At 39.3% G+C, this 72089-nt stretch overlaps 2 protein-coding genes across 2 annotated transcripts in view; one reads left to right on the top strand and one right to left on the bottom strand.

The window, feature by feature from the left end:
* Positions 1-34627: 34627 nt before the first annotated feature.
* LOC131256943 (serine carboxypeptidase 24) lies at positions 34628-65221 on the top strand. The gene is made up of 9 exons (XM_058258059.1): positions 34628-34960; positions 49461-49568; positions 49990-50085; positions 50182-50274; positions 51393-51478; positions 59482-59882; positions 62192-62287; positions 64116-64221; positions 64792-65221. The coding sequence occupies exons 1-9, from the start codon at positions 34684-34686 to the stop codon at positions 64933-64935; spliced, it is 1407 nt and encodes a 468-aa protein (XP_058114042.1). The 5' UTR covers positions 34628-34683; the 3' UTR covers positions 64936-65221.
* A 4882-nt stretch (positions 65222-70103) lies between these two features.
* LOC131256942 (nucleoid-associated protein At4g30620, chloroplastic-like) overlaps positions 70104-72089 on the bottom strand; it is a 17129-nt gene continuing 15143 nt past the window's right edge. The window contains exons 6-7 of the mRNA XM_058258058.1: positions 70707-70763; positions 70104-70621 (exon numbers count right to left, since the gene is read on the bottom strand). Coding sequence (XP_058114041.1) covers positions 70547-70621; positions 70707-70763 — 132 coding nt within the window. The 3' untranslated portion in view covers positions 70104-70546. The remainder of the gene's footprint in view (positions 70622-70706; positions 70764-72089) is intronic.

Genomic DNA, 72089 nt, shown 5'->3' with positions numbered 1-72089 from the left:
ACAGTGGATAAGGCTGAAAAAATATCCAAACCCTGCACCCATTATTATTTTTTATTTTTTTTTAACACACGCACACACACCTCACATACGCTAGTGGAATTTCACCACCTATAGATACTCGAACCCTTGACCAGGCGTTGAAACTCCTTAGAGTCTACCACCGGAGCAAGAGTAAGGACCCCATTTCTGCACCCATACGCAGCATGTACAAGAGCTTTAGTCCACGTGCATGTGGGCCCAACAAAGCTCGTTCGTGGTAATATTTACGAGAGGAGTAGGTTCTAACATAAGTCATGGGCCCACATACGGAGATGGTTAAGGATGATTAGAACTGGAGTTAATATAAACCAAGTTAGCTCGATTAACTCACTCGACTCGGCAGCTTGACTTGGCTTAGTCTAAAGCTGAGTTCAGACCAAATTGAGCTGTTTAATTTAGCCAAAAAAAAAAAAATCGAGCCAAGTTCGAGCTGGCCCGAATTTAACTAGATTTGGCTTGAAGTTTGGGCCCTAACTTGACTTGGTTCGGCTCAAGTCGGTTTGGTTTGAATCCATTCGGCTTGACTTGACTTGGTTTGGCTTGACTCAGTTCGGTTCGGCTTGATTCGACTCGGTTCGGCTTAGCTCAACTCAGTTTGGTTCGGTTATACTTGGTTCTTTGGCTCAGTTCGATTAGGCTTAGTTTGGCTCGATTAGGCTTGACTTGGTTTGATTTTACTTGGCTCAGTTCAGCTCAATTTGATTCGACTTGGTTCAGATCAACTTGGCTCAATTCGGTTCAGCTCGACTTGACTTGGGCCAAACTCAAACTTAAACTTAAACTCAACTTAAAAGCTCTAACTTGAACTTACCTTGAACTAAACCGGAACTGTTGACTAAACTGAGCCGAGCCGATTTCGTGCATATGTAGACCATTGGCGGAACTGAGTCAAGCTTGGCACATCTCAGATCAGCTGGGTATCCAGCTCAAAATTCAAAACTCTCTGTTTTGAGTGCCCTCCTACCTAGGATAGGCTGAGTGGATGATTATGATATTTTTAGGTAAATCTGGACCATTGAAAGAGGAAATCGATTGCTTTCATCCAATGACCTCACCATGGATGGCCCATACTACCCATATAAACTTATCCAGAATACGTATGGTTCCGATCATCAGACCGCCTGTGCATGTGATCCCCAATAGGACAACACATGCCAGGAGTACAAGAGAAAACAGTGTATCTATCGTATTTTTTCGAGTCTCCTCCACTTCATAGTAGAGGATGCAATGAGTCGGGCTAGGCCCGGTCCGGTCCATCTATATGGCTAGGCCCAAGCCCACCCAAAATTTGGCTAGGCTCAGCCTGGCCTGGCCCGGCCCACCCTGTATTTGGACACTTAAATTTTTTGTTGGTTCCTAATCTGGGTCCATCAAATCAACAGTCCAGATCACTTGCACATGGGCCAAACTTGCATGAGGTGCGTCAGGGACATGCTGCCAGAAATGTTGAGAATAGCCGTCCATCGTTAGCAAAAGGGAGTGGATTACGTGCGCCACAGCCTCACCCAAGACGGTGCGGCCCTTGCCATGGGGGCCACCTTGATGTATGTATTTTATATCCACGCCGTCTATCCATTTTTTCAGATTATTTTCGGACATGACTCCAAAAATGAAATAGATCCCATTCTCAGGTGGACCATGCCACAGTAAACAGTGGTGATTGTCCATTTATAGGGAACAAAAGTTTTAGATCAATCTGATTTTTATTTATTTATTTTCCCTTAATCCAGGTTTTTTATGTGACCCTATCAACAGGTTCGATGGCAAATAAATATTACAGAAACATTACGGTGGGCCCTAGGAAGTTTTTAATGGTAGAACATTCCATCACCACTATTTCCTATAACATGGTCTACCCAAGTTTTGGATATTTTTTGCATCAGGACTTAAGATGATCTGGAAAAACTGATGAACGGCGTGGATTTTGAATACATACATCAAAGTAGGCCCCACAGCAAGGACTGCACCGTCCCGTGTGAGACACGGGCCTCACCTAATCAGCTCCCTCGCAAAAGGGATTAGGCGTTGGGGTTAGGTTCCGAAAAAAAAATTAGGCAGTTCTATATGGCCCATGGGCCAACTTGACAGGTCCAAGCCCGGACCAATATGAGTTGGGCCCATTGGGCTGGCGCTGAACGGCGCATGAAGTGGGTCCAATGGAGGGGATGGTTGTGATGTAAAAATCAGGTGGTCCACTTATAGTTGTACAAGGTCCGAGGCAGGAAGCTGTGTGGGGCCTACGTGATATCCATGCAAAATCCATTCCGTCTATCAGGTCCGCAGGCTCACAAAAGGACGTATTTTAAAAAATGAGGCAGATTCAAGACTCATGTGGGCCACACCACAAGAAACAGTAGAGATGGAGTGTTCACCATTGGAAATTTTGTGGGGCCACAGAAGTTTTGGATCAAGACAATGTTTGTATTTTCAGTTCATCCCAGTGGGAATAACCTTATTAACGGTTTTGGATAGCATATAAACATCACGGTGGGCTACAACAAGGTGGAAGTTTACATTCTCACTGATTCCTGTTGTGTGGCCCACCTTAGTTTTGAATATACCTCATTTTTAGAATCCTATTCTATTGTGAGCTTGTGAAACTGATGGACGGAGTAGATTTCTCATAGACATGCGGTGAGCTCCACAAAGGTAACTCACCTCCCCACCTCTAAAGGGGGCGAAAGGTGGGTCCCACCCCAAAGTGGTGCAAAATCCACTGATGAAGAGGGGTAGGTAAGCACAGACAAGTCCACGTGTCCTGGTCCAAAAATCAAGTCTGATAATTGATGAGAACTTCCAAAGCTGACTCACGATTGCTGTGATTTCAAGCCCATGCAAGCCAAAACAAAGGTCAGCATCCATCCTTATTAATTCAAACCGTCCAAAAATCATGGGACCCATTAAATTTCTAACTATATAAAACACATTGGTTTTCAGTCTTTTACAGTATGGCCCATGGTTTAATGATCCAAACCGTTGTTATGATAGGATCCATTGTGAATGTAGGGATCTCTAAGAAAATATAACATATTGAAATTTCCAAATATGCAATCAATGGCCTAAAATTATCATTATATATATAGGAATTCCATTTTCCCGGTGGGAAAACTTTGTGGAATGAATCAGATGTCATTCAAACACCATAGTGGGCTCCACATGCCAATAAATCGAATGTACAACGAATTGTGTGTGAGCATTTCTCAATTATATTTAGATTGTTAATTTATTTAAAAAAAACTCATTCATACTTTTCATATATTTAATAGAAATATTCACACACCATCTTGTCATCCAAATATTTTTGTGGACAAGTTGTATGGACCGACCTAATATGATATAAATCAACATCTTAGACTCACTCTCTTGCACAAACTTTAGTTTGATGATATAAACCCTAGATTAATGGCTAGGAAAATGAATGGTCCTTGCATTAGAAAGGTCTAATTATTGATTTGGACCACATGTGTGTGTGTGTGTATATATATGTATATATATATGGCTCTATGTGGTTCCCATGAGGTCGAGTTGTGTGGGCTCCACCATGGTGTGTGTCGAACATCAATATTGTGCATTTGATGGGTCTATTTTAAATTATGAGAAATCCCAAAAATCAGCCGTATACAGAACTCAAGTGGGCCATGCCATCTAAAATCATGTGAAGACATGCCTAAAACATATAAAAGCACTTGGGGGAGCCCACTTGAAACTTGAATGCGTCTGAAACTTGGCCTGACCACTCATCCAAGTGGGACATACATAATGGATGGGCTGGATTTGTGGACCACATGTCGGTGGGCCCAACAAATGATTATGAATGTTTTAATGGGAGGGTAACCCCTCTCAACTTTTTTATGTGGTGTGGCCCATACAAGTCATGGATTGACTTGATTTTTAAGCCTGATGCCACCATGGAATAGTGCATGACTGATGGGGTAGATGTTCAACACGCATCATGGTGGGCCCACACACACACACACTTTTTAAGTTTAACATCAATTTTAAATTATACATTAAAAAAATATTCACTTTTAAACATTTTATTACACCTACATACATGACTAACTAATTTTATAATAAAAATATGATATAAAATAAACAATCTTGTGAGTTCGCCTGACTCCAAGTCATTGGCTGGGTCAAGGTTTGCATGTTAGATGCAACTTGTGCCTAATAGGTCCTCCAGCCCGCATCTCATATATAACTAGTAAAAAGCTGCCATATGTACGTGTCCGGTGTATAATTGACAGAAAAAAAAAAGTAATTAAAAAAAAACTTTTCTTCACAAGTTTTACACTTGACTTTTGCACATGACACATTTTCATTTACATAGTTTAAATGCAATTTACACCCTTAAAACTTATAATTTCAAGTGAACGTGGGTCCATGGCATTATGTATATGCCACCAACCAAGTAGGCAGGTTCATCTCACTCAGGCAAAGGAACATAGGCTATTCTAAAATTCAGGTGGGTCAAATCATGGTAATACTTACTTTTAGGCTTAGTAGCATGTTGCTTCCTCTACTCTGTCTCATCTGAGTTTTGGATAGGAATAATTCTTAAGATGTATACTGAGCAAGAGAGGCTCACCAGATAGGGTAAGATGGGACACCAATGGCCTAAGCCTTTTAGAACTTCATGTGATAAGAAGCAAGGTGGGATCCATTGTGATGTCTGTGATAAATCTATCTCATTAATTCGTTTTTTTTAGATTGCGTTAGGACATGGGCAAAAAAATGAAGTAGATCTAAAACTCAAGTGGGCCATGTGATAGGAAATAGTGAGGATTGAATGTCCACCGTTGAAACTTTCGTGCGGCCATGGAAGTTTAAGATCAGGCTAATGTTTTGAAATTGGATTGCGTATTTAGTTACTCAACATGCTCTTATCATACTGAGTAAACTCAGTTGGGCCCACCTTAAATATAAGTGGTTTATCCACACTATCGATCCGTTGTTTCATCTAATTTAAGGGGTTGAGCCCAAAATTGAATCGTATCCAAAGATCAAGTGGATCGTACCACAGGAAACAGTGGGGACAATGATTTCCACTGTTGAAACCTTGCTAGGCCCCACAATGATGTTTATTTGCCATCCAACCTGTTCATGAGATCATACGAACATGAATGAAAGGAAAACACAAATATAAGATAGATCCAAAGCTTCTGTGGCCCCCAAGAAATTTTCAACGGTAGACGTTCAATTCAACTGTTTCATATGGTGTGGTCCATTTGAACCTTGTGTATGCTTCATTTTTTAGCCTTGAGCCCTAAAATTATCTGATAAAACAAATGGACAGAGCGGATAAAATACATAAGGTGGGCCCCTAGCTTCCCGTCCCACCGGATGCAAATACACATCATGGGTGGGCCCACACAGCTGAAACGTATGGGATATTGCTATGTGTTCCTACATATTAAAGAGTTCTTATTGCGGGCATTCATCGATAGATGAGGCCCACCGAATATTGGAGCAGTGCATAAGGTGGGCCCCACCGTGCAGATAACCTCAGCAGGTGGCCCACCAACGTGGACCGTTGGGAAGTCTTTTAAACCATCTGCTCTTCTCATATAGGGTTCATCCCATCTGATGATGATTGGACTTTAACATGGCCCACTGGTAGTAGCTCTCATAAGGTGGAAGCTTCGAATCACATGGGCATGCCCACTGTTTGGATGGGCCACAATATACAAAGTAAATTGATGGTTATTATCTCTTTATAGCCAGTTTAATTTTTTTTATATGAGGTGGCCTATATGTGACGTGAAATAGCTTGATTTTTAGGATTTTGTATTCCAAAAGGTTTTATCACCAGATGGAAAGCTCAGATCTCACACAGGTATGGAACATGCGGCTGCGTGAAGATGTGAAAGGGACCCACGCGCATGTGAAATTGGCAAACGCTATGGATGAAACAGTGAAACCTAAAAACAGAAATACTCCGGTAGAGTATGACCATCCATAGGTGTAGACATTACTGACAGGAGTCCCACATGTACATCAATCTATACCGTCCAAACAGTGGGTCCCACTGTAAACGGAGAACACAGAATCAGAACAATTTAACGGTCCTAAACCTCAATTAACGTACATTTTTTTGCTTATTTTAGATACACAATCAAACGTGATTTTCAGTTAAAAAGTTCCAAGGTGGGACCCAACGATCGACTTTGGACGGTTCAGATTAAGGTTCATGTATGATACATATATAATGACGTGCCAATGTGTACCGATCTTCATAGTCTATCAGAGTATCAAATAATTATTGATTTTTAGTTTCTTGGGAACGAGTCCTAGAACTTTGATATCTGAGCCAATCCTGACTCTCCATCCAACATGATCCGTCAAATCCTATTTAATCAGGAACGAAAGGTACGGCAGAGTGCATGAACATCTGTCCGGTAGACCCGGATTTGATTGACCGTTCAATATCTTAACAATTAAATAAATTGGAACTTTTCTCACTTAATAGGAACCATTGACTAGATCTGTGGTGTGATTTTTGGACCATGACCCAATCTCTATTGTCATCACAAAATGAATGATTTGGATTTGAACTATGATAGTATTTGTTTTATAATAAAATTCAAGGGACATCCTATCTTTTAATTTTTCCATGGTTTGTCTTAATGCATATTTGACCGTTAATTATTATTATTTTTTTGTTAATTTAATGGCCATGGATAGAATGGATAACATTGTCTAATAAGAGTGAGTTTTTAGACAAATCTCTAATAAAATTACTAAAATACCTAAAATAAATAAATAAAAGTAATTCCATGACATAATTACTTAATATCAAGCATATAAATAAATAAATAAATATAAATTTAGAGCATTTAAATAAAAAGTTAATGCCTTTGGCAAAATATAAAGTTAATATCAACTGCAGTCATTACATCGACCTTATCATCTTTTATAATTATCATATCAGTCAATGTTATGGAATTTAATATATCATATACTAGTATTTAGTATTTTAATTAAACATATTTTAAGTAAATAAATTATAAAAATGACCTCACGTAATTGGGTGAAAGGACATGAACATGGATATGATAATTAAGTATCTAACTCACTCAGAAGTCTTATATATATATATGTGTGTGTGTGTGTGTGTGTGTTGGTTATCAAGCATGTTTCCTTTTTTTATAACAATCAAGTAGCGATTCATATTGCTTTAAATAAGGTATTCATAAGCTTATTAAAGTATAAAAGTTGATTGTCACTTCAGGGGAGAAACTTTCAGCTGGTGTTATTAGTGCTCCTAACATTTACTTTAATGGTCAACTCGCAGATGTCTTCACTAATTGCTGGGATTTGTTTTTCTGATATTGTAATCAAGTTGGGCATGCGTGACCTCTATGCCCCAACTTGAGGGGAAATATTAGAATAATGTGTATTGTATTAAGTGGTCCTTAGAACTACTAAATATTTTCATAATATTTTATCATTATAAATAAGAGAAGGGAGTGGGAAAATCTTAAGCCCCAATTTTTTAATTAATACCAAGTATTAATTTAATTAGGTTATTTAGTTGTTAAGCATGTTTTGGTTGAATTGAATTAGAAAAGTTTTTAGAAAGTTTACTTCTTAGAGTAATGATGTTAGTAGAATTAGGAATTAAGGAATTCTCTTCTATATAAGGGTCTAGTTAGTACATACACAACTTTTAAGAGCTTTCCCTCCCTTTCCCCTCTCTCATCTTTCTCTTTTTTCTACACTCACTTCTTTTGTCTTTTTCTTTGTCTCCATCGACGTCAAAACGCTCCTCTCCATAGCCTTTCTTATTTATTTTTTATATGATATAAGAGCCTCATTAATAAGTAGATTAGTCGTGTTTAGAGTTTTTTTTACTGCCACTTTATGTTAGTTTTTGTCTTCAAGCTTTTTTATTGTATTAGTGTGCTCAATCATGTTGACATAAAGTGTTATCATTCTTGAAGTTCTTACATTAAGAATGATGAAAATTGAAAATTATGGCTATGAAGGTATTAGATGAGCCAGGGCCTTCTGGATATCATCAACAGTAGTGACCTTAAATTGACAGTGGGTCAATTCAAAATTACAAATTGGAGGAAGAATAATGGAAGGCTTTATATGTGATTTAAATTTCTTATGGATCCGATATGTTTTCCCATTTGATTTAGCAAAAGAAGTGTGGGATCACTTGGCCATTCTACATGAGAAAACAAGTGGTGGTATTATGGTGATTTTTGGAAACATAATTGATGGTGATTAAACAAGACAATAACTCTTTGGTGGAGATTAATTCCTTAAAAAGTAAAAAATTTATACGGCTAGATGAAGGGAATTAGCATCAAGATGAAAAATGACACTTTAGGAACGATCATTTTAGAAAATCTACAAATTAAGTTTGATGCTATTAGGATGTTAATTCAATAAAATAGGCCACTTATGGAGGAGACAATGGATAGATAATATAAGAAAAGCCTCTTTCAGATGGAAGAATATTGGAGGCTTAAAGTGGTTCTAAAAAGGTGGAGTCAAACAATGATACTTTATTTTCATAAACACATAGTCGACTCTTTAGAAAGTGTAGAGGTCATGGCTCAGGAAAAAAATATCAATATTTTTATAAAAATTACCAATAATATCAAAATCATCAATAATCTTGACCACATACTAATAACAATAATCAATTAAATTTTTTAAGAGGTATGGGTCAAAATCAAGTCAAGTATTGTAATTGTGGAAAATATGAGCATTATGAAAAGTCGTATAAATTCAATTAAAGAAACTATAATGTTGAATATTAACAAAGAGATGGTGAAAAGAAGATTAAAAAAGATGTTTGTATAATACAAACTTTAAAATGAGGTGAAGAAAAGTGGTATATAGAATTGATGCGTTTAAATTACATGACACAAAGAGAAGATCTTTTCATTAATAAAAAACTAGCCTCAAGTGCATCAATATTATCACTAAGATAACACCTCTCTTGAAGTTGGAGGTAAGAGTAGTGTGAGCTTATATGATTTTGATGAAAATATAAAGCATTTTGAATGTATTGTATATGCTAAAGCTATGAAAAAAAATAAAATCTCATATATGTATGGAAATTTGTAAATTAATGCCATAAGGTCATGTTTAGTAACGTATGATGTAAAATTTCATCAAAGATGATAGTAGGATCATCACTCGTGAAAGGAAAGTAGATTGATTAATTATTTGCACTTATGATAGAATTATCTCTTAAATTTTTTTATTTAAAGTTGCTAATTTGTGGCATCTGAGATTAAACTATTGCAAGCTTCAAACAATTAGAGAGATATTAATAAATATACTCATTACTAGAAGTACGATGGGGATCACATGTGTGAGGTATGTGAAATTGTGAAAGTAACACAACATCCTTTCACACAGCTTGTCACCATAATCCATTATCCAATTGAAGTAATCCACAATAATGTTTAGGAACAAAACTTGGTGGAAATCATATATGCACTAAAGGTACTGCATTTCTGTCATTGATGAGTATTCAAGTTATACCTGAATTTATATTCTATGTTAAAGATCCAAAGCATTGAATACTTTAAACAATGTAAAGCACTAGTGGAAAATCTGTTTAATCGAAAAATAAAAATCCTATAAACTATTAATGGTGGAGATCATGTGCTTAATGATTTCAATACTTTTCTAAAAGTACATGAAAATTAATGTGATTGTCCAAGATTTCCTCAGCAAAATGAAATTTCTAAGAGGAAGAACCATCATATAATTGAGGTTGCTTAGCTTACAATGAATGAAAAAATTTACCTAAAATATATTTGGTTGAAATCATGTGCACCATAATGTACTTGATCAACGTGCATAGTTAGGATCAGGTATAACGGTTCCACATCAAATTCTCTATAAGGAGAAGTCATATTTGAAGTATTTACTAGTATTTGGATGCGCAACTTATGTGAAGTGTAGTAATGAAAATTACGATAAGTTTGATGAGATAGTCATAAAGTATAATTTTTTAATATTCATCTAAAAAAAAAGCATACCCGTGTTATGATTTGGCAATCATCGTATTACAAGAGTTGCGATATAAATCTTGATGAGAATTCACAATATAATTAACACTTGAAGAGTAAAGTGGAGTCTTCAAAGCCTTTACTAGATACAGGACCATCCATTTCACAATAATTTAAGTCAGTGAAATATCTTAGTAGGCAGAATTAAAGAAAAAAAGTCACTATCCATTATTAAGTGATGATGCATAACATACATATTATATTTATTAAAGGTCTTTGTTAAGGGACTTGGATATTATTATGTGAAAAGATACGTATCATGTTTACATGGTGTAAGTCATGAACTACCTTCAAAGAAGTTGTTGATCCTGATTAGTAACGGGCCACAAAGGAAAAGATGGTATATTGAAAAAGAATGGCACTTGGGACTTGGTTTAATTTTAAAAGGAAAGAGATTTATTGATTGTAAGTGGATATTTAAGATAAATCTGAATGATTAATATTTTAACAATGGACTTGGCGAATGCATTCTTAAACAACAATATTGACAAATAAGTGTATATAGAACAATTTGAGGGATTTGAAAATCTTAAAAAGCTGATAGATGTGTGCAAGCTTAAGAAGATGCTTTATGGTCTAAAACAAGCACCTAAAGCTTGATTTATAAAGGTTAGTGACTTCTATATTTCAAGTGGTTTTATTTCCTCTTTCACTAATTCATGCACCCTTGTGAATCATTTTACAAAATGAATAATTATGTATGTTATCCATGTAGATGCTTTCATCTTAATGTGCAATGTTTAAGAAGATTTAGAAAAGTTGAAAAATTCTCCCACTTAAAGTTTTGAGATAGAGGATTTAAAAGATCTTCAATAGTACTTCTTGGATATTAAAGCGATAAGAGATATGTGTTAATGAATACTTAATTTGTACTTACTAGTAAAGTTTGATTTTCTAAGTTCAAAATCGATCGAGATGCTTCTTGAAGTGAATCACAAGCGGACAAAAGATAAAGGAGAGCTGCCCGCAAATTCACATACTTATCAATAGATGATTTATAGCTTGATATACTTAATGGATGGACAATAGGCAATTTAAATGTATTCGTCTCTAAACCTGAGGTGAAAATGCATAAAAACTGTGGGGCTCATCGTGATGTATGTGATTTATCCACACTGTCCTTCCCTTCTACTAGCTCATTTTAGGATAAAAAAAGAAAAAAAGAAAGAAAAGAGAGGCAGATACAAAGCTTAAGTGGACCACGCTATGGGAACTTATGGAAATTGAACGCCTATCATTGAAAACTTCTTGGGGGCCCTAAAAGTTTTGGGTGAAGCTGGTATTTGTGTTTTCTCTCTATCTATGTTTGTGTAACCTTATGAATAGGTTAGATGACAAATAAACATAATTATGGGCCTTATGAAGGAAATTGCTTTCAACAATATACATCTTTAGGGCTTTCGTCTCCTGTGGTGTGGTCCACTTAAGCTTTGAATCTACCTCATTTTTGGATTATATCTTAAAATGTGTTGGTAAAACAGATGGACGGTATGGATAAGTTGCATACATCATGGTGTAGCCCACAAATTTAAGTTAGATTTAACGACTCCGCTTTCAAACTAGTTTTCAAGGTAAAAATGCCAAATGATTTTCATCTCTTGCAAACATTGAAAAGATTAATTATTACCTTTCTACTTGTATTTATCAGGAAAAAACAAAAATCGAATAGGCTTTTAGATGTTATTAAAATTACCTACTTGCTGCATGTTACTCGTCATTTCGTCGATAGGTTACTGTTGAATTATTTTTTTGTTTTTGAATAAATGTTCATTATACTTTTCAAATTCAAGTTACTTTTTATAAAAATTTTGAATTTGAATGGAATGTTAGAGTAAACTAGGACAATCTTACTAAATTTGAAAATTTTTATTTTTATTAAAATGTTATCTACTAAGATATATTATCTCTTATATATATATATATATATTCACTTAATTGTTAATAGAATAAATGAGTTACAATTTTCATAATATAACCTTGTGGTTTAATATGAGTGATATATGCAAGTGAGACTTGACAAAGATGAGCAGTGTTGAGAATGATTACTAAGTCTTAATTTAATTAGGCTACTTTGTTGTTAAACATGTTTTGGTTGAGTCAAATTATAAAAGTGGTTAGGTAATTTTTATTTTTTAAATATGATCTTTTTAGTAGGATTAGAAAATAAGGTGCTATCTTCTATATAAGAGCTTAGCTAGGATGTACACAATATGTAAAAGCTCTTTCTCTTCTCACTTTTTTATTTTTTGAATAAAGTAGTTTTTGCCTCTATGTAAGTATTTATTTCTAAAAATATTTTTTTATATTGAAATTAGAGTGTTTAATCATTGCCTATTTTAATATATATTATTTTATCGATAAGAGTTTTACTTCCCATCTCTTTTAACTAAGGAAAGTTTACTTATTCGGAATTTATTGTGCTACAGTAGCTAGACTTTCACTTTCTTTCTCTTTAACTCTCTCTCTCTCTCTCTCTCTCTCTCTCTCTCTCTCTCCCCTCCACTTTCTCTTTCTCATCTCTCCATTGATAGATGGTCCATATCAAATGTGGCCCCTCATGATGGACGGCCCACCTTGAAGGTGGGGCTCACACAATGGATGATCCACATAAAAGGTGGGCTCCACATGATGCCCGATGGGATTGAAGGTGGGCCCCACATGATGGAGAATTAACGTTGATGGTGGGCCTTGCATGATGGGTGACCCACATCAAGGTGGGCCCCTCATAATGGACGGTTCACATTGAAGGTCAAACCTTAATAATTAATGACACCCACATCCAAGGTGGCCCGGCATGATAGGCGACCTACTTTGAAGTTGGGCCCCACATGATGGATGGTCCACATTAAAGGTGTGCCCTCAAGATGGATGATCCCCATCCAATGTTCGACACGAGGGATGACCCACATCCAAGGTGGCCCCACATGATGGATGACCCACATCAAGGTGGACCTTACATAAAGGATGATCCACATTAAAGGTTGGCCCCTAACAATGAATGGTTCACATCCAAGGCGGGCCTTGCATGATGGACAATCTACATTAAAGGTTTGCCCCGCATGATGGACTACCCTTAAAAAAGCTATTACTTAGGTGCTTATTTCAAATGTGGACTTTTTTAATTTTGAAAAAACATTTTATCAGGGAGGCTTACAGAAAAGAGAGTCTAATTCTCTAGCTATTATCAATGTGCGTGTGAGTGTGTATATATATATTCGTTCTCCTCCATGGATGCTAAGACCTCCTCTTTATAACTTAGCTTATGTGATTTTTTACATCAAAGATAGAAAATGATTATTACACCACAGGAAAAATGTCAGGCATGTCTAAAATTTATGACCACGTGATCACTAAATGGGCCACAATAGTAAATTGAGCCATTGACATTAATTTCTCTTAACTGTCCATTTATTGGGTATGCATATGGAGCACTTGATCATCATATCAACATGATTTTTGAGACATGACATATAGCCAGTGCAATCACATGATGAGCGGCTCTAATCTCACACAAGTGTTCCTCATTTCCTCATCCAATGCACTTGGCATTCCTTGAAAAGAAAACAGGCAAGAGAGAAAGAGTAAATTTCTTAAGGAGAGATGCTCTAGGGTTGTGCCAGGACCACAAGTGATATCCTAGTTGCATTGGGACAGTTAAACAGTCCAATCAATTGATCACTGTCCATTAAGTCTACCACACATTTCAAAGGCTACCATGCAAATACTAGATCCAATCGACAATCCTAACCACTTGATCCATGGTCCTTGATATGGACGGTCAAGATCATTTCTTTAAAAGATATGTCTAACCAACAATTCAGTCCATTTATTTGATTGCTTATGATTCTTGTTATAGGAAGATCCGAGCCCCTTTAATTCCGAGATCCGACGTCACACTAACCGGATCGGATACATAAGAGTAAAACTGGACTGATCTGAAGGATGATGCTCGACTCGGCCTCAGTTAAGCTTTAGCACTGAGGTTGATGGTTTGGAGTAATCCAAGACCAAGGCAGTCGGTATGAAGATCGTACCAGAACTTATTTACGAGACCTTGGGCCGTCCTACTTGCTTGACCAGAGACGAATCATTCAACCACTCACATCTGTGTCACTCGTAGCGGGGAAACTCAACTTAGCAGGTTAAGTCTGCCGCCCATCTGGAAGCTCGGAGTGGAGATCGCCGGAATACTTGACAGACAAGTAAGGCCGAGTCCGCCATAAGTCCAGGATGGAGCTCGACTCGAACTCGGGACGTGCTCCTCGCTTAACAACTCAATGGCAAAAGCCCATGTGTATGCTGGTTTACGTCCGAGGCTCGGAGTCAGAGCCTCTTTGGCTTGGGATCCCGAGCCGAGCCCGAGGTGGGATGTGGACGCTCCATGCGCTAAACTAATGAACTACCTTAAGTGGACACGACCGATCGTTTCGCCCACAGATATGCATGATACGCTATACGATCCCCGGATTACGAATAATATCCCCGCGATCATAGTATCCAACTAATTGAGTGAATTGTGCTGAGATTAACGAACCCAGACCATCCGATAGTCAGGTATAAATACGATGAAACTCCATTGCTATAGGTATTCAACATCTTCCACTCTCGTACTACACTCGAACTTAAACATAGATTTCCATGACCTGACTTAGGAATCGGAGCTGCCTAGACCAAGGTATCTTTTGCTCATTGCAAGTGTGCATGTTTGAGAAGGTAAAGCGGTTTGGAGTTCGCGAGTCGGAGTGGAGAGTTGTACAGATTTAGTCATCAACAATTCTAAACAATGACTTTTGTTGGGCATCAACGATATTACAAGATTGATCCATTTTGCATCATACCTGATCGATTCCTTGATCGACCATAACCATACCATCCATGGGTCAAAAAATGGATGGCTACAAAATATTTAACCATCTGATCACTCTTATTTTGCATGGTTTTTAATGAAATTTATTTTGGCCTTAGTGGACAACTTAGATTTATCTAGTGGATTGTCCAATTTATTCAATATAACCAGGAGCACCATAACATAGTGTGCTTTGGATAGCATTGTATCATATCTCTACCTTAATAGCTGTTGAGTTTGTAGACGCTTATCTGCTTCTTGCAAAGGGACAAAAGAAAAACCAACTAAAAGATGCTTTCAAAACTAAAAATAGATAGCCAGGGGTTTTATGTCCCATTGAGGACTTAGAAGATATTCCAGTAGAGTATGATTATCCATGTGCGTGCACACATACACTGAATCATGTAGCATGAACACACTCAATCTAAACCATCGAAACCGTGGGTTCCGCTATATATAGACCATAACCCAAAAATCACAGTGAACAGATGACCTTACTCGTATTTTGCAAACCAAGGGTTGGGTTAGTCATTGTGACCCATGTATAAAACTCAGGCAAGGAAATAAAAAAAATGAAAAAAAATAAAGCGAGTCTCGAGTCGACCAGGTCTGAGTCACATTGACCAGGCCGTATGTGTTACACGGCTTTATTTCCCAACCTAGTTCCCCAGCAAATTAACCACTCTTGATTAACCCATTTTCAAACTATGATTGTAAATATGGAGTGAGTCCCAATCAAATGAACGATGAATATGAAAAATAGTTGATGGTCCAAGTTCAGCAAAAGAATGTCCACTAATCAGTGCTTAGCCTTATCCAATAATTTTAATTTTGTGTTGATGTCTCATACACAACAGTTCTCACTATTTACATGGTTTGGATTAAAGTACATGCAGGTGACATCCACGAATGAGCCAGCCCTACTCCTTTAAGCCTTAGCCCTGGCCCTAATTGGGTTGAAATGGCCCTGGCCATTGGTCAGGCCAAGGCCAGCCCTAGAAGGAAAATATTTTAATGATCAAAGGCTAAGCAGCCCACTGTAAGAGTTCTCTTGGCTATCTTTCATGATGACGATTGAATCTCATCATATGAACTAATTTGAATTATTGAAACATATCTTAATCCAACAAATCTCTTTAAACTATGCAATATATATATATATATATATATAGAGAGAGAGAGAGAGAGAGAGAGAGGCATGCTCACCTGCGCACATGCACACCTTTGCACATGTGTCTTGGGCGTCTAATCTGAACGGTCCATTTGATGCGGCATCCTATGAAACTCCAAGGGACCAATTTTCACCCCGATCTAAAATTCTGATGGGTCATAGAAAATAGATGCAAATCAAGGAGAAATTGACCACTGTAAATGCCAACCTTTCACCCAGCGTCTTTTCAAAACGTTCCCAAACTTTACTTTCCCAAAGTAAACCATTTTGTACGGACATACTATTTGCAGATGAAAATACCCTTGCATTCACAACCTATGGCTATGAATTATAACCCTAGCTATAGGTATTTACCCACTGTGAATGCAAGGGTATTTTCGTCTGCAAATAGTGTGTCCGTATATAATTGTTTACTTTGGAAAAATAAAGTTTGGAAGCGTTTTGAAAAGATGCCGAGTGAAAGGTAGCGTTTACGGTGGTCAATTTCTCCAAATGAAGGGAGTAAATTATTATTACTTTTTTCACGGCCCACCAAAGTTTTGAATCAAATTAAAAGTTAGGCCATGGAGGTTTCATGAGGTGCTGCATCATGTGGACTATTCAGATTTTGGACTCACACCATGCATGATGAATTCTCACAAAGTTTGCATGAGTTAGATGAAAACTGGTGGACGCGCGCACGCGCGCACACACACACACACATATATATACAAACCATCAGTTAGTGTCTTTTAATTATTCATATTTTTGTACAATAGTGGCCCATTTGATGATTGGATGGGGGCCATTGCCACCCGGGGAGAGGATTAGGTCCGGTCTCACCCAAGACAACGAGGCCTTTAATATAGAGCCTACTATGATGTATGTATTATATATCCATGCTGTCCATTTATTTTGCCAAATCATTCCACTACATGAGTTCAAAAACGGTGGTGATTGAATGCCCTACCATTAAAGACTTCCTAATGCCCATCTTAAAGTTTCCCTAATGCTTACTCACCAACCAACCGATTTATAAGGTTACGTAAATGAACCTGGATAAAGGGTTAAAACAAATATCACCTTGATTCAAAACATTTGTGGCCCATTAATGGTCAATCACCATTATTTCCTATGGTATGATACACTTGAGACTTAGATCTGCTTTATTTCTGGGCTCTTGCCCTAAAATGATATGGAAAAACAGATAGACTGCATGGATATAAAATGCAGGTACATTAAGATGGGCCCCACAATCAGGGCTGCACCGTGTTGGGTGACGCCGGGGCCACACCCAACCCACTCCCATCGCTACCCCTAGCTGACTGGATAGCAGCTGCATTCATGAGTACGGATCATCATGCTCTGCAAGAATACCAAACATCTTGTCCTTCCATTTACGTTCGAGCTACTTGTACGTTGGGGTGAAAGCAGATTCTTAGGTTTCTTGAAAGGTGCTAGCTTTACGGCCGTAAGAGTTGTTGCATTTAATGGCCGTGAAAGTCAGCCCCACATACACGCATGCATGGTCGGAAGCAAAAGCCACATAAATTGCGGGCAGATGTAATCTATCAAATCCAGCAGCAGTCTAGATTTGTTTATGGTCTTGACCATGTATTGGGGTGCGTTCCGTATTCATATACACGTATAATCATGCATACATATATGCATGTACATGTGCTCAAACACGTATGCATGATGCACATGCATATATGTGCTATACAGAAATGCGTGTATGCATAAATACACAGGTAAATACATATGCTTGTATATGAATTATGAGTTCTATATTGTACTTTACATACATGCGTGCACGTTTACATATGACATATATGTGCTCGTATATGATTTATGAGTAGAGTTGTACACAAGTTGAGTTGGGCATAACTGGGCTTGACTCAGCTGGTAGCTAACATTGAGCCTGAACTTGGCTCGACTTGGTTCTCGAGCCCGACTGATAAGCTTGGCTCGGTTCAGTTAGCGGCTCGGGCCAATTCAAGCTGAGTTCGAGTATGTGTAATATTTTCTCAAATATATAAAATGCATCTTCAATTTTTCACAGAATACAAAACAGTAACAACACGTTAAAGGTATGTAATCAAATACTTGGCGAGCAACATCAAAATCAAGATATGAGGACAATCTTATAAAGTAAAATTTATTAATATTATTAATATTATTTTTTATTTTTTATAGTGATTTGTTTCATATATATTCCTTCATCATCACTGGCCGATCTCGTGGAGAATGTATGCATCTAAAACGACACTTCGTTGAGTCATTTCATCAAACAATTGGCGAGCAGTATCAATATCAAAATAATCGAGTCACCGAAACAATTTGATTTGAGTTGATTCGAGTTGAAGTTCGATCCGAGTCGAGTCGAACTTGGGCAAGCTTGAACTTGACTCAAAATTTTTTTAAGCGACAAAAACTAGCTCGACTCGATCCAAATCTAATTTAGAGCCGAGGCGAGTTGAGCTTTTTCGAGCTAGCCAAGCGAGTTGACCGAGCTAACTTGACTCATGTACAACTCTAATTTATGAGTTATGTTTTTAACATGTGAAAACTTTGATACCTATGGGAGGAGTGATGGATGATACACAAACACTTAAATATTAATTCAAAAATGTGCATGTGGCATGTAAGTAATTAATATTAAACTACCCAAATTATGGACCTTTTTTTTTATATGACTATAAGATTGGTGGACATTTATTGGACGGCTAAAAGTGAAAAAAATAAAATCCAACGAGTGTTCATGAATCATGAGATAGAATTATTAAACCAATTTGACTAAGCCATATTTGAGTTAATGTATGCCACATGTACAATTTCTGAGTACTTGCTGATGGGGTTTCCTCCTTAGGTCAGAGGAGATGTGGTGCGGTTCGGATGCCACAAACTGTGGAATCACCGCGCTGCTCGGCCAATCGAGAGTACCGCTCGATCGGTCGAGTGGTGCTCGACTCAAAGTCTAGCGAGCTTTTGGTTTTGATGTTCGAGGTCCTCGACCAGTCGAGGGCCTGGCTCGACCAGTCGAGTGAACAGTGCTCGACCAGTCGAGGCCCTGCCTCGACTAGTCGAGGTTACGCAGATTTGAATCCGATTTTGTGCGGGATGCGGAATTTTGAAGTGGTTTTCGCAAGGGTACGAAAAAGAGTTTCCTAAATTATAAATAGGAGGTCCTTAGGGCTTTTTTAGTGTATTAGCAATGCAAGAGGGTTTCCTAAAACTTTGCAAGGGTTTGCTAAAGGGTTTAGGGCTATCAAAGGTGTGAGAGAGAGAGGAAGCTTGTGCAAGGGAGGTTATGCTCGTAGAGGTGATCTACTGTGCAATCAACATCTCAACGCTTCTATGTCCTCGTGATTGGTGAGATCTCTCCATTTTTCTCTATTTTCTTATCGTTTATCCACTCTTGTGTGAGTGAAGAAGGTTTGATCCAAGCGGTGTGTGCTTGTGATCGGTTGTAACGTTCTACTTCATAGTGGATTGTTGCTCTAGACTAGGTCCTGTAGTTTTTACCTCTTTGAGGGTTTTTTCACGTAAAAATCGCTTGTGTCATGTGATTTTTGCTTTGATTTATTTTATTGCTTTATTATCCCATAATTCTGGTGTTTTGAGAGGCGAGATCCTAAGATCTTTGTGCAACGCCCCCAACAAAGTGGTATCAGAGCTAAGTTCATTGAACGGAGTGGGATCGGTTCTAAATTATGGAAGGTGGCTCATTAAAGATGATTAGTTTCAATGGTTCTAACTGGACTATATGGAAGGCTAAGATGGATGACTCGCTTTATTACAAGGACTTGTGTTCTCCAATTCAAGGCATATCAGAAAAGTCAAAAGATATGACAGATGATGATTGAAAGAAATTGGACTGGAAGACGGTGGAGTTTATTGGACAATGACTGGACGATTCCGTATTCCATCATGTGTTTACGGAGACTTCGGCCGCTAGTCTATGGCTGAAATTGCAAGGGTTGTATGAGAGGAAGACAGCTGGCAATAAGATTTTTCTGATAAGACGACTTGTGAATCTCAAGTTCAAAGATGGTGGTTCTGTAGCTAAATACATGAATGAAGTCAACAATATATTGAATCAACTCTCTGCTATGAAGATGGTCCTGGACGATGAATTACAGGCTTTGCTATTGCTTAGCTTATTGCCTGATAGTTGGGAGACATTAGTGGTGTCTCTGAGTAACTCTGCACCAGATGGAAAGGTGTTGATGGAACATGTAACTAGTTGTCTCTTTAATGAGGAGACAAGGAGGAAGTCTCATGAGTTTACTTAGCTAGAGGCCCTAGTGACACAAGATTGGAGGAGAGGAAAGAACAGAAAGGACGGGAAGGCCCAAGATAAATCAAGAGGCAAGTCGAGTAACAGGAAAGATGTTGAATGTTGAAATTATGGCAAGAAGGGCCACTACAAGCATAAATGTTATAAAAAGAAGAATGACAAGAAAAGAAAAAGGAAAGGAGAAGGAAGATGAATCAGATTCCACTGTAGTCGCTTCAGATGGCGACGTTGTAGTTATTCTTTTAGCAGATCATGATGTTTGTCTCATGGCTACGAGTCAGGACACCGACTGGGTGATAGACTCAGGAGCCTCGTTTCATGCGACTCCACGTAAGGATTTCTTCACAAGCTATAAGTCAGGTGACTTTGAGACCGTAAAGATGGATAATTCTGGCATATCGAAGATTATATGGGTCAGTGATATTTGTGTGAAGACCGATGTGGGCTGCACATTGGTTCTCAGTGATGTGAGGCACATTCCAGACCTTCACCTCAATTTGATGTTGACGGGAAGGTTGGATGATGATAGTTATGAAAGCCGATTTGTTGGTGGGCACTGAAAGCTCATCAAGGGTTCATTGATCGCAGTCAGAGGAAAGAAGTGTTACACTCTTTACAAGGCAAGTGTCAGTGTGTGCAAGGGTGGGTTGAACGCAGCAGAAGATTCAGCTATTGACATGTGGCACAGGTGTGTAGGTCACATGAGTGAGAAAGGGCTTCAAGTACTAGTAAGAAAGCTGCTTCTTCCAGACGTGACAGGTATACCTCTCAAAACCTGTATTGATTGTTTATTAGGGAAACAGCATAGAGTTTCATTTGTTAAAACTGCTTCTCATGTTAATAAAGTGCATCCATTAGATTTGATTTATTCTGATGTTTATGGTCCTATGAGGACAAAAACCTTGGGTGGGGCATTGTATTTTGTCACTTTTATAGATGATGCATCTAGCAGGGTTTGGGTTTATGCTTTGAAATCCAAGGGTGAGGTCTTTGGTGTGTTAAATTATTTCATGCTATGGTTGAGAGAGAGACAGGTAGATCATTAAAGTGCATCCGCACTGACAATGGTGGTGAATACATTGGTGACTTTCATGAGTATTATAAGTTCCTGGGTATACGGTATGAATAGACGGTTCCTAAGACCCCCCAGCATAATGGTATGGTTGAGTGAATGAATCGCACCACTGTAGAGAGAATTAGATGCATGTTATCCCATGCGAAGTTGTCTACTGAGGAGAAGTAATGCACATGGTGGTGTATTTGATAAACAGGTCTCCATCAGCCCAATTGAATGGAGAAGTACCCGAGAAGGTGTGGACTGGACAAGATCCATCGTACAGTCATCCTAGGGTGTTTGGATGTAGGGCATCCGTTCATGTACCAAAGGGCGAGAGGTCCAAGCTCGATATGTAGATCAGGCAATGTGTGCTCTTGGGGAATGGTGATGAAAAGTTCGGTTACAAATTGTAGGTTCCGACCGAGAAGAAGCTCGTCAAGAGCAGAGATGTGATTTTCTTTGAAGATCAGTGTATAGAAGACATTGGTAAGCCAAAGAAGAACCAACCTAGTTCAGGTGAGCTAGATGACATGGATCCGGTTATTTCTCCCGTGGTGCCTGATAACGGGGGAGTATAGCAAGGTGCAGAGGATGAGGGAGTTCCTACAAAAGATGGACCGGGGGAACAACCCCCACTTGATCCACCTATTGAGCCACAGGTGAGGAGGTCATCTAGGGATAAACATCCGTCTAAGAGGTACTCGCCGTATGAGTATATTATGCTTACCGATGGGGAAGAGTCAGAAGATTATTCTGAGGCCCTAGCCGACGAGCATAAAGGGGAGTGGTTGAAAGCTATACAAGAGGAGATAAAATCCTTGCATAAGAACCACACCTATGATATGGTGAAATAGATACTGTGGTATCTAAGAGGCTCATCCAGGTTAAGCCTATGCAATGGTGATGAAAAACCTATGTTAAAGGATTACACAGATGCAGATATGGTAGGTGACATAGACTTCAAAAAGTCTACATTGGGGTTCATGTTCACATTTACAGGGGGAATGCTCTCTTGGCAAAGTAAGCTACAGAAGGTCGTAGTATTGTCGACGACAGAGGCCGAGTACATTGCGGGCACAGAAGCATGAAAGAGATACTTTGGATGAAGAGGTTCCTACAGGAACTTAGCCTAAAGCAGGAGTAGCATGTGGTCTATTGTGATAGTCAAAGTGCTATACATTTGAGCAAGAGTCTAAGTTAGCTTTCCAAGTCGAAGCACATAGAGATTCGGTATCACTGGATCAGAGATACTTTGGAACAGAAGGTGTTATAGCTTGAGAAGGTCCACATGAACGATAATGGGTCGGACATGATGACTAAGGCATTGCTCAATGGCAAGTTTGAGGTTTGTAGAAACCTGACAGGCTTGAAGAAGGTGAATTCCACCTGAGTCGAAAAGGGAGAGATTTGATGGAGTTTTTGTAAGACCCTGTCTATGCCGTACGACTTTCTATGCTTATGTACACAATGATCGATGCCCTTGGCTAGACCTGAATTAGTCGTTCATAGTACACACCCAACTGACCGGAACCTAAAGACCTTGAAACCTACCTCATATCGACCGCCCCGTCGCCGCGATCATGGAGGTACCACCCGTGCGTTTGTACGATACTCCGTTAGTGAGATATGCCGTGAAGAATCGTTGTTATATCATGTGTGCATGATGCCATGTACCCCATTCCACACATGTGCATAATACATGCCATGCACACATGTACATGCCACACATGGGTGAGAGAATTTCTACCCATGTGTGTGATGTCACACACCCATACCTCTCCTCTCTCATGTGCTCCCCAGAGTCAACTTCTCTCCATTCCATACCCTATGTATGACATCATCACATCATGCCATCCCATGCTCATTTAATCCATCATTAATTACAAATTATGAATTAATTACTATAATCCTAGTCTAAGCTAACCAAGATAACATTAATTGAATCTAACAACATTTTAACAATTTCTCTATAAATAGTCCTTCATCCCTTAGCATATCGCCATTTTTTTCTACACAAGGAGAGAGAGAGAGAGAGAGAGAGAGAGAGAGAGAGAGTGATCTTGGTGGGCCATCAACTCCATCAATTCCATCCCTTCCATCTATCTCAACCGTACATCTAATCCATTAAGGTGAGTACACCCCCCTCCACTCTTATGGTTTGTTCTCTTTTTGATTATTTGGACAATTAATAGTGGTGATGATTTGATGATAATGATGTCTATACCATGAGCGTCGGAATATGAGCGCCAGTGCCTATACCATGAGGCCATGTCTCTCACTGTGTTATGGTCGGTTGGAAGGGGGTGTGGCATATTCGCCCAAGTGAGGGGGCTATAAGCTAGGCTGAGTATGACCAGCTCGAATGAGTCCGCTATCGACGAGCCGAGTAAGTATTGGTAGACTGCTGGCTAGGCGGATAGTGAGGTCTCTTCCACTCACTCAGCTGTGCAGCTAGGGAGGAGGCAGTCGCTGTGGAGTGTAATAGACCCCGGTGATTTTTCAGAGAGCAACCGCACTGATATGTGGACTTATTGAGTATGAATTGTATATCCATTCATTCATTCATTCACTATCCACTCAGGCTGGTGGTGCGTAACTATTTGTTACGTGTACCTTCACATGACTAGGATTTCGGTTAGGCACGTTTCTAACCTGAGATCATGAGTTTACCACATTGAGTCTAACCATCCAAATTTAGGTATGAGACTGGTTTGGATAGAAGTCCCTTGTGGTGGACCCCATAGCCTGTGATACTACGTACTATCATCCCGACTTCACATTCCAGCATGGCCATTTCATTCGTACCGCATATTACATTGCATCCGCAGTACTTAACATTTTGGGTTACTATGTTTTTGCACTTATATGGCCTAGATGAGGTTGACGATACTCGTGGCTTGTCAGGATTTGTATATTGCATTGCATCCTCAGCATTTATTATTGTCTTGTTATGTGTTGCATCGCATAGCCTTGGTACGGCTGATAGCACTCATGGACTTATCAGTATATTTTCGCTTACTCTGATATCGTATGATTCATGATCTTATCAGTATTTTCGCTTATTCCGATGATATATGATTTATGGGCTTTATGGTATACTTGACATTTATCTTGGGCACACACTTTCACGACCCTCTAAGCTAGATGCGTGCAGGTGGCGTTAGGTTGCAGTAACGTTGAGCTTGGAGTGTGCAGCGGTCCTCTGGAGCTTTGATTTCGATATATGTATTTCCCTTTCAGCATTGTATTTAAATGATTATATTAGTGGATATGTGATGATGATGTTGCCTTTATGATTTGGTTATGCTTCATTACAAAAAAAAATCGTACTGAAAATCCTCCTTGTAGGATTCCAGGATTGAAATTTGGCAAATGGGTGTCGGAAGCCGAGAATAGAGCACTACGGATGCTGTTGGCGCCGGATTCGGCGATTGAAAATTTTGTGAGCCCGATTTTCGAGTTTGGGGCGTGACATTTTATACACCGAAACATATCGAATATTGGACTCATTGGACCCATCACGAGTCAGGGAACCCAGCAGGTGGAGTGGATCGTCATGATGTGGGCCCCACCTATAAAATACAACGAAATTAAAAAAAATAAATAAAAAATAAAAACAATAGCACCTGACACTGTTGCTGTCAGCGTCCAGATGACGCTGCAGCAAGCAGCGTCCTGCTGTTGGATGCTAGAGGGAAGTGGGCCCCACCACAGGCCCCACCTTGATGCATGTCGAGCATCTACACCGTGCATTTGATGGGTTCCATTTAAAAATGGGTCAACCCCAAAAATCAGTCGTACACGGAACTCAGGTGGCCCACACCATTAAAAATAATAATAAATAAAATTTGAAGCTATCAGCAAGATTTGTGGGTGTGTTCTGTTCATGAGGTATGTCTTATATCCAAACCATCCACCCATTTGGCCAGTTGTCTTAAGGCTTGAGAAGAAAAATAAGATAGATCTAACAATTAGGTGGTCCACACTACAAAGAGCGGCAGGGGATTGAACGTTTACCATTGAAATCCTTTTTAGGTCATAGAAGTTTTGGACCAATATGAAAATTGTTTTTCCTCTTAAATCAGGTCTTTGTGACCTTATGAACAAATTGGATAGAAAATAAACATTATGGTGGGCTCTACAAATTGTTTAATGGTGAAATCATTATCTTCACTGCTATTTGTGGTGAGGTCTAGATAATCTTTGGTTATGATTCATTTTTGGATAATTCTCTAAAATGATCTCTAAATATAGAATAACAGTGTAGATATAATACATACATCACTATGGGACCCATGTAACTTTGATCTCCTTGAACCATTTGTATAACTCGGAGCTCGAGCATATAAAAACACTTGCCGGGGTCCACTTGAAATTTGGATGCATTTAAAACTTGGACTGAACCCTCAACCAAGTGGGACATACATAATGGATGGACTGGATTTGTGAACCACTTCCCGATGGCCCAACAAATGATTATGAATGTTTTAATGGAGGGTAACCCTCTCAACTTTTGTGTGTGGTGTGGCCCACATGAGCCATAGATTGACTTGATTTTAAGCCAAGAGGCCCATGTAATGTCTATATCAGATTTGCACTTTACATTGTCTTTAATAGACCATTTTAGTACATGAGCCCAAAAAAAATAAATCTGATCCAAATTTTAGGTAGGCTGCAACACACGAATAGTAGAAATTGAACATTTACCATTAAAGACTCCCTGTGGGTCTACCATGATGCATCTGATTTATTGAGTCCGTACATCATCCTTGACCAACCCATTACATGGTATGGTTTCAAAAATCAGGCTGATCCAAAGTCCACCTAGACTGTACCACCTGAAATAGTAAGGAACGAACTCTTATCACTAAAATTTTCCTAGGGCTGATGTTAATGATGCAATGTATATCCATACCATCCATCGATTTCACCAGATTATTGGATCGGATCCTAACTTCAGGTGGGTCACACACAACTCAACCTCATGGGAAATCTCCATGGACTTCACTGCATAGGACCCATTGTGAATTCCATTGGTGTGTGGACCCAAGAATGTTAAGGCCTATTTTAAGTGAATGCCATGTAGGCCCATCAGTGGTAGCCTTGTTTAGGCCAACCACTGGGCCTCTTCAACAAGAGTTTGTAATCTCCATGTGTTAAATGTATGACAAACTGGTATAGTAATTTTTGAAGTAATGATGATTAATCCCTTAAATGGGCTGATTGTGGACAACCCTTGATCACTTGGCACTTTGGTTAGAGTGCGGCCCCAAGTAATAAGATCATGTGACTTGTGTTTAAACCCTTAAAAATGTTTAATTATAACAAATATGTAGACTCTAGTGGTGTGACGGTGTGATATACCTGTTTAGCCCATTAATCATATAGGTATTTGATGTATGTATAGCCACCTAATCATAGGCAATAGTGGAAAATATGTAGTATATGTAGTCATCTAACTGTATGAATGTGAAATACGTACAAGGCCACTTAACCGTATGAAATCAAGTGGCATTGATGGCCATTCAACAATGTAGGATTGTGCTTATCGATATAGATACCGCTACTTGAATCACGTATGACCAAGTTGTACACTAAACCGAATGTGATGTAGGGTTATGTTACCCAAGTTAATGCTATCAAGGTCCTGGATTCTATGCGATGTGATCTCTAAACCGTAAATGGTATGATGAAATGTAGCTCTTGGTCCTTAACCATGCGACACCGAATATGAGTTATTAACTATGTGACGTATGAAGTGTTTGTAGTATAAGACTTATCATAATTGGTGTAGCCTTGTATTTGTGTGTAAGATTATGATTGAATATTTTGAAATGTGGACAGTAGATCATGATAGTTATCGTATACATACTAAACTATGTGAAATTGTGATACTGGGCGCTTGACTATGTGAAAGTTTAAGTAAAGCGGTTGCCCCATTAGTGCGGCCCATTGATGCAGTCCACTTGATGTATATGAGGCCCATTAGTGCGGCCCACTTGATGTATATGAGGCCCATTAGTGTTTATGGTCCATGTGCCGAGGCCCATATGATGTATTTGCGGCTCATTTGACGAGGCCCGATGTGATGATTATGGGGCCCATGGGATGTGGCCCATTATGATGTATATTGAGGCTCATGGGTCGTAGCCCATTATGATGTATATTAAGGACCATGGGTCGTGGCCCATGGTGATGTATATTAGGCCCGTGTATTTGGTCCATTGTGATGTGTATTAGGCCCTTAAGTGAAGCCCAACGTGATGTACATTAGGCCATTGTGTCAGGCTATTGGCCCACTATACGTTTGGCTCTATGTGGGCCACTCCTTGGGAGTGATGTTGGTTAAATGTCCACATTGATGGGCAATGATGGTTAAATGTCCACATTGTGACCTTCTCTTAGGCTCTTTGTTAGGCCGATTATCGGTGTCGATTGTCGATACCGATTATGAGTATGTGACAGCATAACATCATGTACATGCCCATACACATCATCTGCATGTTTATTATGAGATGTGGTTGACCATTACATATGTCATTGGGCAAATTGTTATGAGACTCCTGATAGGTGGAGATTGTCTCACATGAGCGCACAGTATACACATGATTGATGCATGACTAGATTGTATGACTCATGCATTGTGTGTTGTATGCCCTAGCGACATCAGAGCCGTAGCCTCAACAGGCATATCATGGATGGCTAGATGAGACACTGAAAATCTGTTACTAGCATCAGGCTGCCATAGATGACCATGAGTGAAAATTCCTAAACCCTCTTGGTACTAGAGGATGCCCCAACGTCGAGATCGAGTGGATATATATGAGCGCATGAGGGCCGTATACGAGTAGGCCGCGTCTCCCACTATGTCGTGGTCGGTTGGGAGGGGGTGTGGCTTTACCCGCTTGAAGGAGTAGGCATAGCTAGGCTGAGTTTGACCAGCTCATAAATGGGTCCGCTATCGACGTGCCTGATAGATATTGGCTGACTACTAGTCAGGAGGATAATGAGGTCTCTTTCACTTACCCAGTTGTGCGCTTGATGGGGCGGCAAGCTGGTGTAGAGTGTACTAGACCCCGGTGATGATCTCAGAGATGAATAGTACTGATATGTGGACTTATTGAGCAGGAGTTGCATACTCATTCATTTATTCATTCACTATCCACTCGGGCTAGTAGTGCACAACTATTTGTTACATGTACCTTCGTAATGGCCAGAATTTCTATTGGGGCATGCGACTAACCTGAGATCAGGAGTTTACCACATTGAGTCTGACTATCTAAATTTAGGTATGGGATTGGTTTGGATAGAAGTCCCTTGTGATGGACCCCATAGCCTGTGATACTACGTATTATCATCCCGACTTCACACTCCGGCATGGTCATTCCATTCACACCGCATATTGCACTACATTCGTGGCATATGACATTTTGGGTTACTGTGTTTCTGTATTTATATGGTCTAGATAAGGCTGACGGTATTCGTGAACTCATCAGGAATTGTATATTGCATTGCATCCTCGGCATCTGATATTTGACTCTTTATAACTCCTCATTTGCATAGCTGATCTGTATTGCGTACTCTGATATTGTATGACTCATGATCTTGCCAATATTTTCGATATTGTCTTATTATAGCATGACAATATGATGATGATGATGATGGTGTACTTATGGATGAGTGTAATACGGTTATAGCTGTGGTATACGAGAAATGAAAATATGACTTAGTGATGCTGGTAGCATTGACTCGGAGTGTTCCTATGTTGCATATACATTGCATTGGCATTGACATCATACTTTACATACTACACGCCTTTCACCATACATAATTTTTTTGTGGCATATTTATCTTGCTTGCATGTAGAAAACACTGCACACACGAGTGTACTCACTAGGCTTTTTGCCTAAGCTTCCTATTTCCCATTTTTTCAGGGCTGGATTAGCTTGAAAGACATACTTGCCTAAGTGGATTTGATAATGTTGATGTTGTGTACCTTTTAGAAAGCATTGTACTTGTAACTATCAGGATTTATAATGGAGAGTGTTGCTTGGTAATTTGATCATGAATCTTCATGCTCAGGTATTATTATATGCATATAAAAAAATTCAGTCAAAAATCTTCCTTGTGATGCGCCGAACTCGGGACTTGGTGTATGGAAGTCGAGTGCCGAATTCGATGTATCACGGAAGCTGTCTATCCATGGATTTGGGGCGTGAAAGTTTTCCTCCTCAGGTCAGAGGACATGTGGTGTGGTTTAGATGCCACAAACTATAGAATCACCGCGCTGCTCGACCAATCAAGAGTACCGCTCGACCGGTCGAGTGGTGCTGTAACACCCAGGGTTTTCAGGGGTCGTGTAGGAACTCGCGCGGCTCCCAAATTCTTAGGTGCCATGGGTGCCCTAATGTGGTTCAGATTTTAATTACATTTGGATGATCTCATAAACAATAGAAAGTTTAATAGGGCATGAAGCATAAGTAAGTCATAAAGCAGTATCAAGTGCCACTAAATAATAAAATATCCAACCCACAAATCCAAAATCATCTAAATAGGGAACTAGTCCCACCCATCATGACCCAAAGTGACTGGAGCCCTAGCTCATACCCCACGGTAGCCTGAACTTAAACTAGAAGGATCCGCCGAAAGTCTGGAAGCAGGGAAGCTCCTCTACCTCATCCATGCTCACCCCGTTCAGCTCGTCGAGTTCTGCCTCACCTGCATCTAATGATGTGTCTAGTTGGTGTTTTAAAACACCGTCCTAGAGTGGGAGTGAGTAGCTAACTCAGTAGGTGCCATTAGCCGTAAATTACATCAAATATCAATTCTATGATGAATTTAATAAAAAGCATACATTCATACAACTCTGAATAAACTTATTAATGCATATGCATGAATTATGGTATGATGTATGTCCTCGCAACAACACTCCCTCAAGTGACTTTGTCTTATGATCGCGCATGGCCAACACTCCCTCATTGCGACTTCAACTATCGAGTCGCCAACCTAACTAATTCAATGCGATCATGAACATGTGAGCCGAGTTTTTAGTTAAGTCCGTTCATCCAGCAGGTTGAGAAAACTAGTACACCTAATGATATCAATGCCCTTATCCGTTTGTAAGGCCATGGCCCCTCAACATGCGAGGCCAGGGCCCTACGATCCTTGATCCCATCAGGTTCCTCACTCCCGATTTACAAGCATGTAAAGAGTGCTGGGAAGCAGGATCGCTCGCAGATTACTATGGGGAGGCTCGTCACCCCAGTGTAGGCTGACAGCACGGACATAGTGTCCTATTCCACCATGCCCGGCTCACGAGGCTGTGGATCAGTTTACTAACTGTTATCAGTAGGTGTCAGTGGGCGATAGGTGTTCCAGGTTCCAACAGGCATGAGCAAACATGGTTAACAAATACGGTTAGTCAGTCGGTGGACTAGGTCGCCCAAATTTAGGCGAGCACGAAACACACGACATTGGGTGCAAGCAACTCATGTAGTCCTACTACTGTTGCCCATTTGTGTCCGCATGAATCAGTCGATCTAGTCATAGGACGACCCAACAAATAGGACCACCCTTACTAATCTCAGATTCCTAACCAACCCAGGGAATGGGCTATGTTTAATGGTATTTTACGCAGCTAAGAGTTTATCTTAAAGTACAGATAGAATAAAAACGTATAATACATCAAAACATGAGATTTTAGGATATTAAAATGAATGGCACTACTCCTAACAGCATAAATCAGACATGTGTGCCTGTGGTGCCGGACTACCAAAAAATTAAAAGATCACACATCATACATAGTGTAGGCAAATTCAATCATGCGTACAACAAGGAAGAACATGTAAAAGTCAGATGCAAAAATGTACATGCAGCATAAATCTCATGCCCAAACAATTTGAAAAGCAATCAAACATCAATTTATGATTTCATGCATAATGGGTATACTTATCATATAGATTCCTATCTAGGTTTCATTCTAAATTATGCATGCACATCAATCTAGCATCCAAAATTATTAAATTTATCCTAAAATTAGTACTTTGCCACCTAAGGATAATGGTCTGCACCTTGTGATAAACCGTTCGATTCACGACGCTCGTAGGGTAAGGGTATTAGGAAATCATTGTTGAAATACCTAAATAAGCATACAAGCTTGTAAGAATTGAAAAAAAATTAAACATAAGACCTAAACCTATAAACATAACTTAATACTTACCTTCAATCGTCGCCGAATCGACATCAATGAAGGACAATGTTACTATAGAGGAGATGAGAGGGTGAAGGTGTACAAACCCTCATGCTTTCAGGCTCTCCTTCTCTCTTTCTCCTCTTTTTCTCCTCTTTCTCTTCTCCCTTTCACCCTTTCTTTCTTATAAGGTAAATTCGTATGGGGATAGGGGTGCCCAAATGAAACCCTTATATAGTGCTAGATTTGGTGTAAATGGCCCGGGCTAGGTTTTTATTATACTAGTCCTATGAGAGGGTCTTTCTAACCCCTAGGGCCCAGTATAGGGCATACATATTGATATACACTGTAGGATAGTTAGCCCTATCGATGATCTATGTATGGACATGATCGGCCCGCCATTTGGATGCGTCAATCGACAGATATAATTAGAAGTTTGTTCAATGGTCACCGATGGTTGATCGGGGCCGCGGCAATACGGATATGAGTAAGGAAATATCCTTACTATACATGTGAAGTTTGGTCTTAAACCGACGGTCCGAAATTCTCAACTTTACGTAAGAGTGGATGATTCAATTCACTTAAGTTTTAGCTTCTTCTTTTAGGGTATTTGCACTTCTCATGCACTCGTCTTTTGGCTCAAGTTGAGTGGTTCTGGACACTACCCAGGTTCGACTCCCGCAATGGATGTCGAGCCAAGTAAGAAGGACATTATTTTATAGTTTTGGAACTAATGGCCCACTAACGAGCGGCCTAGAGCTTGTTCGGAAAATCGAGGCATTTTTAGAATAAATTAGGTATTGAGATTTCTCGTGGGCAATGATTAGGGTTTGGATTAATTATGTTTATAGTGTGGCATATTTATAACTAGTGAAAGTGGAAATTTGGTCATGATTACTCTAAACCGTCAGTTTTAGGCTAAAACAGTAACGGGATTGATTTGTTCTATTAGTCAAGATCCAGGCCTTATCTGACTTGCCTTCGGTTACATCTTTAATTTAGTTATGATTATCTTGATTAGTTAGCGATGGATCGGTTAGATTTGGGCGCTATGTGAGTAAATCATGGGGCTAAACTTAATGTTCAAATGATCGGGCGGATTCGTTGGTTTCCTATGGTTGATTAATCGGACTTGTGCGGTTCTTTACTAGTACCACCTATGTATAAACTAACATTGAGTGCTAATGGTCAGTAAGTGATAATATAAGTTAATTACATTAAAAAAATTAAGAATTTTAGAAAATCCAAAACAGTGAAAATCCAAGACGTTACAGGTGCTCGATTAAAAGTCCAGCGAGCTTTTGGTTTTAATCTTCGAGGTCCTCGACCAGTCGAAGGCCTGGCTCGACCAGTCGAGTGAACAGTGCTCAACTAGTAGAGGCCCTGCCTCGACTAGTCGAGGTTACGTAGATTTGAGTTTGATTTTGTGTGAGATACGAAATTTTGAGGTGGCTTTCGCAATAGTGCGAAAGAGAGTTTCCTAAACTAAATATAGGAGTTTCTTAGGACTTTTCTAGTGTATTGACAATGCAAGAGGGTTTTCTAAAGCTTTGCAAGAGTTTACTAAAAGGTTTAGGTCTATCAAAGGTGTGTGTGTGTGTGTGTGTGTGTGTGTGTGTGTGAGAGAGAGAGAGAAAGCTTGTGGAAGGGAGGTTATGCTCATAGAGGTGATCTACTGTGCAATCAACATCTCAATGCTTCTACGTCCTCGTGATCGGTGAGATCTCTCTGTTTTTCTCTATTTTCTTATTGTTTATCTACTCCTGCATGAGTGAAGAAGGTTTGATCCAAGCGGTGGGTGCTTGTGATCGGTTGTAACGTTCTACTTCATAGTGGATTGCTGCTCTAGAGTTGGTCACGTGGTTTTTACCTCTTTGAGGGTTTTCCACATAAAAATTGCTTTTGTCGTGTGGTTTATGCTTTGATTTATTTTATTGTTTTATTATCCCATAATTCTGGTGTTTTGGGAGTCCCATAATTCTGGTGTCGTGTGTCGTGTGGTTTTTGTGCAACGCCCCCAACACTTGCATATTAAGCACGACAATCTACCAAAGTATCAAATAACTATCTTCAAACCAACAAATAGGGCTGTCAATGGCCGAGCCTGGGTTTAGTCTCAGCTTGGATTTTGAATTGTTACAGGCTAGGCCAATTCAAAAATCAGATCTTAGCAGACTCGATCTTGGCCCCTTGACACCCCTGTAATAAAAATACATACATGTATGATCATGGAGACGGTGACCCCAATTAATTGTGATAAGGCTTAGAGATGATGATGATGACATGTAGGGTGGAGCTCACACATATCCATGAACATGTGTGTGGACCAAGATATAGTTGGTTAGAAGGTGGGGAAAGGGAAAAGGTGGGTTTTATTAAGGATGTTTTAGGTAAGGTTATGGTTGACATTTTATGTCTAAAAGTGGACAAAAATCTCACCTGCCTCAATCAAGGATTCGGGGAGAAGGGAAAGCTAAGAGCTAATAAAAATCAAATTAAAAAAATGAAATGTGTGAGCTAACTTCTCTTTATTGGCATTAGAATAATCGTATGGAGACACCCAAAAAATTGATGGTGATAAGGATGTGGGTGGTGGTTTGGAGGCCCACCATCACATATCCCCTAGTCTTTTAACCAGTAATGGAATCCAGAATTCAAGAACCAGCCTTCCATCTCTCTCGCGGGACCACGAGAGAGAGAGAGAGAGTTGCCATGAGTGAGAGAAAAGGAGGGAGTTGCCATGCATTTATGGTCCTGCCTTTTGGGTTGCTAACCCTGTTGTGATGCAGGTTTTAATGGCCGTGTGGGCCCACCTACTCTCTCTCTCTCTCTCTCTCTCTCTCTCTCTCTTCTAGAAAGGAGGTCCACATAGCTACCATACTGCAAGATATAGTAATGTGTCAACATTAGACTTGAAAGCCCTTCCCAACCCTATAATTGGCCTTCTGTATTAGCCATTCATGTGAATTAAAATCACCCACATAAATTAGAGAGAGAGAGAGAGAGAGAGAGAGAGAGAGAGAGAGAGAGAGAGAGGAGGGAGGGAGAGAGGGGGTGCAATGGCTACAACCCAAAGAAAGAGAGGCTACTTCTCCTTCTCTTTCTTCTTCTTCTTCAGCTTCTTCTTCTTCTCTTTGGTTAGTACCATTGAGGGTGCATTGAATCAGCAAGCGCTAGATCGTATTGTCTCCCTCCCTGGGCAGCCAATTGTAAAATTCTCCCAGTTCTCCGGCTACGTTACCGTCAACGAAGAACATGGTAGAGCTCTCTTCTACTGGTTGACAGAAGCTTCCATTGATTCAAGTAGAAAGCCTCTTGTGCTTTGGCTAAATGGTGGTTAGTATTCATTTTCCTCGCTTTGTTTTCTTCTTATTTTCTTGATTAGGGTTGTTAGTACTTTATCTTATATGCTTATCATGTTTTAGCCTTTCTTTTGGCAATGTTGTGGAGTTGGTTTCCTTGGAAAGTAATGTAGAGAAAAGGGAGACTAGTTGTAGGACTTTTGACTATTCAGGAGAGGGAGATATAATTAATAATTTTTTAAAAAAAAAACAATAAAAGTGTATGATAGGATAATTTCTCTTTTTGGGTATGGCACATCCAGGAAGGGCCCACTTATGAACGGTCTGGATGTCGTACACGTGTGCCAGTGCATGTTGATTAGAGTGCTTGATAAGTCAAATGTAAGTTTCTAGCACTAACCCAAAACCTACAGAGACTCCAGTTTGTACGATCTCTCTCTCTCTCTCTCTCTCTCTCTCTCTCTCTCTCTCATGGATTTGGGTTCTTTGCAAAGACTAAAAATCATGAAATAGCAGTTACATGACTTTCTTCTCTCTCTCTATAATGGATCTGGTCCTTTGAAATCACCATAAAACATGAAACGGAAGTTGAAATAATCTCTCTTTCTCTAATGAACTTGGGTTCTTTGAAAACACCACAAAACATGAAATAGAAGTTGAAAATCTTTCTCTTTAATTTCTCTAAAATGAATTTAGGTTCTCTAAAAACACCATACTTTCTCTAATCTACTTGGGTTCTTTAAAAACCACCATAAAACATGAAATAGCACTTTGAAAGATTCTCTCTCTCTCTCTCACTCTTGGATTTGGGTTCTTTGAAAACAACGTAACATGAATTATATCAGATGAGGGACTACAAAAAAACCACATTAAAGGACGATAATGAAGTACTGAAGTGTACGCATTTCAGTGTACCACTTTATACCCGAAAATTCACAAACTTCCTCTCCCAGCCGTTAAAAAGGACGGATGAAAGATCAAAGGAGACAGATTTTCCTTTTTATTTTTCCTCGGTACAGGAAATGTCTATCTTTTCATTTGGAAATGGCATTGATTGCAAAATCATGAGGAAACTCACCCTAGTTTATTTATTTATTTTAAATAAAATAAAAATGTAGGCTTATTTGATACTCTGGCGGGGTATGACGCTTGATACACATGCTTTAGAAATTGTATGCGTGGAAATCTACTGTCTTTTAATTTACATACCCAAAGCCAAATTTCTTGAATGGTCCTAAACTATGATTCGTGAACATCTGTTTTGCTGAAATAGAGTCATTGAATGCTTTTCATTTTTAACCGTCGAATTAATGTCCACTAATCTGATAATCACATGATTGATTAATTTTAGCTTTGTAATTTTATTTTATTTTATTATTTTTATTTTTTTGTTCTTGATACATCTAGAATGGGACCCATAATTTGGGCTGTTTGATTTGAGTTAATTCTACGAAAATACGCTATTTTAAAGTAATTTCTAAGTGCCTGCGTATCATCCATCATCCTCTACCAGGGTATCAAAGTTTACTCTGATGAAAATGACCAAGATACCCACCCTTTCACCCCGCGACCACATTCAATGCACGTGTCATTAAGTAGCGCCGCCCACTCTTTGAGTGGAAGCGGAGATATACCTGTGCCCGGGGCTGTGTGGGGCCCGCAGAGATTCCCGTGACAAATCCACTCCGTCCATATGTTTTGAAAGACCTTAATAAGACATGTTTGCAATAATTATGTAGATCCATACTCAGGTGGGCCACACCAACGAAACAATGGGAATAGAAAGATCCACCGTTGAACCTTCCCGGAGCTGAACAAGATGTTTATATGCTATCCAAACCGTTCATAGGGTAATTACCACTCCTATAAATTGTAGGAACAAATATCATCCTCGTACAAAGCTTCTGTCACCCCCAGCGTTCAATCCCCACTGTTTCGGGTGGTATGGCCCACATGAGTTTTGGATCTTCCTGAATTTTAGAATCCTGTTCTACTGTACTCTTTCAAAACAGATGGACGGAGTGGATTTGTCAGGAACATCTACAGTCAATCCACTTCGAGTCCTTGACGTGGGCCGCGTTTAGGTAGTGTGCAAGATCACTGAATCATTTGGTCTGTCAGGAAACATGGCCCCCACATCTTTTTCTTTTCTTTTTTTTTTCTTTTTTTTACGGTTGGGACCTATTCCGTACGTCATCTCTGTTGGTTCTACCGATGGGAGGATGGGACCCCCTAATTAAATGGTGTGATGGACCACCGTTCTTTTGTGTAAGAGATATGTCTGGTTCCGTACTATTATGAAGCTGTGGGACCCACCTATTTCGGTGGTAATTCGTGCATGAGTCCATGGGGCCCATCATTTCAATGGAAGGTCGTATCTTGTCAGGTGGATAGCTGGATTTTCAAAGAGGTCGGTTTGTTAGGGAATTATGGGAGGATATTTCCCTACGTGGGGCCCATGTTTTGGGTGATCCAGACCGTTGATCCTAGACTAAGAAGGATGGAGCCTTTCAGCCAGTTAAAGAGAAGAAAAAATAAAAAATAAAAATTGGTGCTTGCCCAAAACGGACAGAGATCGAATGTATAAAATCTTTCTTTCTTGAAGGGAGCTGATCACATGCTTTGAGCTGTGTGGGGCCCACTCGGGATGCATGTCGAATCCAAACATGCATCTGGTGGGACTCCTCATGGGAACCGTACATCCTAACAGTCAACCCTATAAAGAGCATAGGTGGGGCACCATAGCCAGCAACGTCCAATCATGCCTCGAACCTATATACTCACTTGTTTCGATCCATCTGAAATTTTTAACGGCTTGATTTTCATCTATGTCCCTTCATCTGATGGAGAGAACCCGATGGATGGGTTGGATGACATATGCATACATGGTGGACCGTACATTCCATCTCCAAGTTTTTACGGTGGGGCGTGCCCCTCCACACTTGCCAGTTGCCACCATTGCTCCTTGTGATGTGGCCCACCTAACTTATGTATCAGGATGGATTTTGGAATAGAGGACCATTGGGGACTCATCTAATGGACGGTTGGATGGAACTCATACTTCACGGTGGATCCCAGTTTTTCTTGTGGACGGTTGGATCAGGTGTTACCCAGATAACAACGCAGTGGGTGTTTTCCTGACCGTGGGGCCCACCTTTATCTATATATTGTATATCCATGCCGTCTATCATTTCTTTCCAGCTCATTTTAAGGTATAATCCAAAATTCAAACCCATACAAATCTCAAGTGGACCACACCACAAGAAATAGTGGTGATTGACCATTAAAAACTTCTTGTGGACCATAAAAAGTTTTGGATCAGCCTGATATTAGTGTTTTCCCTCCATCCAAAACTGTTTGACCTTATCAATAGGGTGGATGGAAAATACATATCACAGTAGACCCTAGGAAGTTTTTAATTGTGAGCCTTCAATGACCATTGTTTCCTATGGTGTGGTCCACTTGAGATTCGTATCTGCTTACATTTTCGAATCATCCCCTAAAATGATCTTTAAAAACTGATGGACGGCGTGGATATATAACATATACATCAATGTGGGCCCCACGATCTGGGAAACACCCACTACAATGTTCTCCGGGTAACACCTTATCGGCTCCCCTTTCCGCATATTCGAACGGCCATGATTATTCCCTTCTTGAAGGATCTTGGGATATTCGCATCCACAGTAGAGAGCATCAATCAACGGTCAGGATCGTGAAACCGTAGGCCCACGTGCACAGATAGGGAGCATCAGGACTCTACACATTCATAGTCCTCATGTTCACTCATCGGTTGGCTCTTAGGCCTTAGCTGAAGTGAGGAAGATCGAGGCCGTTCATCAGCTGGGCCTACCGGTTTTGACTTGTAGGCCAAAAAATGACCACTGGCACGTCCCAAGTGGGGTCTACCTAACGAACGGCCTGGATCTCACACGTATGGCATATTGGGGGTGTGTGGTAAAGCTATCCATCCAAATGGTGGGCCATAAACTCCTTGGTTGACCGTAGGATCAGATACGAACATTCTTTTATCAAAAAAGTTCTAAAAAGTAAAATAAATAGTCCAGAACTTTACAGCGTCTGATCTTTACAGTTTGTCCAGAGCAAAAGATGATGTGCCTTGTCCACGTGGCAATGTTATATATCAATCAAGGCCGTTCATCTAGTAGATCTCCTGATGGATGCTTTATGGTACAAAAATCTCATTTATCAGACAATGATATGCATTCGTTTCTTCGGCTTTCTATGCTGAAATTTCAGCCGTTAGCTATTTTCGTTTACTACCGTCGCTTTCATGGCCACCTATCAGACGTCTAGGATCTTTATAAATATATATAGTTTGAGCTATTTATAGATCCGAAGTAAGAGAAAATCAATGAACGGTCAGAAATTATAAATTTATCTGCCACGTGTACAGTGGAGAGATGTTTCTACCATAATCTGATTCTGCCAACTCTACGTTACACGTCACCCGTTTTGACTTGAATGGCCGACTTTGAAGCACGCGTAGACAGAGAGATGATGGTTTCGGTACCACAAAAGGAAAGAGCCGAAAAACGCGGACAAAAGGTTTTGATAGTTTACCACCTGCTTTTGAGTTTGTTTCGTGTCTTATCTTCCATACAATTAGAGTATACTCCTGTCAATCCAGACCGTCTATATTTCAGAGGTCATCATCTTCTGTATTGTTATATCTTATCTTCCGTACAATTGAAGTATACTAATGCCAATCCAGACCGTCCAAATTTCAGAGCTCATTTTGTAGGGTTCTTTATCACCACCTTTTGTGTTGTGTTTCGTCCTCCGTCCAACTGGAGCCACAATCGTGCCAATCCAGACCGTTCAAACTTTAAGGGCGTGTTTGGCCGGGTGGATTAGAAGGGATTGAATAGTATTAGGGTGGATGGCATGGATTTGGTGTTGTTAGTGGATTGGGGCATGGCATTGGGAAGGATTAAGTGGTACGGTATTCAATAAACATAATTATTACCCAGGGATAGTTCCCTTTTACCATGGGATAAGCTTAATTCCATGCTCGGTTGGTAACACGGTGGTACATTGAATTGAGGTAGATTTAAAACTTTTGTAGCTCCAAAGAAGTTTTCAATGGTAAGTATTCAATTCCCATTACTTTCTATGGTAGGGTCCACTTGAGCTTTAGATCTACCTGATTTTTTGGCCCATGCTTTAAAATGATCTCAAAAAATGAGTGGAGGGTGTGGATATAGCCCACACATCATGATGGGACCTAGCTAACATTGAGTGAAATTAGCATGGGACCAATGCGATTTCATCTAATCTACTTCCAAGCTTTTCTATTCTTTACCAAATGCAATTCCGTCCTACCTAAGCCCGGCTAATTACATGCGTCAAATGCCCCCTTAAGATCCATGGGGATTGCTATATCTCGGGATTGTTATATCGAGTCTGTTTGGCATGCTCGGCCAATCCCAGGATTAAACCTTCCCATTCATTCCAATCCCTCGAACCAAACATCTCCAGGCAAAATTGAATGGATTAGGGTGGATTGGATGGGATTTAAAGGTAATGATGGTGTTGTTAGTGGATTGTCTTAAGATCCATGGGATTGCTATATCCGAGATCAGATCACCTAGTCTGTTTGGCACGCCCAGCCAATCCCGGGATTTAACTTCCAATCCCTTCTAATATCATCCAATCCCTTTCAATCCGCCCGGCCAAACAAGCCCTAAATGACAATTTTTCTAGAGCTTCACCTAGAGATCACATGGATTGAATGACACTCTCCATCCAATTGGGGCGTGTTTGGTCCGCATAATTGAATGGTATTGAATTGTATTAGATGGGATTAACATATTGTTGCACAATAATTGGGATTAGCATATTGTTGCACAATAATTGCATGTCCAAAAATTCTATGGTATTGCAGCCATCCAATCCCATGTTTGGGATAAAAATTTTGCTACCGAAAAGCATAGATTAAGCGTAATCATGTTTGGTGGATCATGAAATTGTAATCAAGATATCAAATTCAAAACAGATGTTATTCACTTGTACACATACATAACAAAGATGTCATGTATAAACAGTGCATGTGGACGAACGGCATATATAAATGCATCCATCAATGTAGGGCCTACATGTGTAGTGGATTTCAAAATCCATGAGGGCCTATTTGGCCGGACTGATCCCATGGTATTAGGAGGGATGGGAACGCAATATCCCAGGATATGCATGACAAGCCAAAGACCTGGTGAACTTGTGCGGAATATAAGCAATCTCATGGATCTTAAATCAATCCATTGACATCACCATCATTAACTTAAAATTGATCGCATCCCTTGGTTGGACGGATTGGAAGGTAAGATCCTAAGATATGCCGGGCATGCCAAGCAGACCCAGGGAACTTGTCCATGTATCTTAAATCAATCCACTGACATCACCATCATTATCTTAAAATTCATCGCATCCCTCGGTTGGCCGGATTGGAAGGTAAAATCCTAAGATATTGTGGGCGTGCCAAGCAGACCCAATGAATTTGTCCCGGAATATATAGCAATCCCATGAATTTTAAACCACACCACCATCATTATCTTAAAATCCATCCCGTCCCTCCTAATCCTATGGGATTCGCCCGACCACACGGGCCCTGAAAATCTTACATGGACGAAATGCAATTCCATGGGACTGTATGAAATTCCATCCCACCTAATCCTAACCTCTCCATCGGAACGAAATTGTCGGTGCTGCAAATTTGACCGTTTGTCTGAACTTTGTCCTATGCTCCATCAATGGCTCGGCTAATGATTTGACGGTCCAGATTACAATGAATGAATGTCTTACCTGCCTAGTTGAAGAAAGATATCCAAAAGGACAAACTCTATGTGCTTCTTTCAATATTTCTTAAACGGTTGTGACTCTTCAATGCATCCACGTAGATCGAACCAGATCATCCAAACAGTAGGGCTCGCAGTGTACGAGGCACAGCTCCAAAAATTACACTGATCAGATGATCTTAATCACAGGACACCAGCCAAGATTTGGACATTTATGAATTCCTTTTATGACCGTCCATTTGATGTCCACCAATCGGATGGTCACGATCGTCAGATGGTAGTGGTGGCAATATCTGTAACTCTTTCGATGGACCTCATGTCTTTGGGAATAAGGTCCATACGTCTGCATGGGGATTCGTAAAGTTATCACTTTCAACGGCTTGTCTTCTCTGTGCATTTGGTGGTAGTCTGGTAGAGCGTCTGACGACCCTATGCACCAAAAGCGATTTGACATTCTGTCCGGTCGTCCGGGTCGTTCTCTTGTCTCTGTACGTTGCTCTTGTGAAAGTACGAAAATACCCTTCCATCTCCATTACAAAAGAAAATTCTCTTCTTCACCCGTGTGGGCAGATTAGGTGTAACCCGAGTAACCCCGTAGCAGGTGTTACTCTGACCGTGTGGGGCCCAGATTGATGAATTTTTTGTAATCCACACCGTCCATCCGTTATTTCAAATAATTTGAGGATGCTATTCCAAAAATAAAACAGATCCAAATCTCCAAAAGATCACACGACAAGAAAAATTGGTGAATGACAGTTAAAAACTTTTGTAAGCCACACAAATTTTGGATCAAGATGATATATTTTTTTTCTCTTCATCCAGGTCTGTTTGACCTTATCAACGGGTTGGATGATAAATACATATTACAAACTGCTTAGGGTGGGGCATGGGAAGTTTTAATCAGGGGCATTCAATCACTACTGCTTCCCAACGTTAGTTCATTTACACTTGAATATTTTTTCTCAGTACAGACAAATAGTAGGTAAACAGCGTCGGTATTCAAATAATGCGTGGTATTAGGAAAATGTGAGTAGGCTAGAGTCGCAATTGATTTAATGTTTGATTTAACAGCGTGCCCTACATTGAGATGGATGATTTAATTCGGTCGAACTCTTAACCATCGATTGTAATAATAATTTGGTAATTTATATAAGAGTAGGAGGTAGTTTTTAATAATGTATTTTTTTTACCTTGTGTCTTAAGAATTTATTCTTTCACAAATAATTATAATTAATGTATTTCTCAAAAAAAAAATAAAGATGGACATACTAAAATAGAAGAACATAAAATCAATGCTAATTTTTATTTTTTTCTAATTCGTGTTCATTACAATCAACAAAGTATCAAATAACTAAAGAATAAAATAAATAAATAAATAAGTTAAATATATGAACCGTTTGTATGCACAAACAATCTAGATGAATGGTCAATAGGCTATGACTAAAGTGTTTGATCTTCTAAGCAAAGTCGCAGTTAATCACAATCTAGCAATGGAAGGTTGTAGATATTTATCTTACTCCTATACGTGATGTAGCGATGATGTTGAATGGTAATGAGATTATCTAAAACTAGGATAGGCATATGCTAAGATGGAAAGATAAAAGTAAATGTAAAGACTACAAAGATAAATTTTATTTGCAATTAGCTAATGAGCCTAGAGCTCTACGTCGTGTTCTCTTTTTATAGCTTTTAGAGGTGGCAAAATTCTCACTAGATTTTCTTGTTGGTTCAATATCTTTTGTGGTCATGGCCTTTTTATATGCTCTTCCAACAAAAGATCTCCGTAAATCTAAAATTGTTTTCAAATATTTTGTTAGCATGGTTGTAGTGATTTCCATATATCGAAACTCATTTTTAGGACTCTGTCTCATTAGATCTAATTTGATCACAAATTATTTTCAGAGATCCCCTATCATGACCACAAAGATCCATAGAATTGGTGGAATCAGTCCCGCTGACTCTGGATCGAGACCCAATCCATTTTTTTCAATCTGCTTAGTTGATCTTCGAATCTTCATAATCACTATGAGAGTTCCAAACGTTTCTGAAAAGATATCCAATTTTGAAAGGATTGGAAAAGATGGCCTTACCAAACATATCTGGATTTGTGATAGAATCTTTACCTTAGTGGAACTTTTATACGTGTGCTGGATACTTCGCTTCGATTACACACCACACAAATTAGGGCCATGTGTCATTCCTCACTTAATTTCCTTTAGAGTTGTATCATCAAAGGATCAAAAGATATTCTCGAGTGCAAGTACAATTCTATCATCATTAAGCGTGTAGTATGACACATGGCGATATCTTATTGGTCTATGTAGGTGTGCCATAAATGGGTATAAACACAACACATCATTAAGGTGGGCCTCAAGGTAAGGGTAACACCCAATAAGGTGTTACCCAGGTAACACCTAATCCACTCCCTTCACCCGTAATTTCAAAACTTCCAAGCTAGGTCTGAGTTTTTAATTAAGTTGAACAAAAGATATTAAAGCCGATGGACTTTTAACGTGTATTTTTCCTAATTTTACTAGTCGATGAAGTTGAGCATTATGGGGCCCTCATGGTGTTGTTTATAACATCTAACCTGGTGTGCTGACAATTGTTTTTATGGTGTGGCCCACCTGATGATAGGATCTCCTAATTTCTGTGTTAGTCTGATTTCATGGTGGGGTGAACATATTTTCATAAAAAGAAAAGAAAGAAAAAAGAAAAAAGGAAAATAATATTGGTGGGGTGCACCTGTGGGAAGAGTTGCGTACCAAACACACACTACAAGTGTCTCCCAATGGATGCAGTGAGAAAGGGCATTTTGGTCACTTCACCACCACTAAGCACATTTTGGAACTTCTAAAATTCAAAGCATTATTTAATTGTGTTACGTTGCATTAAACGTCAAATTCATAAACATTTCATTATAAAAATCATTGCATTTTTTTCTTCTAATTTGAACTTTTTAGCTTAATAAATTAAATAACCACCATCTCATATATATAAGATTTTCAATCCGAATAAAACATGATAACAAAATTCATACTTAAATAATATTCATGAAAATAACTATTACCTAATAATTACAATTTTTTTTTCCTTTTTTCCTGAAATATATGTACCCAAACCATAGTTTAAAATCCCAAAAGCTCAGCTCAACTCAATATTCAACCCGGTTGGGTGGAATTAAAGGCTTGATCAGAATCAACTTGACGTTAAATAATTATAATTTAAAAATATTTGTAATAGTACTTAATAATTATAATTTACTAATTAATATAATTTAATAATTAAATTGATATTTCGTAATAGACGTGAATTGAATTGGTATTTAATAATTATAATCTAAAAATATTAGTAGCAGTATTTTATATTTAACATGGATGTGCTTTTTATAAGTAATATAAAATAAATTGAGTGAAGATACCCTGGCTTCAACACCAAGGTCTTGGTATCAATTCCCTAGTGGGGGTGGCTAACAGTGGAGTGTGTACTAACAAGGTAAACCCCTCCCCTTTTGGAAAAAAAAAAAAAAATAGAGAGTTGAAGACTCAATTCTCTCCCTTTCCCTCCAATTTTATTAATGTTTTTACTGCGCCTCATTGAGTAACGTTGATTCAACTAAGTGGTCATGTTGACTTGCTAGTCTTCACAAGTTGTGGTCAAGTCAAACCCAGTTTGGAGTTTAACAACCACTCGACTCAAAATTTGGCTGAGTTAATTGACTCGGCGAGTTTTGAGTAGACTTAGTAAGTTTTAGAACAATGATCCAAACATGGCTTAATCAAGTATGGATTTAATCTTGGTGATCAATTGACTCAACGAGTTTTGAGTGGACTAAACAAGTTTTAAAACAATGATCAAAACATTGGTAATGGATTTAATCTTGGTGATTTAGGTTGAATTTTTTATGAATATATCCTTCAAGTTGAGTTGACTAGGTTTTACTTCTTCGTTCTTGCACACACCCACGCCCTACACTCACACACACACCCACACCATATGAGCACTCGGTTCCATGATCATGATGTTGAAATAGATTCTGTCTACCACTAAGCCATGGAGTCGACTAGCTAGATTAATCATGCCTTGAAGTATTACTGAAGGAGTCGTTTAATAAATTTTATTTTATGTGATTTTATATGATTTTAAATCTTTTAACAAATTGAACTTATTTAGTGCTTAAGCTCATTTTCACTGAAATATGGATCTTTTTTCAACTCCTTCCTCTCATTTGATGTTAAAGTTATTGAAATTGGTGGAGCAATCAAATTTCTTTTCACTTTTGACTAACATATTCTTAAAATTATTTTAAAATTATAATTCAGAACTTTAAAACTTTAGCATTAAACTTAATTTTCAAAGCTTATTTTTCAATTTATCAAATAACACCTATGTCTTAAAATAGTTTTGAGTTTTTTTTAATTCCTTTCTCCTTCTAAATGAAATGGTAAGCTTAGATTTCTATCATTTCTAGATTTTCTCCCAAATTAGGTTACATTGGAAATTAAACTATCTCTTAAGAACTGAAAATACACATTCTATATTGTATGTATATGGTTTGCTATAAGGAGGTAAGTCTACTCTCCTTTTGGGCTACAATCCATCTAAGAGCCAGCCCATCGTTTGGACGGTTGTTAATCAATACACAAGTGCATCCAATGGATGGTCGAAACAGTCTCACAAATTAGTGGGCCAGCACCAGTACAAAGGGCATTTTCGTAATGTAATTAAAAAACATCTGGTTATTACAATCTGATCCACCACGTGAACCGCAGTAACTTTTATACGTAGCAGTGGAGAATATTCTATTGCAATGTCCAAAATACTCGTAACGTAGCTTTCACAAAAGCATTGCATGGCATTTTCGTCCTTTTATCCTTTAAGGCTTGCTAGAAGTAAAGAGATACCTCTGGTCTTTAGCCGTTGGATTTAGGTTGTTTTCTGACAATACACACCGTTCATCTGACATTGTCCCCCACTAAGATGTACGTGTTTTATGCAAGCTGCGTGTCTGTTTTTACGGCTCATTTTAAGATGCAAACTCAAAAAAAAAATAGATGGATACAAATCTAAGTGGACCATACCACACAAAAATAATTGTGATTAAATGCCCACAGTTAAAAGCTGCTTGGAGGTTACAGATGTTTTGAATGAAGTTGAAAGAAGTAGATTGCATGTTGAAAATCTCTATGGACTTAAATTGTGTGGGGCTACCATGATTTAGGTATTTTATTCATTTTGTCCATCTATTTTACTATATAATTTTAGGAAATAATCCCAAAAATAAAGACACCCAAAACTTAAAGTGGACCATACCATAGAAAATAGTAGGATTAGATAGTCTATCATTGAAAAATTCTTAAATCCATGAAAACATGTCTGTGTGATCTTAGGGCCTGTTTGGCAAGGCAGATTAAGAGGGATTAGGAGGGATGGGATAGTAAAATCTTGGGATATGCCAAACGAGCTAAACAGGCCCGATGAACTTGTCCCGAGATATAGCAAACTCATGGATCTTAAACCAATCAACTCACATCATCATCATTACCTTAAAATTGATCTCATTCGTCCTAATCTCATTCAATCGTGCTTGGGGCGTATTTGGTTGGACGGATTGAAAGGGATTTGAAGGTAAAATCCCGGGATATGCCGGACGTGCCAAACAGACTCAGTGAACTTGTTCCGAGATATAGCAATCGCATGGATCTTAAACCAATCCAATGACACCACCATCATTAGTCATTACCTTAAGATCCATCCCATGGATCCGTCTAGCCAAACAGGCCCTCATGGATTACAAATAAGAATTTAAATCCTCTGCTTGACATAAGTAAGAAAATCTTACTTGTCGTAATTTAATTAAACTCATCATCACACGCTGCATTTAATGTAGCAATGCTGACAATTTCAATGATGACTTAGACAATTGCAATGATGAAAGTAAGATTTTTCTTACCTGTGGCAAGCAGAAGATCCATATTCTACCAATAAACATTAATGTGGGGCTTGAGAAGGTTTCAATAGTACAAATCAACTCAGGGGTTAAAATAATTCAAGGGAGAGCGTTTTCTATCCACCGGACAAGGTGAGGTTTGCAATATAAGGTCGCGATGTATCGTATTGCAGTACGTCGGGATGCATCAGCAAACCGATTCGCTTTTGAACTGCGATGTCCTGATTTGAGTAGGCACGCGTAGGGTCTCAATCGCGCGTAGGACAAACATGCACCAGATCCAGCACGTTCATCAGATGTCCTAAACGATTTCCATCATAGATCCTAAAATTAGGTAGGATGAAAAACTTATGTGGTTCACACCATAGGGAACCGTGTAAATTCATGGCTAAAACTTCTAAATTTACTTGGTGTGTAATATATGATTTTTAAATATCCTAATTTTTAGAGAAACCATTAATACTGGTGTTTTGCATCAGATGAGTGGATTGGATGGCATATAAATATTATGATAAGCCCCATGCAATTTAGAAGATTTTAATGGTGCGACTTCCCATCTCAAGTGTTTCCCACGGTTTAGAGCTTTGAATCTGCTTCATTTGTGTTCCCAATTCCAATGTCAGTGTGGTACACCTGATGGACGGTGTGGATCAGTTTTAAATGAAGTCGTCCTGTCCATGTCAGCGAAATTTACGGCCCCTTTCTGCCTACGAAAGTCACGCAAGGAAGTAGATTGCCTGTGACCCCGGGCACACATATGTTCGTGTGCCCGGAGCTGTGTGAGGCCCACATAGATTTCCGTGACAAATCTACTCCGTCCATCTGTTTTTAAAGACCACAGTAGGACATAAGTCTAAAATTAGGCAGATCCAAAACTCATGTGGGCCATACCACACGAAACAGTGGGGATTGGACGGCTGGGGGTGAAATTAGTTTTGTATCGGGATGCTATTTGTGACTACAGTTTATCTGAGTGATAATAATCTTATTAACGGTTTGGATGGTATAAAAACGTCGAGGTCAGCTCCAGGAAAGTTTCAACAGTGGACATTTCCGTTCCCACTTTTTTATTTGATGCGGCCCACCTGAGTTTTGGATCTACCTGATTTTTAGAATCCTGTCCTATTATCTTTAAAAACAGATGGACGAAGTGGATTTATCAAGGAGATCTCTATGGCCCACCCGGGTACAGGTATATCTTTGTGCTTCCACAAAGGAGGATGAAAACGGGAATGATACAGTCGTCCGGACGTGTGGCATCTACTAATCAATTCGAGCTGTGTGTCTCATCGCAATTTGGGTGCCATCCAAACGGTCCATTATATTAGTTAGCCTGAATTTAACCTATATTCCAAAAATCAGTCTGATCCAAAGCTCAGCTGGGTCACACCAAAGAAAACAATGGAAGACATTGAGGAGGGGGACTCCCACCATAGAAACTTCCAGATGGAATGTGGGAGTCCAACTTGTTGTTTATAAGTCATCCAACCCAGTCATCAGGTGTCTCCCACCAGTATGAATGGTCGGACCCAAGTTCAAGCCATTACAAAAATTCAGGTGAGCCATTAACAATTGAATGCATATGTTTTTATTGTGATTTTACATTGGTGTGCCCCACCTGAAATTTTTAATAGGATGATTTTTGTTAAGCATTGTTAACATTAGGAGATGCATCAGACGCACGGTCTGGATTCCATATTCACATCACAAGTGGGCCCCACACAGTTCTAATGGCGATACTCATATATCTACCGAAATATCGGATGCAGGCCCGGGTTGTTCATCCATCGCATATGGCGCTACGGAGGAAATCGGACCGTTCCGGGTCAACCGAACCGGTTCTTCTCTTTATCTCAATAAGTACTCGTGGAATAAAGGTACATTCATTTATCTTTTGGCCTACTTCCTTGGTTGCCTTTCCTTCTTTCCACCGTACACGTGGCATTTGTATATTGATCCATACCATCCACATTGTGGGTCCCACCATAGATGGGACATGGCTGAAAAGTTGCATTTATTGGTAGATAATTACCATCTAATTGGTCGACCGCAATTGGACGCTTAAAAGAAATGGACGATGATCAACATACAAGAGGAAATGATCAGATAATCTGAACCGTCCGATCAGTATGGTTGCTTGGTTTTGAATCCCCAGCAATCAGGCTCCCAATTTGGACAGTCCCAAGTGCAGATACGTGGATGGATCCAACCGTACTTGCATGTGTAACACACATCCATGCACATTTTAGGATTTTTTTTTTTTAATATTGATTATTTTTAAATTTTCTTTTTTTGCAGAGGCTAATATTTTATTTCTAGAATCGCCGGCCGGCGTTGGATTTTCATACACAAACACAAGCTCAGATCTTAAAGATTCCGGCGATAAACGGACGGGTAAATTTCATTAAAAATCACTGTATTTTTTAAATAAAAATTTGATTTTTTTTTCTTTTATTAATTACTTTAAATGAATTTGTATTTTTTAAACAGCTCAGGACGCTCTAAATTTTCTAATAAGATGGTTTTCAAGGTTTCCACAATACAAATACAGAGCTTTCTACATTTCTGGGGAGAGTTATGCAGGTATATAGATTTCCATGAACTCGATCTCCTCACACGTGGCACAAGTGTATAAGATCTTGATTATTGGTCCATTGTACTTAGCTTTGATAGGCCATAGAATAAAATTACACCAGTTAGATGGTCCTAGCCATTTATTGGAGAGTCCCGTTGAATGCCGATGGTTGGTTGGACATTTTGCTAACCGTTCATTTTGTGATCTGATAGAATTCTGACTTAAGGCGTTATTTTTGGTTATGCCACATCCAAGGAGTGATCTAATAGATGAACGGTCTGGATCTCTTGAATATATACATCATGTGCAGATTTTGGATGGTTGAGAAGCAAGAAAATATTGAGGTGATATTAATTGGATGGTTCTCACGTGCGAGGATCACATATTTATGGATGCCGACTGGGTGGTGACCCAACATCACCCAGCTAGGTAGTGTTGGGCGCTGTGGGGCCCACCATGAAGTATGTGTTTCATCCACGTCGTCCATCCGTTTTTCCAGCTCATTTTAGGGCGTGAATCCAGAAATGAAGAAGATCAAAAGATCAAGTGGACCACACCGTAGGAAACAGTGGTGTGATTGAATGACCACCGTTAAAAACTTGTTTGGCGGCACAAAAGATTTGGATCAAGCTTATATTTACGATTTATCTTCATCCAGGTCTGTGTGATCTTATCAATAGGTTGGATGGCAAACAAACATTACGGTGGGCCCCAGGAAGGTTTCAACGGTGGATGTCATTATCCAAAGTAGTTTTTTGGTGTGGTCCAGTTGAGCTTATGATCTGCTTCATTTATTGTATCATACTTTAAAATGAGGAGGCAAAAATGATGGACGGTTTGGACATAAAACATATGCATCGCGGTGGGCCCTACAGCGGTCACCATACAATCCGCTTCCCTAACCGTTGGATCGATATCGGACGGTTGTTAATTTAGTTTACACTGAAAATCAGGGAAAGTGGCGCGACAACCGTTCATCTGAGATGATAACATCTTGCGATGATCAGTGGTGGATGGGAAATATACTGATGGGCCATATTAACCATTTGTTGACACGTGTCATTGATTTATGTGATGCTTCTCGTACCTGTTCTGATGACTTCCAAGCTGGCATTTTTTTTTGTAGGGCATTATGTCCCTCAATTAGCAAAGAAAATCCATGATTACAACAAAGCTCATTCAAAGCCTGCCATCAATCTCAAGGGATTCCTTGTAAGTGAAAATCCTTTAAATCCAAACTGCTCATTGGGTGAGACTCCTCATCAGCACCGTAGATCTGAAGAATCACTCCTATCAAGAGCTCATGTAGGACACACCATGCCTACAGCCTATATATGCACTTTCTGTGGCCTACCTAGATTTTGGAATGTTTTTAGTTTCGATTCGTTCATTAATCCTGGTGTGGATCACCTGATGAACGGGTCTGATGATATATACACAACTTGATACGTCGCCTCCCCAGTGTCCCCCGTTTGTTCTATTTGGTGTGGCCCACCTAAGTTATGTACAAGGCTGGACTGACACTTCTGAACTGAACATCGGGGTGTAGCATCCAATGGACGGGTTGGATGGCACCGAAACATCACAGGGTTCGAGATAGCGTGCACCAGGGTATAAAAATTGGTATATACCATATCACTGGGTTCAAAGTAGTGGGCGTTGATCTGATGGACATTAACTAACACTAGGATATTATCCTACCCCAAAATCCGCGTCCTTTTACAAAGGCCCCGGTCTTGAGTTTCTAGGTGTGAGCCAAATAAAAATGCCTATATAACCCCGCTTAGATTTATATTCATTCCACATCTAAATAATTAGAGTAGCATAATTTAACTTAACGTATTTAAAGTGAGGTAGAAATAACAAAATTTTATAAATATAAAGTTAACAGTTAAGTATAATTTTAATAGTAATGATCGCACAAAATGGAGATTATATAAGCTACAAAAATAATACAACAAAATTAACACATAGATCACGCCAAATCGAGAACTCCAACATATGTATGTACAGAATTTAAATAAAAGCAAGATTTTCTAGTTTCTCCCGATACTACTAAGATATCACGACGAAAGTGAGTAGCTAATTCATTGATTCCATTAGTTATAAGTTACATATATTATTGATACAATCAATGCAGGTAATGACAAACAGGTAAATAATCACTTCAAAATACTCTTGTTAGATGCACTTATGAAATTATGATATGATCCATGCTTTTTACAATCCAGCACTCTCTCACAAGCGACTTCAACGCTTATTTTGCAAATACCAATACTCCCTCACAAGCAACTTCACCGCCTATTCGCAACATCATATCTAATGAAATACGATTAATGCGTATATTAGCCGAGTAGTTATTAAGTTCCGTTCATCCAACGTATTGGGGAAGCTAGGGTACCATCATTTTATCATGGTATCAACCGGATCACAACGCTCGGGGTAGCTGTAGCGGTTCCTCACTTGTGTCCCTTGATCTATTGTTTGGTCTCATCACCCAAGCGACGACTCCCCAAAATTGCGTAACCAACACAAGCCCGACTGATCTCAAAGGACTCGGATGACACAAGCCAGGTGAAATATGGTTAGTCACCTCATTGACATGGTGGAGGACGACTGCAATTGATGCAAGAGTCGTCACTTAAACACAATTGTGGTGCGGTCGCGACATTCATTCCATTTATGATATAGTACGCTCGTAGCCTTTATGATTGATCATTGGTCATTACGGAGAGGCTCATCACCCCAAATAGGTCAATAGATCGAACACGGTGTCCCATACCATCATGCCTAGCTCATGACTCTTATGGGTCGTACCACTAATGGCTATAAGTAGACACATTCAATAGGATTGTGGTATTCTAAATTACATTTGGTCTTGTCATACATTGTTAACATACATAATCAGTCGGTTGTTATACTAATTTGATTGACCTGGTAGAATTCCATCGCAACTAGCATTAGGTGCAAGTATCCCGTGTAGTCTAACTATTATCGGTCGTCCGTTGTAATACCCTGAAAATTGTGGGTCGTGTATACACTTGACTCCCAAGTCCCGGGTATCACTTAAAACCAATTTTTTACTGTTTTTCGTTTAATCCGGTTCATTGAGCAGCATGGAATTACTGGATACATGAATCATAATTCACGACTTGTCTATTGCAAGGGAAATGACTAAATATATACAATGTCTAAAAATATCGATGGGACGTATAAGGCGTCGCCCAGCAAAAATACAAAGGAATAATACGTCCAAAAGAATACTGTGCCGAGTCCACTACTCAGCGACTCAAGTCCGCCTGCGAAATTTACGACGAACCGCCCATCAACTGGAAATAGGATAGCACGTCCTCCTCATCCAGGCTCGCCCCGAAAGGCTCCTCGTACTCAGCGTCACCTGCAACTACTGAAGAGTCTGGTTGGTGTTTTAAAACACCATCCCAGAGTGGAAGTGAGTGATTAACTCAGTGGGTGCTATTAATCTTAAGTTACAACAGGCATCAATTATATTATGAATTTAATAAAAGACGAACATCCATAAATCCTTAATTAATCTTGTTAATGCATATGCATGATAAATGATATGATGCATGACCTCGCCACAACACTCCCTTGAGTGACTCCGTCTAACGATCGCACATAACCAGCACTCCCTCATTGCGACCTCAACTGCCGAGTCGCCAAAACCTAGCTAATGCAATGCATGAATAATGTTAACCGAGTATTTAGTTAATTCCGTTCATCTAGCAGATTGGGGAAACTGTACACCCCATGATATCAATGCCCATAACTAGTTGCGAGGCTAAGGCTCCTCAACACGTGAGGCCAAGACCCCGCCATCTTTGATCCCATCGGGTTCCCCATTCCCGACTTCAAGCACATGGGGAGTGCTGAGAAAAGGGATTGCTCGCGGTCACTATGGAGAGGCTCGTTACCCCATCTTAGGCCGACAGCTCGGACATAGTGTCCCATTCTACCATGCCCGGCTCACGAGTTGGTGGATCGGTTTCAATTTGGTTATCAATGGGTTACAATGGTTGAAGGGTGTTCCAAGTTCCATACATACGTGAGCAGATAGGATTAACAAACAAGGTTGGTCAGTAAGTCGTCCAGACCACACGGGTTCAGGCGAGTACGTGACAAACGACATCGGGTACAAGCGATTATATAGTTTAACTACTGTCGCCCATACGCACCCGTCCAAATCAACGGGTTTAGCCTCAGGATAGTCCTACCAACGAGACCACCGTCTCTCTCCTCAGATTCTCGACCAACCCAGGGATTTTGATGGTAATCCATGACATGCCAACAAACAGGGTTATCAACTAGCATAAGCGATATCATGCATTCATACTTCCCAACATAAAATTCAGATTTTTCAAACAAGCAAAAGCTAACAATGTTGTGAAATAAATGTGCATGTGTGTTGTGTGGTTTAGTGAGGAAGCTAAGCATTTCCTATATCTTATAGGGCCAAAATGCACAAGTGTTAATGAATCATACATGCTATAAAGTAACATCATATAAGAATCAACAAGACATGAACATGCAATCATCGAATTATACCCAATCATGTGAGAGACAACAACATTCCATACTATTCCATGTTAATTGAGAGGATCAAAGGTAAGGTCTTTCCTAGGATTTCTTTAGATTCTCCAAATACATCATCCAAGCAATCAAAATCATTAGACTCATACTAAAATTGGTGCTAGGCCACCTAAGGATAATAGTCTGCACCTTGTGACGTTTCGCCCAACTCATGACGCTCATTGTGTTAAAAAATTGGAAAAAATAATTCTTATATTAATTTAGAAGCAATTAGGTAAAATTCATACAATTTATTTTAGAAAAACCTAGGTTGGGGAGTAGGTTTTGTTTCTTACCTTCTAATCACAAATGAGGCGGATTCAGCGGAGGGAAATGATTGACGCTAGGGCTTGATTGGAGGAGATCGATGAAGGGGATCACTAAAGCCTCCCCCACCCTACTCTCTCTTCTTCTCTTCCTCTTTCTCTATTTCTCTCTTTCTTTTCTCTAGGGCAAAATCATATGGGGAGAGGGGGTACCCAAATGAGGCCCTTTTATAATGCCAGATTTAGTGTAAATGACCATAAGGGCTAGGTTTTTACTATACTAGACCTATGGGAGGGTCTTTCTAAGCTTTAGGGCCCACCATGGGGTGTACATATTAATATACACCATAGGATAGTTGGCCCTAATGATGATCTACGTATGTATATGATCGGCCCGCCATTTGGATGCGCCGATCGACAGATATGATTAGAAGTCTGTTCAACGGTCACTGATAGTCGATCGGGGCCGCGACTATACGGATATGAGTAGGAAAATATCCTTACTCCACGGGTAAAGTTTGGTTGTAAACCGATGGTCCGAAATTCTCAACTTTGTATAAGAGTGAACGACCCAATTCACTTAAGTTTCAGTTTATTCCTTTAGGGTATTTGCACTTCTCATACACTCGTCCTTTAGTTTAAGTTGAGCGGTTCTGGATAGCACCCAGGTCCGACTCCCGTGATGAACGTCAAGCCCAGTAAGACGGATATTATTTTATAGTTTTGAAACTAGTAGCCTACCAACAAGCGGTCTAGAGCTTGTTCGGAAAATCGGGGCATTTCTGTAATAAATTAGGCATTGAAATTTCTTATGAGTAATGATTAGGGTTTGGATTAACTATATTAATAGTGTGGCCTATTTATAACTAATTAAAGTGAAAATTTGGTCATGATTACTCTAAACCGTTGATTTTGGGATAAAAGAGTAATAAGGTTGATTTGATATATTATTCAGGATCCGGACCTTATCTGACTCGGCCCCGGTTAGATCTTTAATTTAGTCATGATTGTCTTAATTAGTTAGCGATGGGTCAGTTAGATTTGGGTCCTATGTGAGTAAATCATGGGGCTACACCTGATGTTCAAGTGATCGGGCAGATTCATTGGCTTCCTACGGTTGATTAATCGGACTGGTGCAGTTCTTTACTAGTACCACCCCTTTATAAACTAATTTTGAGTGCTAATGGTCATAAGTAATATTATAAGTTAATTAATTAAAAAATTTCAAGGATTTTTGAAATCCAAGACAGTAAAAATCCAAGACGTTACATCCATGTTCAATCTAGGTTGATCGAACAAGCCTAGGGTGGACGATCTAACTCAGGCCATTCCTTATTTCGAGCGGTTAGCCGACTGTCTCGACATTGTAAGCAATTCTAAATATCACTACAACTAGCCATTCATTATGCAGTAATAGCGAGATATCATATAAAGCATAAATTCAATGACACTACTACTCGGGCATTTCATCAAACATATGAACATCAATAGAAATATATACTCACTTGAGCATTTCATCAAACATGTAACTACCAATAAATTCATACATTCACTTAGCCATTTTATTAAACAAATGAGCATCAATAGAATAACGCATTCAATCACTTATGCATTTTATCAAATATGTGAGCATACATAAACAAGCAATAATATATATTGCGATCAAATCAAAATATGATTAATATATTAGCATACACCAAGTTACCTACAAACAACAAATCATTAATTGATACCATCAATGATCGATAAATGGCAACGTAGGAATAATGGTCCGCACTTTACAAAAGAATTTTCAATTTTTGATCTCACAGGATTAGGATTTTGGGGAAAACAATTCATATACCAATTTCGAATGAATTAGATGAGATTCATGCAATTTAACCTATAAAAACTTAGGTTGGAAAGTTTGGTTCGTTTCTTACCTCTCAATCAAGAGAGGTGGATTCGGTTGAGAAGAATGGTCGAGGATATGACTTTGATTGGAAGGATTCGGTGAAGGAGACACCAATCTCCATCACTTGCTCTCCCTCATTTCTCTCATTATCTCATTATCTCTTTAATTCTAGGGCAAAATTCAAATGGGAACAAGGGTTGTCTCAAATACACTATTTATAGCGCCATAAATAGTGCAAATGGTTTTAAGGGCTATGTTTTCATTATATTAACCCTCTAGGAGGGTATTTCTAACCTTTGGAGTCCATTATAGGGTGTAAGGGTTGATATACACCGTAAAATATTTGGCCATAGTGATGATGTACGTGTAGATATAATTAATCCTCCATTTGAATACACCGATCGACGTGTATGATCAAAAGTTAGTTCAACGGTTACAGACGGTCGATCGGTGCTGGAACTATACAGATTATGTGCAGGGTATTAACTTAGGCTGCCGCTTTAAATTTGGTAATGATCTAATAGTTCGAAAGCCACAATTTAAGACAAGAGTGAATTTGGACATTTAATTTAAGTTCCTAACAGACCCTAAAAGTATTCACATATGTCATGCACTGACGTTGCAAGTCCAAGTTAAGGGGGTGTTTGTTTTCCTACCGTAAATGGTGGTAAATAGGTAATAATCATCATTTCATCCTGTTTGAAAAAGAGTAGATCCTCGTCGCAATTGCACCTCGATTTTCGGGTTGCCTTTTTAAAAAACAAACGAGCATGCGTTGATGAAATCCATAGGTCCCATCATGATGTATGTGTCTAATCTACACCGTTCATCCATTCTATCGTATCATTTTAGGGCATGAACTAAAAATTTTAGGTAAATTATAAGTTTAAATGGACCACACAATAAGAAAGGGGGGATAAAGACGTTCACCGTTGAAAGGGAGACCATATGTGGGTCTAACAGTGATTTGTATCTGTGATCCAACTTGTTAATATGGTCACATAGACATGGATGGAGGGGGAACACAAATATCAGCTTGATCCAAAACTTTTATTTTTCAATAGTAGTCGTTTAACTCCCCATGTTTCTCGTGATGTGGTCCACTTGCGCTTTTGATGTACCTCAATTTTAGGCTCATGCGTTAAAATGAGCCGTTACAACGGATAGATAACATGGATCATACATATACATCATGATGGGCCTATCTTTTTTAAAAAAATTTCACCTTAGTATCACCACCAAGTCAATTAAGTGGAATGTGACGAGGGCAGTGGGATATATTTTATATTGTAAATAATGATGATTTATTTACATTTATTTACCTCTATTTACACGAGTAAATAAGAAATCAAACCTCCCCTAAGTGATTCGAGATGAGATCTCAACTCGATGTCCCACGATAGGCGCTCGCTAAGACGAATGTTTTTCTATAATCTCAAGTTTAATGACTCACTAACGAACGGTGTAGATCTTATTCGAATAATTAGGGCATTTTTGGAATAAATTGGAAAGAAAAATTTCTTGTGCGCGATGATTAGGGTATGAATTAGCTAAGTTTATAATGTAGCCATAATTAGCGTAAATGATGATTCGGTCAATAGTTCTTAGGCTAAAGAAGTAACTGAATCAGTTTGGTTTGATCCGACCTATAGTCATCTCAGTTTTTGTTATGTATTTATTTAGTTACAATTGTTTTTATCAGTCAGTGATAAGTCAGCTAAATTTGAGTCCTATATGAGCAAATCACAATACTAGACTTGAAGTTTAGGTGATCGGGTGAATTTGTTAGATTCTTATGATTGATTAATCAAATATATGAGGTTTTTTTTTTTATTGATAGCATCTGTATATACGATTACATCAAGTGTAAGCCAGTACGTAACAATATAAGTTAATTATATCAAAAGAAAATTAAATTTTTTTAAAATCAAAATAAGGAAAATCGGGAGTACTTTACAGATAGCATGTATGTCCTTGTGTTCTTAGTTTGTAGAAGTGGGCCCAATGGTTTTATGACCGAGCTCATTGATCTGATGGGACATTGATCAACACTGGAATATGATGGATCCTTAGTTTGTAATGGAGCCATGTTTTTGTGATCAAGACCGTTGATCTAATGGGACATCGGGTGGCAATTGTCTGTGATTATCCTTGGAAGGATTACATCAGAAATCCTCATTCAACTGGAAATGATAAAACATGATGGATATGATCTTCCAGTCTGGGTGACTCTTGGACCATGGTCCATCATGGTGGGGCCCATGAGATTCGGTGAATTGAAAGTAATTTTAGTAGAGAATGCTCATATCTAATAGTTACCATTCAACCAATGAGTCATCTAATCCGTCTAATAGGTTGGGCCCACCTGAGGATATCCCATTATAAAAAAATCAGCTGATTAGTTCATTAGGTGAGCCACAACATACCAAACAATAAATAGCCACTAACAAAATTTAAAAATGCAGGTGGGGAATGCCGTAACGGATAACCACTATGATAGCGTGGGAACGGTCACATACTGGTGGAGCCATGCGATGATCTCGGACGAAGCCTACCGGTCGATCATGGCCCACTGCAACTTCACACACGTGGATAGCTCTCCACCGTGCGATCATGCTCTCAACTATGCGATGAACCATGAATTCGGCAACATCGATCAGTACAGTATTTATACACCCACGTGTACGGTGTCATCTACAAATAACACTGGAGCACTTAGGCTCAAGAACACGCTCTTGCGCCGACGTACGTATGGATTCGATCCATGCACGGAGAACTACGCAGAGAAATACTACAACAGGATCGACGTACAAAAGGCCATGCACGCTAATACCACAGGAATTCCTTACAAATGGACGGCTTGCAGGTATCCTTTTCATGGTGTGGCCCATCTTTTGCGATGCAAGGGAGTATGGCAACTGTCCCATGTTGATCCGGACGGTTGTTACATGAGTGGGCCACGGATCTACGCTTGATGTATTCAAGTGGTGGCCGTTCATTTTACAGCTGCCGGATTAAGATCGGATGGTGTTTGATACTCCCTGACATCGTATTCAAATCAACGGCTGATGTTGGATCACTCCTTCATATTTGGGAGAGAGGATTACGTGAGACCCCGACCACACCCAAGACGGTGCGGCCCTTGCCGTGGGGCCCACCTCGATTTATGTATTATGTATCCACACCGTCCATCTATTTTTCCAGATCATTTTAGGGCATTATTCTAAAAATAAAGCAGATTCAATTTCAGATGGACCATACTATAGGAAACAGCGTTGATTGACCATTAATGGACCACAAAAGTTTTGGATCAAGCTAATATTTGTTTTTTTCCCCTTCATCCAGGCTTATGTGACCTTATCAACAGATTGGATGGTAAATAAACACTACGGAAACATTAATGTGTGCCCAAAGAAGTTTTTAATGGTAGGGCAGTCAATCACCACTGTTTCTTATGGTATGGTCCACCTGATAATTTTATCTTCTCCAATTTGTGAATAATTCCTAAAATGATCTGGAAAAATGGATGAACGGTGTAGATACATAATTTATATATCAAGGTGGGCCCCACGGTGGTAAGGGCTGCACGGTCTTGGGTGAGGCGGGGCCTTACCTAATCCGCTCTCTCCACGTATGGGGAGCGATAGGTGGATAGGTGGCCCCATTTATACTTAGGACTTGAATTTCCTAGTGTTATGGTAGTCAGTGCAACATAGAGCTCTGTGGGGCCCACCTTGATATATGACATCAACTCCATTCATCAGTTTTCGCCAGCTCATGTTATTTGTGAGGAAGGAAATGGCCACCATTGCAACCTTCATGGGGCCCACTGGGTTCTTTGTATGGCATGCAACCCGTTCATTAGGTGAGTCCCACCACGATGAACGGTCAAAAACAAATATCAGCCTAATGAATAACTATGGTGGGTCCCAAGAAGGTTTTAATTTTGAGCATTCCATCCCCACTGTTTTCTGTGGTGTGGCCCACTTGATTTTTGCATTTTTCTGATTTTTGGGTTCAAGTCATAACATGGGATTTATCAACTGATGGACGGAGTGGATTTCACACAGAAATCAGGGCCACCATAGAGAGCTTTTTGTTGCTCGGTCGCGTCCCTCTATGAAGAATTTTAGGTCCTGTACCCGAGACTTCGTATAAGTACTCTGGTTTTCAGTTCTGACAAGTAGGGGTCAACGGTTCTGTAATTCAGACCGTTGATCTGATGCGTCGTATTTCGGATGGACCATTGCCAAGAAATTCACCGCATCCGAATATCTTAGCCATCCATTCTTAGGGTCTTTTCAGGTGAACCGCGGATCCTCGTATGCGGTCAAATCCTCAGGTCCAGGATCATATAATATATCTGTAATCCGTATCCACAACAAGTGGACCCGTTGAGAACACCCATCGTAGAAATTCAGGTGGGTGAATTTGATTACCACCCAATCAAGATCCCACGGTGAGCTCCACTATAATGTATGTATTTTATCCACGCCGTCCATTCATTTCATCCTATCATTTAAGGCATGAATCGAAAAAATGAGGCAGATCCAAATCTCAAGTGGGTCACACCACAGGAAGCAGTAGGAATTGAAGGGCTACAATTGAAAACTTCTTGAGGACCACAGAAGTTTTGGATCAAGCTGATATTTGTATTTTCCTTCCACCATGTCTACGTAACCTTATAAGCAGGTTGGATGGCAAATCAACATCATGGTGGGCCCTTCTAAGGTTTCAACGGTGGGAATCAAGTTCCTGTGGTGTGCTCCAGTTGAGCTTTGGTTCTGCTTCATTTTAGGCCTCATTCCCTAAAATGATATTACAAAGTGAACGGACGGTGTGGATAAAACGCATACATCATGGTGGGCCCACGGAGTTTTGCCACTTCTATACAGTACCGACGTGGGTGCTGTGTTCTACTCCAGGGAATCAAAGGAAGGACTCTTCACATGTGTAGGACATCTGGTCCGTGCAAAATGTGGGCCCCACTAAGAAGATAACCTATCTCACAAATCATGCTGATCCATTTATTAGGTGGGCCAGACATGTATTCTGAGTTAGACCATCTCCCCTTCAATGATTTTGATGGTACAGCAAGCCTGAAATTCTTTTAGCAGAAATATCCGTGGTGGGGCCCATTTAAAAGTTCATGATGTGTGGTTGTGATTGTTGCAGCGACGTGCTGATAAAGAACTGGAAGGATTCCCAGTTCTCCATGCTGCCCACTTACAAGGAGCTCATTGCAGCTGGCCTCAGAATCTGGGTTTTCAGGTCTGGATTCCCGCCTCCTCCCTTCTTTTCCTTTCATTCGTTATGGCAGTAATAATACAAGTACTCCCTCGGACTACTGAACCGAAATCCAAGTCCATCAGCTGGGCCATCTGTACCAGTGTTAGCCCACCTCACTTGGTGGGCCCCACTATGGATAGGACATGGAATGATGATGATCATCATGACCATTCAGAAATAGACTCTACTGTAGACGGTCCGGAATCCACTGGCTTGATCTGTCCATTGATTGGCGGGTTAAGATCGTTGGAAGGTTGGCTTACTATGGTGGGCCCTACCTCTTGAACGGTTACGATCATCCGTACACAGACTAGAAAGCCCTGTATCACGAATAGTGGTACAGACGCCTGTTGGTGATGATGATACAAGAGGAATTATATAAGTGGGCCGCATTTTTGTGTAGTGATCACTAATTTTTCAATTTTGATAAGTGGGGTCCATGTTTTGGTAATCCAGACCATTGACATGTTCTGTATCACCGTTGATTAGTTGTGGTCCCAAAATATCATAGATAGGAAAATATTAACCATTTGATTTGTGGCCAACAGATAAATGGTTTTTAGGGTCCACATTCAATTTAGGGATCCGAAGATCAGTCTCCAAGATATTACTATCTATGATGTTTTTGGGTATTCTCCATCCACCGTGGGCCAAACGGGCCAATGGTCCGGATTAGTGATACATAGGCCCCACTTGACAGAAATGAGAACATAGGTATACTGCAGAAAGACGTTGGCCACGTACTGTATAATTGTTTATGATACGGTAGAGCCGGGAGAACCCGAATATGGTGGAACCATCTCTCCAGAGCACAATCTAAGATTGGTCCATCTAGTTTTTAGTTAATGTGGACGGCTAGTGGTTCAAAATAAACATCCATAAGTTGATTCTATCCATCTGATCAATGGCCATCCAAGCAACGGCAGCACGTAAAGCGAAACTAGTTAACAAATTCAGTGAGTGGAAGTCAATAAAACTGACGGATAGGATTGGTTAATTTGCGTGAAATTTGAAGTATAGACCGTTCGTGATAGGTGTCAATAGATGAACGGCTCTGATTGACGTATGACTTCCTACTCTATCGTATCATCTTGTATTTGGATTAAGGTGTAAGTAGCTTTTTCATTCGACCTGCCCATAAGCTTCACACGTGAGATTGACGTGGGACTGGCACACGTGTAAAATCCTCTTGTAAAGAGATCCAACAATCTGGATTCCATATCTAAAGGGCCAGGTCTCTACATGGGAAGTGGATTGCGTGGTGTGTTGACGTCACCAAGTTCTCTTGCATGGAATTTACACTGTTATGATAGCACACACGTGTGGCTCATATCCACGTATGAGGCGAGTGCAATTTCAAAGGGAACTTCAGCGTGTAATTGGAATTCTCATAAATTTGGAGATTGTAAACAGCCACTTAGGCCCTAAATCCTAATGCATCAATATCTATCTAGCCTCGAGTGGGGCCCACGGAGCAGGATCCAGGCCGTTGATATGATGGGCAGCGCCATGAGTGTGGGCTCATAAACAAACTTCCAAATTATATGTATCTGAACCTTTTGATCAATGACCTACAACAGCAATGGCTCTAAGAAAATAAAACAGATCTGATGGCTAGGATCATCCAATCTGGAATATTTTTCTGGGTATTGATATCCATAGAGGGACCTGCCAGATTTATGGTCTGGATCAAAGAAATGTACGGGATGGTACCGCCAATGTACTCACACTACTAAGAAATGAAAAAATAAAAAATAAAAAAACAAGTTGAAAAATCGACGGTCACTGATGATTGAATCGTTTATCGCAGTGGGGACACGGATTCAGTGGTTCCAGTTACAGCAACAAGGTTCGCCCTCAACCATCTAAATCTCACTACAAAGACGCGTTGGTACCCTTGGTACTCGGGCGGCGAGGTACGCGAGATCTCTGCACTACCATCTGATAACAGCATCTATCGTAGCCCACCAAAATGAATGGATGGTGGCCCACATATATGAAGCTCAGATAGTGTTAAGTGGACCAAATTCTACGTGGGTTCACAAAGGGCATTGCACTGGCATGAGGTGTCATATGATCTTCGATTGAAAAAGGCAGGTGGGCCCATATTAAGATGATCTAAGTCGTTCATCTAGTGGGTCCCATCGTGGGGTTGGCCCATGAGGGCTTGCAAATGAATAATACAGCCAATTGTCCACATTTAAAAGGGGCCCACCAAATGCTTGGAAGCTTCAGAGGGTGGAAATTTGAACGGTTTGGATCACCCAAAAGGCGGTCCCATTTGCAAGTTGCTTCACTAAACCCCATACATTTTTTACCATGAGACCCACCATACAAAATGTTGGATCATCAAAAAGTGGGCCCCACATGAACATTTTGTGGGGCCCAGCATATTGCTTGATCAACATTCTATAGTTCATCCATGTAGAAATAATGCTTAAACGTCCATCATCAATGGCATACATTTTATTTTTTTATTTTTCTAGGTGGGAGGATGGACCGAGGTTTATCAAGGGCTGACGTTCGCCACCGTACGAGGGGCGGGCCACGAAGTTCCTCTCTTCCAACCCAAGCGAGCATTTGGTCTTTTCCGATCATTTTTGGCCGGCGAAGAGCTGCCAATGTCTTAGACGGAGATAGATGAAAGATGAAGGAATTTCCACACAAGATGATGAATAGATGGTATGGATGGAAGATATTGGATACTTGGAGAAATCTCCAAGTCATGATTCTTAGCAAAAATATTGCAATCCAACGGCTCTTAATTCCCATACAAAATCATGGGTGAGAGAGTTTTAGCATAGGATTATAATTCATTTCAAGTGCATTTGATTGTTTTCATTTCTACAAAACAGATTACTTTGATTTTCAATCACAAGATTGGAGTGGAAACAAACACAAGCTTCATTTCCCTAATGCAATGATGTAAGAAAATTTCATGTTTCCTAGTTAGGATGGTTTGATGATCCAAACTGTTCATCTTATGGGACCTATCATTGATGTGGGATTCTAATGAAATCTTTCAGATTGGAAGATCCTAACCTTTGATGTTTTACAAGTACCTTTCCTCTCTTAATCATCTCATTTCTTTATAAAAGGGTTTGGATTTTCCAAGGTTAGGAACATCAAATCAACAATTTGGATCATCAAACCACATCGAAAATTTTCCTAGGTTGGGAACATCAAATCAACAGTTTGGATCATCAAACCATATTTTTTTATGCTGATATAAAGAATTTATCAAGTAAAACCATGTTAATACCTTGATTTTTTTTTTTTTGAAGGATTGCTTGTGTTCTACATGTACTCTAATTTTAAGAGTGTTTAGGTGGGGGTTGGACAAGGGCAATATGCTCTCTCCATTGTGTATGTCTTGTGCCCAGCTCATAACAGGACGTCAGCACCAAAATAAGACATTTCTAATACTTAGAATAAGCCACAATACCAGAAAAAGTAAAGATAAGTCACCTAACATTTAAGCCACAACACCAGAAAAAATAAAGATAAGTCACCCAATATTTAAACCATTACTTGCACCTGCATGTAGTCATAACCTTTCCATCAGCTCTATATCCTTTTTTCTCCTCCCTACTCTCGCCACATGAGTTGCACCCATCATAACGCCTATACATATAACTAGAGGAGTATATCACATGGGCAAAAATTCGAACAATCTTAGTTATTTTAATGGATAAATATATACTTATAGGATATAGAAAGAATTTTAAAGTAAAAGAAAGAGCATTTAGGTAATTTAAACTAAAAGAAGAGGAGCTTTCCACTCTGATACTCTAGAAGAGTATAATGGTCCATATACCGTCACTCCAAAGCTGAACATGTGGCATCTAACTCAAAACTAAATTGTACAAGCCTTTGGACCTGATTTGGATGTCTCTTGAACAAAATATTACATTGATTGGATTACCTAGTCAGCTAACTGGTGAATATTCAATGGATGGCAGAAGTTTGAGGCCCACCAAATGCAACGTAAAGCTTAATGTGTGATAATAAATTAAGTTTCCAAACAGCAAGAAGCAAAATACTTGGAAAAAAAATGTCTAGAATGAGAATTTTGACCAAGAAAAGCCTTAGATTGGAGAAGCCAGTTGCATTCATTGATGAGATGGGATCATGAGCTATTGCTAATTGCCTTCTTACCAGTAGATAAATCATGAGATTGAGCATGTATCAAGCCTTCCACACAAAAATTCCAAACGCCCTTTATTTGTGGCCATCACTCGGAAACTTGTAAAACCTGTTACCTGGCTATAGAAAAGCTATGGATAAAAGAAGAAATTGCATCCCTTTGGATACTGTATGGCTTTAGAAATCTCCAACATCAATTGATCCAACACTTCTTTTTGTAGCCAACAAATAGATATGGGAGAAGAAATGCAGGCACAATCCATACTCAATGGGAAAGGTGATGAGAACAGGTCATGGACACTTTAATAGAAGGCCCCCTAATAAATAAATAAATAAATAAAATCATGGGCAACACGCACTGTAGCTTTTAACGATCATAACTTTGCAATCAATTATTGAATTGACAGGTATAATACATCATTGTAAAGCTATCGATGATCCTTACGACGTGGCAATTGATAGAGTTGGTTGGCTCCAAGGGGCTTCTTGGGAAAAGGCTGTTTTCAGGATTAATTCATTTTAATTCAGAAATTGCTATGTTTGGTAAGTTCCATTTTCGCTATTTTTATTAATTTTAGTATTCTACGAATCTGTTCTTGTTTTGAAGCCTTTTTTTAGTTAAAGAGTAGTTTATAAGTTTTGAGTCGATTTGAGCATTTTTACTATTTTTAATAAGTTTTATTATTTTAGAAAAGTTCCCCACCTTGACTTGAATTAGGAGTTTAGCGCTTCTTTGCTTCTATAACCAGTGTTTTAAATATCGACTATATCGGCCGATATATCTTGTATCCCACTTGTGTGATACAAAACGCACAAGTAGTGAGATATATCCCACATTTTTTATTTGGTGAGCATTTTCGATTTTCGATCATTTTTTCTGTAAATTGTGCTTAGTCATTGTCAAATTGTTACAAATCTATGATTTTTTTCATGTTTTGCATGAGAAACCATAGATTAGGAGCTTCAATTTCGAGATTTGGAGGAGATAGGCTGAGTTGCGAAAATTTGAAAAAAAAAAATCAAAATTTCTCAATTTCTCACAAATCGATTGTAATATTTGTCTAAACATAAAATCAAACATGTATATAACCAGATCTAGTGATTCCTCTTCTTCTTTTGAATGTATTGCTTGTGTTTCCACACATCTTCTTACTTTTATAAATTATATGAATAAACTTTGAATATATTTGCATCAATTCAGTTACACAACGCATAAATTAGGACCACATACAAAGAAAGCTTATTATGTACACTCTTTTTTTTTTTTTTTTGTAATATTTTGATTTATAAGTGTGTATTAATGTCTTTTTTAATAATCATTGAAGTTTCATTAAAAAATTGGACCAATTTCCCAATGTTTCCAACAACAGTGATACATTATGCGTTATAACTGATATATCCCATGCAATAACCGATACATATACATATCCCAAGGGTGCTATACATAAGGTGAGACCGATATTTCAAACATTGTCTATAGTAACACTAGGTACATTTTAAACAACACTATTTATTCAATAATATTAATTTTATTTCTCATTTTCAGCAAATTTTCTCCCTTTGTGGATTCAAAGATTATCAACTAGGAGAAGACGGTGATCTTTTTCTTCTTCTCCATGCCCCTGCTTACATTAAAAAGAGCCAAAAATATCAACTAGTTTAAAATCATTGAAATCGGGGGATATCAAAGAGGTCCCTCATTAACAATTATGGCCATCATATCAACAATTTGGATTATCAAACCATGGGCCCACAGGCAGGGAATCCTGCACGTCAACCAGCAAACTGAACAGCACTCATTTGAGATACATACCTTTCTGGTGGGCACCATGCAGCAAGAGGGCCCACCTTCATGCACATGTGAGCTGTTTCAGGTGCATGTAGGTGGATCGACTGTATTTTTACTATTTTTACTATTCTGAGTCGATTTGAGCATTTTTACTATTTTTAATAAGTTCTATTATATTGGAAAAGTTCCCCACCTTGACTTGAATTAGGAGTTTAGGGCTTCTTTGCTTCTATAATCAGTGTTTTAAATATCGACTATATCAGCCGATATATCTTGTATCTCACCTGTATGATACAAAACGCACAAGGAGTGAGATATATCCTACATTTTTTATTTGGTTAGCATTTTCAATTTTCGATCATTTTTTCTGTAAATTATGTCAAGTCATTGTCAAATTGTTACAAATCCATGATTTTTTCATGTTTTGCATGAGAAATCATGGATTGGGAGCTTCAATTTCGAGATTTGGAGGAGATAGGCTGAGTTGCGAAAATTTGAAAAAAAATATCAAAATTTCTCAATTTCTCACAAATCGATTGTAATATTTGTCCAAACATAAAATCAAACATGTATATAACCAGATCTAGTGATTCCTCTTCTGCTTTTGAATGTATTGCTTGTGTTTCCACACATCTTCTTACATTTATAAATTATATGAATAAACTTTGAATATATTTGCATCAATTAAGTTACACAATGCATAAATTAGGACCCCATACAAAGAAAGCTTATTACGTACACTTGTTTTTTTTTTGTAATGTTTTGATTTATAAGTGTGTATTAACGTCTTTTTTAACAATCATTGAAGTTTCATTAAAAAATTAGACCAATTTCCCAATGTTTCCAACAACAGTGATACATTATGCGTTATAACTGATATATCCCATGTGATAACCGATACATATACGTATCCCAAGGGTGCTATATGTAACGTGAGACCGATATTTCAAACATTGTCTATAGTAACATTAGGTACATTTTAAACAACACTATTTATTCAATAATTTGAATTTTATTTCTCATTTTCAGCAATTTTTCTCCCTTTGTGGATTCAAGGATTATCAACTAGGAGAAGACGGTGATCTTTTTCTTCTTCTCCATGCCCCCGCTTACATTAAAAAGAACCAAAAATATCAACTAGTTTAAAATCATTGAAATCGGGGGATATCAAAGAGGTCCCTCATTAACAATTATGGCCATCATATCAACAATTTGGATTATCAAACCATGGGCCCACAGGCAGGGAATCCTGCACGTCAACCAGCAAACTGAACAGCACTCATTTGAGATACATACCTTTCTGGTGGGCACCATGCAGCAAGAGGGCCCACCTTCATGCACATGTGAGCTGTTTCAGGTGCATGTAGGTGGACCGACTGTATCAAGCCAGTCAAAAGGCATCTATCTGATTGGTCCGGTCAGATGATCGGAATGTATTGATCCACAATAATATCCATCCAGCAATGGAGTTCTGATATATGATAAGCGTCCTCGATCGTAACACTAAAGCCTGCTCTCTCCATACCCAACCATGCACGGCAGGAGATGTCTAACTGGGACTGATCATCTAGTGGGACCTACATTAGATGGCCCACAATTCAAAAGACAACAACAATCAGAAATTCATCCATTAACTGTAAACAACTTTCCTGGCTGAATGATGATCATTACCCATTTTTTGCTTTCTTACATACATTTTTAGGCTATCAATCAAGATGACAATGATCATCTAATAAGTGTGATTCTAGAAACCATGGGCCACACATGGTAGGGCCAGAAAAATAATAGGGCTCCAAATCACACATCTCTCTGCCATGTGTACACTGGAGAGGTCCTCTATCATATAACATATCTCCAGCATGATAAGGCAAACCTGTAGAGATCGATAGCAAATCCGCAACATTTGAGGAAACAGGGGGGGAAAAGGACTAAAAAATCAAAACCCAACAGTATAATTACACAAATTTCCCTGGGAAAAAGAAACTAAGAACATTACAGAATTGCCAACAAGAACGTGTCCGCAGGGGGCATTGAATCATCAAGAGATCATTCAAGGAACAGAAAACGAATGTTCGCTACATGCTTTCTTGAGAAACAATAAAGACAAGGAGGGTGATAGGCTGTAAATCTTCTCTTTTGTTAAGTAAACCATGTTTGGACCAGAGCAGTTATAAATCATCAGAAAACAAAAGGAAAGAGGTGGAGAAGATTACTATGATTGCACGGTCATGATGTGTGTGGCCCGCTTTTGCTTAGTATTCAAAATTGAAGCTTGTTTCTCTCTTACCAGCATGATGAAATACCTGTCACTTGAGTCCCTCACCGAGGCCTGGCGGCATTCCCAGGCTCTGGGCGAGATTGCTCATCCTCTCCTTCATGGCCTGAGAAAATCAAACCGTACAAACTTTCAGTTCAATGAGCAGAAGAGATGAAATAAGTTTTATTATGGAAAATGAAGATTCTCACCTGAACACTCTTCTGGTGTGCGTCCATGTATGCCTCAGTTACTAAGAGCGAGAGCTTCTGCACGAATGGGAGACGTCAGTAATATCGATCTATAGATTGTTGGAACTTGTGAAGATGGGATTATATGATCGAGAATTGGCTCTTACATGAGATAGATATTAAAAGAAGACGCAATTATATGATCATAAGCCCAGGAATGTCTGAAGCATCCTCAGACATTAAGTTTCTACAAGTGGGGTGCACTCTTCAGCAATCAATGGACAAAACTGAGATTCACTACAAATGTTTATCCAATAAGCTTAATCAACGATCCAAATGTGGGGCCCACCTTGATGTTTTACTGAGATCAGATCTATCTGTTATTTGTGCCCTCTAATGTTCTCCTTGAAAGCCAAAAGTCTAGCCAATCCAAAACTCAGTGCGCCACACTCCAGGGAACAGTTGGGACGGGGACACCCACCAATAAAAACCTTCCAAATTGTATGTGGGCCCACTGTTTCGTATGACATCTAATCCATTCAGAAAATGCATCTGACCAGGATGAAGGGATGCCTAAAAAAATGAGGCCATTCCAATAATCAGGTGAGCCACAACATGTGAGTTTTGAGGTTTTAGGTATGATTTTACATGGTCTGGCCCACCTAACTTTTCGATTAATCTGAGTTTTGACAGCCAAGGAGAAGAGAATGGGGCACACATAATGGACAGATTGGATGTCACTAAAACATCACAGTAGGCCCCACACATTGATTTTTAGGTTAAGCTTATCCTGCAAAACATTTCGAGTGGATCCGGCCTCAACTAGAATTATCTTCCCACTAGGATAATCCTAACTCTTCATACATTTTTGAGGCGGAAAAAAAAAAAAACAAAGGCCTACGTTCTTTTTTTTTTTTAAAGGAGAATTTTATTAGAAAAAGAACGTCCAAAAGGCTACAAGAGCGGAATGACAATGAAAGCCCAATTAAGAAAGAAAAATACACTCATCAAAGGCCTTTAAACAAGAGGCACACCCCATGACATTAGACTTTGCCCTTCTGAAAACCCTCATAGCCGACACACTAGTTCTAAAAACACATGTTGTTCCTTTCCCCCACAAGGCCCATAGACCAGTCAACAGTGCCAACCTCCACATCAAACTTCGTTTTTTTTCCCACCCCACTTCCATGACATGCAGGGAGCTAGTTTACATTGGTCCCCGACATCACCCACCGCACAACTCTAGCAAAGGGGAAATGGATAAACAAATCTTGCATGCACATAACAAATATTGGGGATAACTAACAATCTTTTTAGAAGATTATCAATAGTGAGCACCCTATTCCTCCCACAGCAAAGGCCACAACTTTTGGAGGGCACCGTAGCGCCACACAATAGTGGGTG

The sequence above is a fragment of the Magnolia sinica genome, chromosome 9 (assembly GCF_029962835.1).
Source record: "Magnolia sinica isolate HGM2019 chromosome 9, MsV1, whole genome shotgun sequence".
NCBI lineage: Eukaryota > Viridiplantae > Streptophyta > Magnoliopsida > Magnoliales > Magnoliaceae > Magnolia > Magnolia sinica.
This window is presented reverse-complemented; position numbering and strand designations above follow the sequence as displayed.

Excerpts from the sequence above, each read along its gene's own strand:
- LOC131256943 (XM_058258059.1), top strand. The coding sequence starts at position 34,684 with ATGGCTACAACCCAAAGAAAGAGAGGCTACTTCTCCTTCTCTTTCTTC. Across the intron at positions 49,569-49,989 it reads TAAGTACTCGTGGAATAAAG|AGGCTAATATTTTATTTCTA; the intron begins GTACATTCATTT and ends CTTTTTTTGCAG. Across the intron at positions 64,222-64,791 it reads CTTGGTACTCGGGCGGCGAG|GTGGGAGGATGGACCGAGGT; the intron begins GTACGCGAGATC and ends TTATTTTTCTAG.